This window comes from Thalia democratica, chromosome 2, assembly GCF_965202585.1.
Source record: "Thalia democratica chromosome 2, ktThaDemo2.hap1.1, whole genome shotgun sequence".
Taxonomy (NCBI): Eukaryota; Metazoa; Chordata; class Thaliacea; order Salpida; family Salpidae; genus Thalia; species Thalia democratica.
In genome coordinates, this window is record NC_139166.1 from 75,930,943 (window position 1) to 76,003,031 (window position 72,089).

At 27.7% G+C, this 72,089-nt stretch overlaps 2 protein-coding genes across 2 annotated transcripts; one reads left to right on the forward strand and one right to left on the reverse strand.

Annotated features, from left to right (window-relative positions):
* Nucleotides 1-3,373: 3,373 nt before the first annotated feature.
* On the reverse strand, nucleotides 3,374-18,372 carry LOC145828954 (broad substrate specificity ATP-binding cassette transporter ABCG2-like). The gene is made up of 12 exons (XM_082936698.1): nucleotides 18,347-18,372; nucleotides 17,382-17,441; nucleotides 16,327-16,441; nucleotides 15,730-15,882; nucleotides 14,864-15,021; nucleotides 13,830-13,981; nucleotides 12,608-12,820; nucleotides 9,756-9,866; nucleotides 6,567-6,721; nucleotides 6,148-6,237; nucleotides 3,783-3,913; nucleotides 3,374-3,542 (listed from the first exon to the last, which is right to left on the reverse strand). The coding sequence occupies exons 1-12, from the start codon at nucleotides 18,370-18,372 to the stop codon at nucleotides 3,374-3,376; spliced, it is 1,533 nt and encodes a 510-aa protein (XP_082792824.1).
* A 7,838-nt stretch (nucleotides 18,373-26,210) lies between these two features.
* On the forward strand, nucleotides 26,211-42,404 carry LOC145828955 (sushi, von Willebrand factor type A, EGF and pentraxin domain-containing protein 1-like). Its single transcript, XM_082936699.1, has 24 exons — nucleotides 26,211-26,217; nucleotides 27,008-27,199; nucleotides 28,049-28,243; nucleotides 31,803-32,006; nucleotides 32,197-32,397; nucleotides 32,946-33,152; nucleotides 33,471-33,659; nucleotides 33,766-33,966; nucleotides 34,024-34,221; nucleotides 34,543-34,764; nucleotides 35,155-35,352; nucleotides 35,565-35,756; nucleotides 35,920-36,123; nucleotides 36,394-36,594; nucleotides 36,875-37,078; nucleotides 37,293-37,493; nucleotides 37,786-37,878; nucleotides 38,629-38,817; nucleotides 39,103-39,309; nucleotides 39,593-39,790; nucleotides 40,251-40,334; nucleotides 40,613-40,801; nucleotides 41,067-41,268; nucleotides 42,065-42,404. Exons 1-24 carry the CDS (start codon nucleotides 26,211-26,213, stop codon nucleotides 42,402-42,404), a joined length of 4,518 nt encoding a protein of 1,505 aa, XP_082792825.1.
* Nucleotides 42,405-72,089: the final 29,685 nt, after the last annotated feature.

Here is a 72,089-nt window from a genome sequence, read left to right on the forward strand (position 1 = left end):
AACAATAATAATTCATTTTCTAATTATAAAATTTGAAGTCATATCAAAAAGAGACCTCAAACCTATACTTTTTTAAAGCCAAAATATTCTTTTTTTGAAATAAAAGATTATCAATAATGTTTTGATTATACAGATTAAACAAGTAATAACAAAATTCTGTCAAATAAATATCTTTTAAATATTTAAATCACTATCCTATAAAACTTTTTTTGTGCTGTAAACCGACAAATATAAACTACAAAATTAACCAGGTCAAAACAAAACTGTTATTAACTTTAAAATATAAACCACTTAATGAACACAGTAGACTTCCGCTTGAGTCATGAGAACAAGACCAAAATGTGCGAACTCAAGAAATCATGATAATGTTTTTTACAAAATAACAAATTTCAATGTGGTATAATGAAATATATTATAAATAAACATAAAATCAACTAAAACATAAAATAAACATTCATTACAAACAACAGATCTAAATAAGCTACAAAATATTTTAAAATCGTTGTTTAATTAATACTTCGTTAGTAATAGACTATTTAAGTAAAGTTTAAAAAAATATAAATTTGCATTTTTTATTGGTAAAAAGTGCGAACTCAAGAGGATGTCTACCGTAATTAAGGCATTAAGCAAACCTGTTTTAGAATAAATATCGTAATAATGTTTTTATTATAGAAAGACTACTTAAATACAATACAAACCAGGTAAAATAAAAAATATTTTAAAAAATCAAATAAAAAAGAAAAACTTTACATTACATACATTAGAAAAGCCTAATCTAATGTGAAGGATGAGCTTCAAGACTGCTTGCCATTTTTTTTATATCTAGTTCTAAATCATTCAAAAAAAGCCTTAAGTCACCTCCTCTACAAATATCTAGATTATATATTCTGCTCAGAATGTTGTTAACTGTACTGAAAGCTTTCTCAACAACATAGCTCGAAGGAGGAGCTATAACCAAAAATTTAACTGTCTCACAAATGATGTGTAACTTTTGCTTTAGTTTTTCTTGAGTCCAAAAGCTTTCATATCTTTCTTTGGAAAAATTTACATTAAGTTCAAGGTCAGTTTGTAAGTCTGAGAAGGTTTCCTGTAAGTCAACGTTTACTTCAAAAAGATCTGCTTCGAAGGGATCAATAATCCATTTTGGGACATTTAGTTTAAAAATGTCAATAAACCGTAGATCAATATCACTTTCAAGCTGTTCAAGATGAGATAAAAACACTTCTACTTCATCTTCACTTATTTAAAGTTTCAAGTTTTCCAAACTTGCAAACTGTGAAAACTGATTATTTTTGAATTTTTTTCCGTACATCTCAAGTTGGTTTCTGAAACTGGTTATCTTACTTTTGACTTTCACAAGGTTCAAGTTTTTACCTTGTAAAGTTTTGTTCAAATGGTTAAACTTACCATATAAGTCTGACATAAAAGCATTGTCTATTTTTCTTTTAACAAGATTTTCTACCAGTACCTTATCTTTTCAAAAAAAATCAATAACTGAATTAAAAACAGCCAAAAACCTTTCTAGACAGTTTCCCTTTGTTAACCATCTCACCTCTGTATGCATTACCAAATATAAATAACAAGTATGTGAGTACATGATATTCAAAAGTTAGTTTCAAAACAAAACTTTCAAAATATATTAATTAATTACGTCAACTTTTTTTTCTATTGAAAAACTGACTTTAATAAAGTTTTATTTTTTAGTCTAACTAAGTGACTTTTCAAAAAACAATAGGAAACATCGTAAGCTGATAGTTTATAACAGATAAAATAGATTTTTACAAACCATTTATGATCACAAATAGAATATATGTCAGGTTATAAAATGGCAAGAGGGATTACATTTGCCTATGACCTTTGTAGTTGTTAATTGAGAAAAGATATAAATAAAAATATGTGATTTACTTGAAAATAGAAATCCTAAGCGCTTTGATTTTTTTTTCTAAATTTTACGTGAACTAGCACTTTTTTTTTAAGTTTTACCTTATGGTCAAATATTTAATAGCAAGCAACTATTTAAAAAACCAGCTGAAAAATGAAAATTTTATGTCTGCACAAAATTTAAGAACTGTCCCCTTTTCGCCCCCTTACTAATTATCGTCCACCCTTTCGCCCCTTTACTATTTATTGCCCTCGACATACCAAAATCGCCCCTAGGGGGGTGATATCGCCCACTTTGGGAAACCCTGGTTTAGACCTTGTTTCATCTGAGCAAGCTTTTCCAGCGTAAGTTTATTAAGATCCGGAGACTTGTTGAAGATGACAAGATGTCGTTGAGATGGTTATCAGTTATCCTTGTCCTCAGCTCGATCTTTGTATTTTTCATTGATGAAAAGAGCTGTTCGCAGTTGTAAGTTGAGCCAAAATATGCTGTTATCAAAACGTAAGCATGTATTTTTATTTTTAATCTTAAAAAACATTTCTCGATATTCATAACTTGTAAACAATATGAAAGTTTTCTCATACTTATTGAACTTCGAAATAAAAAATAATCATTACTTTATTGTTTAAACGAATAAAAGTTTAAACTTTTGAGATACAAAATATGTAATAAAAATGTTTATAAGTTGAAAACATAAATACAAAGTTCTTTAATTTGTTAAAAAAAAATAAATATTACTGTGAATGTTTACCTTTTGTTTAAAAAACTTTTTATTGAACTTTTTTCAATAGTAAAACATAAACATCAGTCTCAAACAGGGTTTCCCAAAGTGGGCCATGGGCAGCAACGGGGCCAAAGAGGGGGGCATTAGGTCATAGTTTGAAGCTTACATCAGATACTCTGGAGTTGATAATGAAGAGCAAAAAAAAAGATCTTAGGTGTTTTGAATGGTAGTTTTGAAACTTATACTAGATATTATGGGAAAATTTACGGGGGTCATAAGCTGTAAAAGGGGGAGGCACAAGACCGCAAAAAAAGTCTTAAGTGTTTTTAATGATAGTTTTTTGAGTACCTTGTTTGAGGGGGCCCATGTCTTTTATAATTTCTTTAAAGGGGGATTTTTCGAAAAAGTTTAGGAAACTACGGTTTAAAACTTTACCTTTTGCAACGATAAACATTTTAGATAAAACTATAAAACAACACTATTTATAGCACTAATCTTTTTTTGCTTAAGTAATTAGAGTGGTACTTAATATTAACAATTAATTTGTTATGCGACTATAAAGCATTCACTTAAAGTATGCTAAAGGATTATTATTTTGAATGTTACAAGAGATTTGATTTTTTTTAAGATGTTTGTTTTTACTCAAATGTTTTAGCTTATTTATTTTAGATCAAGTAAACAAAACCAAATAGATAGCAAATTTTTATTTTATAAATACACTAGTTTATTATCATAATAAGTAATTTCAGTAGTTTTTCAATTTTCCATCATCTGTAAACTTTGGTGCGAGCAAGCCTCACGTATGTCATAAACAAAAACACGACGCCGACGGATAAAACAATTATGACGTAATAATACACCAAATTGCCGTCCAACGCGATTCCGTTGCCAATGTCGAGCTGCGATTGGAGGAAACACTCGCCCGTCGTGCGAGCGCTGAAATTTGATTGGATGATTGAAAGAAATCAAAAAATAATGATTAGTAGTGATCTATTAATTAATATCTCAAAAAAAGAATTGTTAATAAAGAAAGTATATTTCTTACAATTTTACTAAAAAAAGTAAATAGAATAAAATGTTTAGTAAAGATCGGATAGTAAATTATAATAATATTTAAGGTGAAAAAATGTTACGATTTTATTTTATGTGAGTTTTGTCGTTTAAAGCAAAACGCACCAGGTCATTTCGTTCTGCTGGAATATTTCGGTGCAGTGTAAGTTGTGCGTGACGACGGCACTTCTTTTTGATGGCAACCCATCCACGCACTCGGTGAAGGAACTTTCGGTGAACTCGTTGATTGCGAGCGCCTGAAAGTTTTGAAATATCGAATTAAGCAGACTGGAAATTTAAATGTAAATTGTGAAGCTGTAAGCTTTAACGTTACCCTATAGCAGTTGTCTTCACAGAGTGCATCTGTGCACAGCAGTGAGCATAGAAATAGTCGTAATGTGCACAAAAAAAAAACTAAAACTTAAAGCTTTTATAGTTTAGTCTAGTGTGCACAGAATGTATTTTACAGTAGTTTACTGTACACAGCTATAAAAAAGGTTGAAGACTACTGCTCTAAAGTACTAATATATCTTTAAAATTTTGTTGCATTAGCTTGTCTTAAATCAAACGAGAAAAGGAGAACTTTCAATGCAACGTATATAAACCAGAAAGTTGGTTTAAAGATGCTATTTTCTGCGTTGCATCAGTTTATTTTCACAGCTATTACATAATAAATAATGAACTCCACCAACCGACCAACAACAACAGCATCCGAGACAACCTACGACCGATTTAGTCCTTATTAGGACTCATTAGGCAGGCATAGTCGCAAGAAACCGCTGTTGAGATTTTATTAAGTGGGCTTAAGTACAAAGTACTAAAAGTACTGTTGTTGTTGGTCGTGTGGTGAAGTTAATTATTTGTTTTTGATGGCGCAAACATCTCACTTTGTTGATGAAGGCTGAAAAATATATTTGTTAAAACTGATCAAACGAGCACAGACTATAATATCACAACAAGCTGACAATGTCTAAGACGTTGGGCTGTGAATGATTTAGCTGTGTCAATTTTTTCAACTTTACTCACAAACGGTCGCTTCAGTACTTAGTACTTAAGCCCGCTTGTTAAGATCTCAACAGCGGTTTGTTGCGACTATGCCTGCCTGATGAGTCCTAATAAGGATGAAACAGATTGTAGGTTGTCTCGGACGATGTTGTTGGTCGTGTGATGAAGTTCGTCATTTATTGTTGACGTCGCGAACATCTCAACTTTTTTACTGACGATCGAAATAAATATTGGTTACAACTGTTATATAAAGTAAAAAAGAAAAGTATCACACATAAACCTTTAGTCTTTTTCTTTTAGTATAGTGAAGTAATCTTTTAAGAGACACTCTATCAATATTAATTGAATTTTTAGATGTTTTATTTCAAATTAGACATTTATTTAACTTGAAAATTAATTTTTTTTATAGTAAAATTAGTTAAAATAGTATCTAAATTTCTTCAGTTAGAAATAAAAATAGATGTTTTGTCAAGTATGCGGATTAACTTAGATAATTTAAAACAAATATAATTTATTTTAATAACTAAACTTTTTTTTTGAAAGTATTTTCAAATTTTAAGGTTGTCTTATGCCATTTAATGATAAAAGTATTAATGTTGTACACGTAAGCTACTAAGCTCAGTTTAAATTGCTAGAAAAACTAGTTTAAGAACTACATGCATTAAAAATCTGTTCTTTCAAATTTAAATATTTACTAGTGTTTTAAAATTGAATTTCACAAAGGGGACTTTATCGCCCTTTTTGGGCATTTTTATCAAGTCGGAGGGTAGTAATGAGGCGAGACTGTGAGTGGGGAGATTTTAGAATTTTACGGCAGTGTTATAATTTTTACTCTTTAGTTGTCTATTTTACTAACTTTGGTTTGCTATAAAGTATTTGACTTCTAACAATTAAAAAGCAAAACAAGTAAATCTGTAATCAAACTACTTACGATAGATGTTCTGGAGTTTGTAGTTAGGAGTAAAAAAAAAGACTGTGGGATAATTGATAAAAGATTTGAAATTAAAAAAAGACATTCTAGAGTTAAAAATGAAGAGTAAAAAAGTCACGTGGTAACTACATCTACAAACTACGAAAATCTTTATTTTTCTTATTTGACCCATAAATAAAAAATGTCTTCTGTTTCCTGGTTAAATGGGGTCATAGCTTTTTAAACTTGGGCGCAATTATAAAAATGAACTCTGTAAATCCTGTTTAGATTGTACTTTCAATTTTTAAGAACTTAAAAGCTAAAGCTAAATTTTTAGGTTAGTTTTAATATTTGGTACAACTTAACAATATTAACGTTTTAAAAAAAATATATATTTTTAATTGTAAAAGTGCCAGTTTGAGCGTAAAATGATAAAGTATCACAAACTTTATTACAAAGTGTATATCTTCTAAAAATGTTAATTTTTAACAAAACAACACTAAACATGATCACCGTTGCCATTGAAGAACTTAAAACAAAAAATATACTACTGACTTAAAAAAACCAGTGACTCACATTGAAGGCGTATTTGGCAATGCTTACGTGTCGTACCCATGACAACCAAGCTGGCACGCTGTCCAGATTCACAAAAAAAACCGCAAACATCTGTTAGAAAAATGTTATGTTTTATAACTTTATTTATAAGTGGAATAATTCCAAAACACCGCATTAAAAAAATAAAGTTCTTCCACTACTCAACGCTGAATGTACAAACAATGAGTAGGTGTCAGGAATGCACGGAGCAACATTTTTGCACGAACTGACTAAAGCTTAAACAAGGAATCTAGTTTCAAAAAACATTTATCTATTGGAAAACGTTTTGATAAAAAGTTGTTAAAGTTCTTGGTTAGAACAACAAAAGCTCATGCAAAAGTGACGCCCCGTGCATTTGTGACCTGTCACCACATAAAAGACAGGTTAGTAGTTGAACTGACCACATTGAACGCGTACCACAGCTTGACGACGTTGCTCACGGCCAGGAACGACGACAAGTAGCTGGTGATGAAAGCTGTCACGCCCAGCGCGCAAGACGCCACCGACGCCAGTATGGACAGAAATTTCACGAACTCCTGGATTCCACTTTTCAAACCTGCATGTGGTGTTGGTAGTAAAGATAATTTAAATTATATATTGTACTAAATATTAGTAAAGTTATATATTATAACGTAATTGTTATATAATTTATAGTTAAAATCATATAACAACACATGCAGAAGAGGATTTATTTCAATTCAATTGCATAATATTTTAATAAAGAACTAAAATATGTTAAAAAGTTTACATTTACAAAGTTTAAGCTTAATTTTATGGCTGTAAATCAAATTTTCCAAAATAATTCTTAAAATAGCTTCTTTTTGGGAATAAAAAAGGTGCTCCCTTTATTAGGTATCACCTCTTTGTTATTTCATTACCTATTTTCTGCCTTTCTAGTCATTGACCCCTGATAGCCAAAATTCATTAAATAAGACGATATTGCCCACTTTGGTAAACTCTTAAGCACTTAATCTCTTTTTTTACTAGAACAAAATTGTCTACTTTACCTCAAGGTAAAATACTGATAAATAAGCTAAAATTTGTAAAGTAGCAAGCTAAAAAGCAAAATAATGTGTCTGTAGAAAACTTTATATTCACCGCTTTACTGGTCATTTTCCCCCGACTTATTAAAATCGTCAAAAGATAGCGAGCCCTCGATTGAAAAACCTGCGTAGCCAGTTTTTAAATGAATATAAAAACTAATATCTTCGTAACTAGTTTAAAAAATAAAAACTAGATAGAGAAAATTAAAGTCTGTTACAAAAAAAAACACCATTAAAACAGATATAATTACTAATAAAAAAAGTAGACTTGGAAAAAAAAAATTGAAAGAAAACATATCGTGATAAAATTTTACTATAAATTGCAAATTATGTATCAAATAATATTTGTTTTTAATCAAATTTGTCTTTGACAAAAATTTTATTCAACTACTGCAATTTAAAAATTAGCAACTAAGACATTTTAACCTACCTACCATCCAATACGTCACAGTCGAGAATAACAGCGGTGCCAAATAATAAAATGGAATAAACTTAATCAGAAATTTAGATATGAAATAGGCGCTTACCCTGTAGTAGCCTGAAGCGTGCTCGTGTCTAAAGTATATTGTTGCAAAACAAAAACAAATAAAAAAATACTTTTTACAAGGAAAAATAACTTTGACTTTTAATTACTTTTCTCTTAAAATAACAGTGTTTACAATAATATTGGGAACTTGGTTTGATGATTTCTATACTTAAATGTAATATAATAATTCCTATAAAAGTTGTTGTAGTGTGATAAATTAGTAATTTAAGAATTTTTTCAATCAAAACTATTTTATTAGTTAATCCAAAATAAAATTGCTTAATAAATAAATATGTTTATTGATTTCTTTTTCGTATTCAAAAATCTCATTGTATAGAAATTTTGATTATGATTTATTTTAAAGCTCAAATAAAATGTTAATTTTTATATTTATCTAATGCTAAACTTTGTTTAGATAAAGTTCTAAACAGTCAGTGTTAGACATTTGACATAATAAAAATACTTTAGTTTTTATTGTAATACCTGAAAACTCACGAAAAAAGTACTTTTTCTTCATGAAAAACTTCCATGGCACTAGGCGAGCCAAAAAATAAATAGAGAATAAAACCATACAAAACTCCAAGCCTGTTGAAAAAATTGTAGTAACTGGAAATCGAATTTTATTTTTAAAGCTAATATGCTTTTTTACCAACTTTAAAAATAGTATACACAATTATTTTTAGATCACAATACTTATTTGTAGAACAAAAAGAAAGTAGAAAACTTTTTTAGCGTGAATTAAAAAGTAAATAAAAAAGTATACCTTGAGTTTAATTCTGGTCTAATTAAATTTTTTTAAATAAGATTGGAACATGCACAGACAACTTACTTACCTGTTTTGCAAGTCTGGGACTAGTTTGTGCCCTAATTGAAAGAATAAAATACCGTAAAAAAATCCGAATACAATGTTCAATCCTACCTGCAATTATATGCTGGTTTAAGTACATATAAATATTCAATATCTACTTAGGCAAAAGTTCAATTAAATGATTACAGAATATGTGGCAATAATTACAATAACTTATTGTAATGTATTTACAGCATTATTAGACTGCAGTTTTTTTAAATAATCAAAATTAAATAAAAATAAATAATTTCGTGGTGTTCATTAACAATAGAGTATTTTTATAACTTTATTCGGGTACAACTTATCCGAGCATATTGATTTGATAATCGAACAAGGCTGTTGGATAAATCAATCTTTGTTAATTCTTGCAAATTTTTCAGATATGCTAGATTCTATTTTGTAGTATTTGTCTTTATAGTACAAATTGTTTAAAATTAGTTTTTAAAAATATTTTCATTTTTGTAATTAACTTATTGTAATGTGTATTTTTGATAATAACATTTTTTACATACTTCTACCTATTTTATTAAAAGATGTAAACAAAATTTATTTTAAGAACGTACAGTTTTGACTTTGGTTATCTTAAAAAAAAAACAATCTCATATTATTATGTTAACTTTTTAATCAGTACAATAGTTAGTAAATAATATTTAAGTATTTATCATATTTGTATTGTAAAACGTTGACAAGTTATTTTGCAAAAACAGTTTTTTATTGATAAATTATTCATCAATAAACATTAAAAGGTTTAAAAATCTAAAACAAAGTAAAGTAAAAGAATATTTTGTGTATTATGGATTATTTAGATTTTTTAGGCTAGAAAATATAAAACAACTCTCATTTTAGACGTGATGTATTTCAATTTTTTGTAGTAACTAAAATACAAATTAGAAAAAATACCTTTTAGCTAGTCAAAAAATAGTTAAAAAGTACTTGATGAAATAATTACAGACTTTTAGACAAAGTACTTTTTAAGCATATTAATTGACAAAAAATAAATTAAGCTTCTTAATACTATAAAAGTTATTACTAACAGTCATTTATAACTAAACAATTTACAAAAAAATACTACTTCACCGGTTATAAAATAAAAATACAATCAATTGTATATAAAGTATTTTATTGATAACAATACCACTTTGTTTTAACCGTAAACATACGTTGATAAACAGACGAGTTCGGTTCCTGACGAGACTGAGAAAATCCCTCTTCAAAAGTACCTTCAGTTGGTGACGAAACGCGTTGACGTCATCATCTGAGTGAAACAAGTTCTCACTTATCTGGCCTGCAATTATCCAGTGTTTGATTGTTTAAACAATAGTTTTGTACGACATAAGTTTACAAAGCATTTAAATATTAAACTGAACTATATCTATAATATTTAAACACTGGAAAAATTAAATTTAAAAGAAGTATTATCTTAATGCTTTAGTTTTGGAAAAGTTTAGTTTTTATTGTGTTTTTATTATTATAAAAAATAGTATTATTTTACATATTCAAAAAAGTTGCCTAACTCTGTTTCTTTCTCATTGTTTCTAATTATATTTTATTTTATGATTATTGTCAACATTATAAAACAAGTTTAAATTTTTTCTTTAAAAAGAAGTTTTGCTACTGTTTTAACTGAATTTAAACTAAAATTTAATTTTGAACTTAAGTCAAAAATCAATTAAATTAATACTAAGGTACTAGTGCTTAAAAAACTTATTTAGATTTCAAAGCATAAAAGGAATTTACAAAAAGTATGATATGGTAAAAAAAAATTAGACCCATATCAAAAGTTTATAAATAATCATAGTTCTCTATAAAATAAAATAGCTAGAATTTTTATACAGTGTTTGACTCTATCATTTTTTGTCAACATCAGAAAAATTTGGATATAACTAAATCAAAAACTACTAGTGCTACGGAACTGTTTCTTTAGCTGTAAATTTATATTTTTAATTGAACTTTTCTTTAAAAGCTTTTACATAAACAAAAAAAAAGTTTATAAGTTTTAAACTTAGAAATAAGGTAAATGCAAGGACTATTCCTTGGGCACAACAGGTCTCAACAAGTTTAATTTCGGAGACAAAGTTAATATTAAATTTATTTATTTACACAAAAGCAACGACGTTTCACCCCTAAGGGATCTTCGGCCAGCAAAATTAAAAAGAAGATGTGAACATTATAACCCACACATGTAATTCAGTGCTCACCTAAGACGGAAAAGTGTGGACCAAGAAAGATCAAGAATCATCTTTCGACGTCCCTATGGGTTCGTACTTCGGAGCTGAGTTATGCGACCTTATTGGCTTATACATTCTTGATAGATTAGGGAAAACATACATGTCAAACAAGATAGGCTTTTATAGGGATGATGGTTTGGCAATCATCAAGCACAAAAACAATCAGGACCTTGATAACATAAAAAAGCAAACGATAAAGATCTTTAAAGACATCGGTTTTAATATCACAATGGAAATTGGTATGACTAGATGCAACTTCTTGGACATCACATTAGACCTAACCAACAGTTGTCATATGCCATACAGAAAAGAAAACTCCTCAATAAGATACATCAACAATAACTCCAACCATCCGACGATAATCAAGAAAAACCTACCCAAAATGATAGAGAAAAGGTTAATTAGGCTGTCTACAGACCAAAGAACCTTTGATAATACAAAGCATAGCTATCAAATTTCTCTACTCCAATCAAACTTTAAACACAAACTTAAATATGAAAACAAAACAAACCCTCTTGACAAAAAGAAACGTAAACGAAGAAGAAAAATTGTGTTTTTTAATCCCCCATACTGCCAATCAGTTAAAACTAACATTGGGAGAAAATTCTTAGATCTAATTGACAAACATTTCAAAACAGAGAGCATGAAGAATATCTTCAAGAGAACTTTGTCTCCGAAATTAAACTTGTTGAGACCTGTTGTGCCCAAGGAATAGTCCTTGCATTTACCTGTTTTCTAAGTTCTACAATTGCAAAATATCATACTGTTGTATGGAAAATATTAAATCATTAATAAGTGGCCACAACAACAAGATACTAAGTAAATTGAATCATAAGAACGACCAAGAGAATAAGACGTGTAACTGCAGCGATAAAGATTCTGCCCCTTAAGTGGTAAATGCTTGCAGGAGAATGTTTTATAAGGCAACAATCACTAGTCAGATCAAAATAAAGGAATATATAGGATCCACGGGAGGCCAATTTAAGAAGAGATTGTATGCACACATTAGTGATATTAGGAAAGAAAAAAACAAGGCAACAGAACTTTCCAAGTACATTTGGAGATTAAAAAACAATAACACTTGCTACGATTTAAGGTGGAGCATCATTCAAAAGATTAGTAAATAAAAAATATAGGTAAAATCTGCAAGACTTGTAACCTGGAAAAATTGAAATAGTACTTGCTAACAAGAAACGAATTTTAAACAAAAGATAAGAGCTCTTCTACGCCTGCCCGCACTTTAGAAAATTTTACTTTAAAACTTAGCGTATTTAAAACTTTTATTACTTATTTTTGTTTTTGCTTGTACCCTTATTTGTTAAATGCCATTTTGTTTTGTGTTGTTATAAGCTAAATCTAAATCTGTATAAAACATATCATTTATAATAAGTTTAAATGCTATTTATAACTTAAAATTATTTTTTCATTATTATTGTTTTTAATTTTGTAAATTTAACTATTTAGTAATAATACTGTATTGATAATATGATTTTTAATTTAATTTGAATTTGATTATAATGTCTTGCTTTATTATATATTTTTAGTTATCCACCGTCTTATTTTTATTTTATTTTGCAGGCCTGAAGATCCCTTAGGGGTGAAACGTCGTTGCCTTTGTGTAAATAAATAAATTTATTATTAAACTGAGAAAAAGATAAAATTAAACAATATTTTTAAAAAAAGTTTGTATTCGGTTAGTATAGTTTATTAATAAAGGCTTAATTGCTTAGCCAAAAACGGCATTTGTTTTTTATATTAATTGAAAAATATACATTTTTAAAGTTTTTTACAAACTAACTTTTACAAATCGCTTCAAATTCTTTTTCAGTAGTCTTGCTTGCATCCGAACTCAAATACTTTTCGTTCAATGTCCTGGCCATTTCACAACACTCCTCATCGGTTTTACTCATCTGCTCAACTGTGTCGATTGTGACGTCATATTTGGAAGCGTCACCGTTGACGATGTCGAGAAAGAAGTCGGCTGGATTGTTGTGTTCCTCGCATCGGTACCCTTTCAAATAATAATTATTATATTTATTGTTATTGTACAAGTTGGTGTTGTAAACAATTTAATTGTCTACATTTTTGCTGTTCCGAGCAAATAGCTTGTCATTTTATCAAAAGTCGATGGTTTTGAAAATATAAAGGACACGTAGTGATTAAGAAATTAATTTACAATTAATTATTTAAGACAAAGCGAGTTATCACAAACCAAATTTTATATGTCGGCTGCAGCAACACAGTCCAAATTTTTTTTGGCCAAAGTATTTTTTTTGTTAAATTTAAGTTTACTTTTTTATTAACTTTGTTTTGATAAATCAAAAGTTGTATTTAATTATTGTTCGAGTAACGTGAGTTAATAAAACAAATAAATCTATTGCTCAATTATTGCTGGTTTTTTCGTTTGCAAAGTAAAATAAATGAAAAAAGTTGCAAAACAGTTCTACTGCAGCCTACCAACATATTATTACTACTTTAATTTTATTTATTGTAAATTTCATGTTTAAAGGAATATTTTATTCGAGGATAACATGCTTTTTTAAACGTATATGTTTCAGGATTTATTTTAGTCTTTACTAAAACTAAATCCTTTCAATTTGGTTGTTATAAACAGAAACATAAGTATATTTGTGGTCTGCGTAGTGTTTTTTTTTTAAATTACTTTAAAAAATAAATTGTAACGTGTTGTTTTTCATGAGCTGTTTGATATATTTGAATAAGTTATAAAACTTTTATTGATTTTGAAAATTTTTTACTTCAAATGTGAGGAAGGATTTAGATCAGAGTCAAAGGTTACTCTTGCTAAAAATTTTTTCTACGATTTCAATGTCTAAAGCATTTAAAAATTAAGTAAGAAAATCTCATCAAAAAAATTAAATAAAAATATACGCTTCATTAACATGCTTTAACTATTTTCTTGTTAAACAAAATTTAGTCATTACAAAGACATAAAGATATAGTTCACACTATCCTTATTAAAATGCATTGCACTAATGCTTGTAAACAACTTTTTATCGTACCAAGCGAAGTGAAATGGGGTAAGGCTTGCGTCGTTGGTCCATGGTAAACCATTCTTCCTCTGGCAAGCAGCGTAATCGTGTCGAACGAACTGAATATACGATACCTCGGCTGGTGTATTGAAAATACTATCGTTCTGCCCTGCTTCGACAAACTGAAAAAAGTAATAGGTTAAAGTTGTGGTTTGAATAAAAACCGAATATTTGTACCTCAGATTAGCAACTTTAAGTAAAGATTTATTTTTATCGGCTTACATTTAACAGTGCTATAAAATATTTTAATACTCAATGATACAGGTTCTTAAAGTATTTTTTAACTTTAATTGAAAATTATAAAAGAAAAACTAACAATTCTAGAAGAAAATACACGTTTGCGTAAAGAAAGCTTCCTTAATATAGATCATGATACTAAATCCTAGTTTATTTGTGTTTGAAACCAGCAAGTTATTGTACAGTCATAAAATATGTTTTTGTTACTATTAAAGTAAACAACATAAGTACTTGACAAAAATTCCAAAAACAAAAAATCTGCTTTGTTATCCTTAAATTTACTCTTTAAAAGTCACTATGTATATTTTTCAGCAAACTTTATGTTGCACAATCTAAAAGACAAACATTTAAACTTTTCTTAGCTTAGTTTTCTTCATTGTGAAAGGTATGATAACGCTTCACATTTAATTTTTTTTTATTATTTCAAGATTTTATTTATTACATACTTCGCACATAACTTTGCTCACAAACTAATTATGACGTCACAACTGACTTGTGCAGCTTTATACTAATTGCAATACTTTTAATCGAATAATATTTTATCTGTTACATTGCTGTAAAAGTTACTAATATAATAAGTTCTAAGTTTACAATTTGCAATTATGACGTCACAACTGACTTGTGCAGCTTTAGACTAATTGCAATACTTTTAATCAAATAATATGCTATCTATTACATTGCTGTAAAAGTTACTAATGCATATAAGCTCTTCCCATTATCATTTTGGTTCTAAGTTTACGATTTGCAACTATGACGTCACAACTGACTCGTGCAGCAGCGTGATGACGTCACGGGCGGTGGCGCTGTCCAGCCCGGTGGTTGGTTCGTCGAGGAAGATGATCGAAGGTCTCGTGATCAGCTCAACCGCGATGCACGCTCTCTTCATCTCCCCGCTGCTGATCCCCCGCAGGTTGTTGTCTCCCACCTTGGAACATTATGTTTATTTATACTTTATAAAAATTTATCTTGTTTATGGGTTTTTATATTAGTTGTAAGGAACTATCGTAGGTATCTTTAATAAACGCTTTTTGTCAGTTAGTAAAATGTCCTACCTTTGAATTTTGGAGATCTAGTTTGTTGAAAAGTGATCTCAGGTAGCTTTTTAATAAAACTTACAATTTAGTTAGTTTAAAAAATGTTATTTCTTGAATGGCTGTGTTTTTTAACTTATAACAAAGTTATTACATTTAAGACTGTAGGTATTAGAATTCACAGTGAAACGTAACAAGCTAAATTTACTTTTAATTTTTCACCATAGCATTAAACTTAAAAATTCAAAAATTAGTTGTACTAATTATAAAACCGATTTAAAAAATATATATAATTAGATAGTTTGAAACATTTATTGTCGACTTTAAAAACTTACTTAAGCACTTTTATATGTTGATTTTACCTTATCTGGTTTTTTTTTCAAGATAGGTTATTAAGATCGTTACCAGTAAAATTCAGAATACAATATAATGATTCTGACTTAGTTTCAAATATTCAATACAGCACGAAACTTAATAATTAAAAAAAAATATGAAATAGGTTTTACTATAACAGAAGTAATAGTATTTACTCAAACTCTTGTTTAACAAATTTACTCTTATCATTAAAGATTTTTTTTAAATGTAATAATTCCGGAATAAACTCTTGTGTCGGCGCAATGGCATATTGCCAGATCTTCGAGGACTCTATCGACCAGCTGCTTTTTCTGATCGACCAAAATTTTTGATGGCAACCGCAAGCTGGCGTAGAACATCAGGTTCTCCCTCACCGTCAGCGTTCCCATTAAGTTGTCTTTCTGTTTGGGGGAATTTTTTTGTTGGTGATTGGTTTTGATTATGATTAGCAAAAATTTGGTGGTACAAAGGTACGGACATAATTTGAACTGATTACATTTCTAATTTAAAATAAAGAAAGATTGTAAATCGTAGTACAATATAAATAAAAACCTATTTAAACTGTACGCTTAAACTTGTTTAAGTTAGAAAAATTAGGATAAATCATATTTTATGAACGTTAAGTAACCATAGAATTTTCTTTAAAGTATTTAATCCTTTATGGTTAACGGTTGAAAAATAGTTACTTTTCGGTTGGTTGATAAAACCCTTGAAACAGTATTTTAAAGATGATCAAAAATAAATTTTTAGATTTAAAATCAGTCTGCTTTTTAAGAAACTATGTTTTTTAGGCTTTAAATAAACAAAAATACTTTTTTTTTTTCAATACCAACAATTCAGCAAACCTGAAGTACATACCCGCTAATTCTTTTAAAATTTTCAGGTAAAACGTTTCCATTCAATTTGATATCACCGCTGACGTTTTCCAGATTTTTACGGCCAGCTAAGACATCTAAAAGACTGTAAGTAATAGTTGTTTGTAAAATACAATTCAAATTATCTTTACAAACAAATTACACCGCTTGACTATTGAGTTTTGTAAAATTTACAATTTAATTATAGCCACATTATCTGCTTACAAAAACGTCAATTTTTACTCTAGAATTATTACTTGTAACAGCTAAAATTTATTGTTGGTACGAAGTTTAAGTTAACTCTAAATTTTTAATAATGACTTACAACTAAGTGTTGTTTTACTAATAAAAACTTATAGGATAGGAAATCTAAATATATTAGTTATAAGTTAAATTCATAACAGAAAACTTTATTTAAAAAAAATTGAAATCGTTTTGTGTGTTGTAAAAGGTTATTTCAAGCTATAATAAACAGTATAAATAAATTATCCTGTTTCCTTTAGAAGCTAATAACCGCAAGCATTAAAGCCTGTTTAAAATAACAATAAGTTTTAAACTATAACTGGAAACTTCATTTGTTTGTACTAATAAAACTTTTCTTTTACTCAAATCAAAATGGACCAGTTTTAAAAATAAAAGTTACTTAAAAGTACAAAGACAACAGTCTTCAATCCTTTAGCAAAACAATTTCTCTTTAAAATAAATTATTCTTTATAAAACTTCTAAAATCTTTTAAAGTTTTTAGTTTTTAGAAATGTTTAAGTTAGAATTCAGTGTGGATCGAATAATTTTAATCTTTGTATCAATTGCTTCATAATAAAAAACAGCCAAAACGTAGAACCTCAAACACAAACAAATTTGCTGATTTGTATTTGTTGTCAGCATTCCTTGCAAAAACAACCAGTCAAACATAAAAGTCAATACCAGTTGATGACTGGCGAAAATTTCAAGGTGAAAAGTAAAATTTAGCAGTTTAAATAGCATTCGTTTGGCTCTAGAAAATATTTTTTGTTACAGAACTAAATGTGTGCAAAGTACAAACTAACGAGGTTTTTCCCGATCCGGTAGGTCCTACGATGGCGTTCAATCCTGGCTTCATTATTCCCCTGTATAAAACAATTTATTATTAAAAGCTGAGAATTAACTACTAAAGAGCTTGTATGGAATCTTGAAATTTAGTTTGAAGAGTTGTAGAGTAGTAAATGTTTAAACATAATAAATGATGGCCTTTACCTTAAGTCTTTAAGCACATGCTTTCCTTTCTTGTCACTCGATTTTTTGTCTAAAGTTTTTGTAAAGCTTAAAAAAAGCTTAAAATTAGTTTAATGCAGTATGCATTTAAATTAATTAACAAAGCGAATTACTTGAAACATAGTAAATCCAATTACCAAGCACATGCATCCAGAAGTTTTTTTTTTTTTTATCGGCAACATTAAAAAAAATTATCATTTAAATCCTAGAAGTTGGTTAAATATAATATATAACTAAAGTTAAAAAAATTAGAAGGAGCAATTAAAATATTAAATTGTAATTTATTACATATGCTTCGATATATATTAAGTTATTATAACAACTAAAAATAATAAAATAACCCATGTAACTTTTGCTGACAATGCTTACCTTTTACATAATAGTTGATATTTTTGAAGCTCAAAATTGACCTTTGTTCTACACTTAGGCTGAAATAATTTTTACTGCTTAAAAACTTTTGAAAATGCATTCTTCAGTAGTTATTACTTTTTATTTAATTTTTATCAGACTTTGCAACGAATAAATTAAGACGAAAATAATGCAAAATACTTTAGTATGTTTTAAATAGCAACATTTAGAGAAGCTTAAATAAAAGCTCTAAGAATTTATTTTAACCCTAAGTTATTTAATTACACATTTCAGAACTCGAAAATTTACCACAACTAAAAAAAGTTTAATAATTTACTTATATTTTTTTTTTAATAAATATAATTTTAAAAGGGTAAAATAATTTTAAATATTTATCTCAGCTAAAACTAACTTGTTAACAGGATAATTCATTTCCATTACTAGCAAATTATTTTCATAAAAAGCTTTTTTATTTAATAATAACTAAATATTGTTTTTTATCTTCTATAAAATTTTTAAGGAATGTAAAAAGTAATATTTAAAAATAAATAAATAAAACTTTTATATTTTAAAATAACTTATTTTTCTAAAGTATTTGATTTTTTGTATTTGATAAAATGAAGTATTTAAACGTTTAAATTAAAATTTTGAATAAATTTAAAACTTTTATGTATTTTATAAAAAGTTTGTATAAAGAATTAAACTAAAATATTAAGTTAAGCTTAAAAACCATTAAACTTTCTTCTAAACACATTTACAATCTGTAAGATTAATCTTAAAAATACTTTAGAATAAAACTAGGAATACAACTCTAAATTCTCTGCAAGATTTTTAATTTTTTATCTTAAATGTCTAATATTCGAGAATACATAACTTAAATTTTTCTAATAAGTATCATCTTGTTACAATTTTTAAAACTGTTAAACTTTTGTTTAACTATTTTTATAAAACTTCTTTTTTACTTATTTTCTGCAACTAAATCTGTTTAAATAAATCAAAATCATCTCTGCTTTTAGCAACAGTCTAGGTTATAAGTTTAGCGTTTAATACTAATGAGCTTTTTATTTAGTGCTTTAAAATCAACAACGGAAGTAAAAAATTAGTCATAAACTTTTGTACTCGTTGTTTGTAGTTGTTTGTGGTGTTGTTTGCTAATAACTTTTAAAAGTTTTTAAGCATTTTAAGTTTTCAATAGCTGATTGTTTAAAAAGTAAGCAACTTATTAACCGCAGTCTATAAATTTTATATAAATAAAACATAATTATATATAATTTTTTTTATATTTAAACATATTAAAATCAATATTTGCGATTTAACAAACATAAATATAAAATACTATAAATAAGCAAGAAGTCAAAACTGTATAACTTTATCCACTGAGAAATTTTTTAAATAGAGTGTAATAAACTCTTAATTTTTATTTAACATATGAACATACTAAAGTTTTCAATCAGCTTGTACCAAATATAAATAAAAAAAACTTATAACAGAGTCATACGTGTGTTTATAATGACTAAAGTGTATGCATTTTTAGCTTAAACTAGATAAACAGTTCGATCAATAACAGTTTAATAATCTAGTTTTAATGCATATTAAAAGTTTGAAAGTTGACTAACGCTTTACATTCATAGCTTAGACTAAACTTCCAAACTATTGTTGATCGAACTATTCAACTTCAATGCATATCAAAATTTAATAGTTTAAAACTTGACTAATGCTTTCTAATTAAAGTTAACAAATGTCAAACATTGTAAACATTTGATGATTTAATATATTTAAAATATTAAAGTTATAGTTTGTTATCTTTTACTTATTTATTGTTGTTTACAAAGCCACATCTTTACTTAGAAACACTTTTTTAGATATTTTTTTTTAGGTATAATTTCAAAATTCGTTTTAAAAAATATAAAGTCTACTCGATGAATTAACTACATACTTACGTATTACTTTGTTTGTACTAAAATTAAAGTATTATGTTAAAAAAAGCAAATTTGTTTAAAATATGTTTTAAACACCACTCTATATAAAACATTGAAAGTTTAAATATAAAACTAATGGGAACGGTTTTTTTTTTGCACAAGGTGACATTTTTGACATTCCGCATGAGGGTACACTTTTGCACAGTGACACTTTTGCACGGAAGGTCATTTTTGCACTAGGGTAAAAAAGTATATATAAAATAAAAACAAAAATTATGTGTAAGGGTAAGTGGTAACACTGATAGTAAAGAAATTTAAAATAAAAAAAATAAATTATATAAAAAGAACTAATAAAAAAACAAAAAAATAAAAAAATGTTACGGACCGAGGGCAAGTTTAAGGGTATCAGTGTTGAAAAAAGATATCCTAATAAAATGTATTGTTCAAATAAATAAAAAACATAAAAATAAAATAAGTTATAAAAAGTAAATAAATTAACAAAAAATTACCGACGGAGGGTAAGGGTTAGAGGTAACAGTAAAAGCAAAAAGTAAATTAAAAAATTAAAAATATAAAAACATAATATTTTTTTTTAATTGTGCAAAAGTGTCTTCGTGCAAAAGTGATGCTGTGTAAAAGTATCCCCTTGTACTATAATAACGCTCGTGCAAAAGATTCACCGTGTAATATTGTACGCTCGTGCAAAAGTGTCCCCTCCTGCAAAAGTGACACTCACCCAAAATTAATAGTTCTACTTTAAGAGTCACTTAAAACTACTATAAAAGAAATATGTTTAAACAAGTTTTATAACTTTTTACGAAATGAAAAAATCTGAATTTATATGCAGTGGTAAGAAAATTATTTGCCAATAATTATAAACTTATTGTAAACTTTTTCTATTTCTGTTTACATATAGAAATACATAAAAATCAATTTAATAAAGTTATACTAAAAAGTAGGGTAGGACTTTTTATGGGTAGTTTTGTAATGTATATGATGGCACCAAATTTGCAAAAAAAAAGGCTTGGTTGGTCTTTTTATCGGTATCCTAGTAGCAGCAAAAGGATACCCATAAAACAACCAACCTTGGGGGATATGTCTTTTTATTGGTATTCTTTTGAAAAAATTGTGCAACTTTATATCGACGTGACGTATTTTTTCTAATTTTGTACAATTAGAAAAAGTCTTTTTACGTATATTTTTATATAAAATTGTTCCTTTTCCTCAAACTTTGATTAAATTAAAATAACTTCAAAAACTTGTTTCGACTGTTTTGAATATTAAATTTTAAAAGAATATTAATAAAAAGACTAAATACAGCTTTAAAACTTTTTATGAGTATCCTTTTGTATTTTATCTAAATATCTATTTTTAAACTTTTATTTTACTTGTAGAACTTTAAAAACTTCTTTAAACTGTTTTAGATGTTGAAAGATAAAAGGATACCCATGAATAAACTAAACACAGCGTTGAAAGCTTTTATGGGTATTCTTTTAAATTTGATCTAAATATCTTATATAAAACTTTTATTTTACTTGTTTAACTTAAAAAAAAATTGTTTAAACTGTTTTAAATGTTAAATTTTAATAGGATACCCATGGAAAGACTAAACACAACTTTAAAAAATAATATTTTAATATAAAACTTTTTATGGGTACCCTTTTGAATTTGATCTAAATATCTTATTTTGAACTTTAATTTACTCGTACAACTTTAAAGACTCATTTAAACTGTTTTAGATGTTAAGTTTATAAAGGATACTAAAATTAATACCAAACATAGCTATAAATTTTGGGTAGATGTTAAACTTGCACGAGCGGACAAAATTGCACGAATACACTTTTGCACGAGCAGACAATTTAGCACGGAGACATTTTTGCACTGCTTGAATTTTTTATTCATTTTTATATTTATTTTATTACTGTTTTTAATTATCTTTAATTTTTTTTTTAAATTTAGTATCTTAATTTATTTTATTTTACTGTTACCCCTAACCCTTACCCTCGGTCGGTAACTTTTTTTTTTTATTAATCTTTTATTAAATTATTTTTTTTTTACTATTACTGTTACCCCTAACCCTCGGTCGGTAGCTTTTTATTTTTTTTTAATTATTTTTTTTAGTTAGCATTTTCTTGTTTTCAAAATAAAAATTTTTAGTAGTTATTATTTCTTTTTATTTTTACTATAACTGTTACCTCTAACACTAGCCCTCAGCCAGTAACTTTTTTTTATCTTTTGGTTTTTTATTAGTTTAATTATCTAATTAGTTTTTTTTTTATTTCTAAAATATATATGTTTCTGTTTTTTACTCTAGTGCAACAATTACCCTCCGTACAAAATTGTAACTGGTGCAAGATTGACCCTTGATGCAAACATAACTTCGTGCAATTTTGTCCCCTCGTGTAAATTAATTTTCGTGCAAAATTAACCCTTCGTGAAATTTTGTCTTTGTGCAATTTAGTCCCGTTCCCATTAACATTAAATGATAACTTGACTACATTTCCATTGTAGTCAAGTTGATTAAGTTTTAAACGCAATTTCTTATTAAAATCACTAAAGACAATTTATTATAATTTGTCCTCTTATTTTAATTTAGTATACAACTGTTTTAACTCAAAGGCGTTTGATACATTTTTAAGTATCAATAAGTTATTCTTTGCAACTAGTTCCATTTTTTGTAACTATATGAAATGCTGCTTAAAATTTTAAGCTTCAATTAAATAATTAACTAGGACGTTTTTCAAGATGTATTTTTAGTGAGACACGTTCAAAATCCACCCGCGGTCAAAATTCACTCGATCGAAACCCACCCAGTCAAATTCGATAACCGCTTACCGATCAAGGATAAGGGTTAATTGTAACACTGATAGTAAAACGTACGAACAAAGTTTAATTAAATCAAATAAATAAATTGAATTGTGAGTAAATTGTGCGGGTAGGAATTGTTCGCGGGTGGGAATCGTGAGTATACCCTTTAGTTGTGAAGTGTTCATTGTAAGGTATGCTTGAGTTAATTTAACTTTTGTTTTACTAGCTTTTCGGTTTATTTTTGATTTTAGCGAGTTAAAACATTTATTTTATTACAGGAACTAGCATTTTTGTTTTTTAATAAAGCTGTATACTCTTATAAACAATCTTAAATTGCTTGATTAGGAGATAGTTTGTTTATTAAGAACTATGCAATGGAAATAATTTCACAGGTGTCATGACAATTCAAATTGGGACAACTCGAATTCCGACAATTCAAGCTTTTTTAAATTATTTAAAACACTATATCTCAAAAAGTTATATAAATTTTAGAAAATAGAAATGACACATGTAGACCTTATTAACATCTACAAACCACTTTTTTTTTTGAAAAATCTTAAATATTTTTAAAGATATTTTAAAATTACTAAAAATATCGATGTTTTTTATTTTATTTAAGCCATATCTCTTAAAGTTTTTAATGTTTTGCAAAAAAAAAATGGCTTGTAGATATTAATAGGACCTACATACTTATTTTTTATATTCAACCAATATACTTTTTTTTTTAGCTGTGGCCCTTTCAATTTTTTTTTAAGAATTTGAATTGTTTGAATTTGAATAGTCGTGCACCCCAAATCACATCATTTATCGCTACCACAAGGTTTCCCTGTTATCATAAGTTTATTGGACAAATACAAAAAACGATTGTTGTCAAAAAAAAAATTCCAAGGACCTGGGTGCGCAAAAAAAACTTGTTGGTCATAGAGTTTCACACCTTTAAAATATATTAGTACGCAATTAATTGTTAAGTTAACTATTTATCTAAACATGTTATCAAATTTTTCATGTTAGATATCTATTTATATTAATTTATATAATATTTATATTAATTTATGTTATTATTTGATTATATAATTATATTTTCATAAAATTAACTGCTAATTGAAATAAATATGGAAGAAATAACACAAACTAATATTTGAAGCGCTCTTTTAAAAATGTAAAAAGTTAAGCTGTTTTTTCTTAGTAACACCAGGTTATATTTTTATAATTTTTCTATACAACTGGTCGTCTAAACTTCTAAAATAAATGATGAAAAAAGGTTTTAAAAATAAAAGTCTACTAGTTTACATGATAGCGTCCTTTACTACCTTTTTTTTTTGCTCGCTGCGCTCAAACGTACCCAATCTTCTTTTTTAATCAGTATAGAATAGTATTCAGCAGTTCTTTTATTTTTAGATACTCTGCTCTGTATGTAGTATTTTATAGTTGTAGTTATTTGTAGTTCACAATGTTAACAAGTTGTATTTACTATACAATAGTAATCACTTTTTAACATTTAAGAAATTACCTAATCTAATAAACCAAACAATCAACCTCTTCGGAGTACTTCGGATACATTGTAATATTAAGGTCTTTTAAAATTGATTTGAAGTCATGGCCTTCCATGAAGTCTTTATTAACTTGTAATTATAAATTTAGGAATATGTTTTAACTTTATATAGCTATTTTACATTGATGTTAAGTTCGGTATATCAGCAAACTTACTTATAAGTTGTATTTGGTAGTATAATAATGAATACATTTAGTACATAAATGAAAATAAGAAGAGTAAGTAAATTTAAAATCGTTTTTTTTTAATAAAACCTGATAATAAATAAGAGGTAAGTTTGATTGGCATGTGTGTTAATTTCTATTTTTTTAAACTGCTCAAGTAGAACTAATTAGTTTGTATTTTAATTACAAGCATTGTTTAACTACAACAGTTTAGCTTTAACAAGCTCAAATTTATAAAGAAACAAAAAACAATGTTGTCCAGACTGCATTTTGGGAATCTGAACTAAGATTTAAATATTTTTTTTAAAGTTTGGATTTAAAAATATCTATAAATTTTTTTAACGCCTATGTTTATCTTTTACGAATTTTAAGTTTTGTTAACTATTACTGACTTGCATGCTCAAATTGTGATAATAAAACAATAGAGTTAACTATTTATATAATTTGTTTTTGTAACTCAATAAAAAGTTGTTTTCTCAGCATGACTTCTAAAAATTAAATGGTTTAACCGTTTACGCTTGATGCACAATTATCTGTTTTTCTGTTTTACTTAACCTAACGAACTGTAAAATTTTTATAGTTTTTTTTTGAGACAAAACGTTGTAGATATAAACTATTAAAAGTATTTAGTAAGCATTTTTGATTCCTGACTTAGTTTAAAAATATTCGGATTGCAAGTGAGATGTGATATGAAAAGTATTGTACCAATACATATAAGGAGACAAAATATCAATATTTTACTCAACAGATTATCAAATCAAAATTTAACTTTAGGTGTTTTATTGATCGAAGGTTGATATTTAAATCTAAAAATATTGTTTAAACAAATAAATTAGAAATTTCTATTTGAAAATCTACCTGTTTAAACCAGGGATCGGAAAACTACGACGCTCAAAAATTGCAGTCAACGATGTACTTTTTCTGCTCAGAGCATACTTTTTTGAAAACAGCAAAAAAAAAACTTTTTGTTGTAAAAGCTTTATATTGTGCTTTTGTTTTTATAATTATTAACTACTAGTGCTTTACTATACTTATTATCACTTTTTTGCTATAAAACAGTTTTTTTATGTTGGTTATTACACTTTTTTTCGATATCTGCGGCCCGCAGTAGACTTTTTTAATACAGTGCGGACGACAAACAACTTTTTCAAGGAAAATTGGCCTGGGACTTAAAGAAAGGTTGTTATTCCTGGTTTAAACACTTTTAGAAAATTTAATTGACGCCTTACTACTAAAACGTCTAAAACCTTATGTTAAATGCAAATGACTTGAAATTTTTAAAAGGGCGTAATGCAATTATTACGTCATTTAAAAAAATGAGATTAGTTTACTAATTTATTCGCCTTATATTTTGGTAAATAATACAAGTCTTTCTTGTATAAAAGTTTATAAGCTTGTGTTTTTATGTATGATTGCAAACAAACGTTTAATCAAAAAGACCAAAGAAACTAGGAAACATCAAAGTGGAAATACAAAGGTTGGTGTTTTATTGTATCTTAAGACTTTTAAGAAAAGTTTATAAGCAAAATGTAATTTTATTCAAACTTAATTAAAAAATGATTTTGATAAGTACAAACCATTATGTGACTGTAAATAAGGTTTATATTCTAATTTGATTAGTATAAGTTGTTTGTTTTTAAAATTTTAGAGATAAAACCTGTATTGTTCGTAATATTTGTGCTGTTAGTTTTCGAAATTTATTATATTTTCTAATGGAGCATATTATGATTACTAAGTTTAACACCTTTTCTTAATTTTTTTTTGATTACTTTATAATAAAATAAAGTTTAGAACCAAAGGCTCATTTATATCTTGAACAATGTAGCTATCTATATGGCATGTTATTTATACAGAGATTAAATGATAAAACTAAATACTCTAAAATCTTTTTTGCAACTTAATACACTTTAAGTTTGAGAAAATACTATAGAAAAAGCTAACTAAATAATAACACAGTTTTTGATCTGCTAGTAGTTGCTAATTAATTAAAAGTTTATTAAGGAAAAATTATAAAAAAGTTATTATTTTTTTTTTATACTATGTTTATTACTTTTCATTAGACTACTGGTGGTTTAAGATGTGTTTAAACCAAACAATATATACGCTAAAATTTATCTAAATTAAGTTATTTAGTTTGAAAAGCTTACTTTTTAAATTCTGAAATTTAACTAGTGTAAGATCTTTATAAACTCTACAAAAAAAGAATTTGAGCTACTCGTTATTAAAAACACTGTATACTGTAAAATAGTAGGATTTGTATGTATTTTTTAAAATTTTTAAACTATCTAACTAATCTAGGTGAAACTAAAACTATCTGAAAAGTATCTTTTTTAACTTTGAATGATGTAAATGCAGTGCTCATCTTGTGGTATAATATCCATAGTTTGGCAAACTTTAATAAGTTAGTTTAATATTACTATAAGTTGTTGTTTAATGTGATTTACGAAATAAATAAAAAATATAATAACTTATGAAAATGTTTTTTTATCCTACAGTGGCCTTGGTCAAATCAAAATTTATATGCTTATTTTCATCAAAAATGTAAAAACGTAGTTTTTCATTTAAAATAAATATAATTTTTGATTTTTAAATATGTTAAAAAACATAGTTTAAAATTACAAATACTTTAGTTTGCAGTGAACCACCAAAACTTGAAAATGGGCACTATACTGGTCCAAATGTGCCCACAAACGGGTCTACATATAAGTACGAGTGTAATCAGGGGTACTACATCAACCAAAACTCTTCTGATTTGTTGAAATGTTTGGAAAATGGAACTTACGAATGGAATAAGGGATATCCGCCCGTTTGTTTAGAAATAAGTGAGTTTTAAAAACAATGTGTGTAATAAAAGTTGGTATTTGTTTTGTCTATGCACTTATAAGTAAATTTACTATGTTATAAATTTAAAGTATGTTGTTTTTAATGAACTGTTCTTTAAATATTTAACCTTATAAAATGATGAACAAGCAAATATGTGTTATCAATTTTATTTCTATATTTATTAATCATTAATAACTATAATTAAACATGCATGTATTTTTGAATTAACAGATTGAATTATACTAATATTTTTAGTCTAACTTTTTCGAATCTATTCTAAGTGATATGCTTTTTAAATAACTAAAATATTGTTTTTTTTTATTGTACTGTACTTAAATAAGTTTGTACTATAAACATTTGTTTATAGTTCTATCTAAATCTTTTAACACAAAAATTTATTCGAATTTTAAAGAATAAAAGTTAAAACTGTTTGTAATTTGTATTCAATGAGAAAAAACCAATTGTTTTTGTTAATTGTAATTAGTTCGTATTTAAACAATCAGTAATCTTTATTCAGAGTATTTTTTAACTAAACATGCACTTTTTTCAGTAAAGGTAAACTCTTAATTTTATACCTGATACTTTTTAAAAGGTTGGTTTATTTAAAAGCTAAGTTTGATCACAAACATAAAAAAGTATCCAATTCATCCTATCCATCAGTTTTTAATTCAGATAAATAGCTATTTTAATGTTTTACTTTAGACTAATTTTTTAAATTAGTGACTAATAAACTTTTGATTAAAAAATATAAGCTCCTACTGTTAAATCAGTTAGGCTTAAATCTTTTTTTTGCTAATGTTGTAGTTTGAACTTTATTTAACAAAACAACATCAATTGTTTTTTTCAAGAGTGTCAACAACCTCCTGAAAGGCTGAACATGAGGTTGATAGCTGATTACGGTTTTACTGAAGGGGAATTTTTTGAAGGCGCGAAAGTCAGGTACATGTGCGACGAAGGTTTTAGTTTTAGCGACATCAACCCGGCTGTTCTGTCGTGTGAAAGTAACAGACAATGGAGTGAATTTGATTTTGAATGCAAAAAAAGTAAGCATGCATTGTTTGTTTTTAAATATAATAATGCTTAATATTTTGCTTTAGATTAGTTATCTTTCTATTTATATATTCTGTTATGCTTAATTAAAAAAAATTCTTGTGGTGCACAGTTTCTAAAATAAATTTAACTTTTGCATATTAAAATTGTTAACAAATAAAACTATTAGCATATATGGTTAACACCACAGAAGAACTCATTTTTTAAGCGGTTAAATATGTCGTATATAATTACATCTCAGTATTTGTAACTTGTATATCTTATTTATTACTAGATAAAAACTAATGAGTTTAACTAACATTTATACTAAAAAGTTATCACCTTTAGCTATTTAGTCGTTTCTATTATAACTCTCTAAAATGTTAATTTAGTTTTAGTTTTTATCTTTAAAGGTATATTTTTATACTAAAACGTTTAAAAATAAAAGTTTTTGAAAAGTCATAATAAAATTTGTAGAGTGAAAACTTATCCAGTTATTTTTACAGTTCACATATAAAACTATTTAATTCGTACTATAAACTCGGTTGAAATTTTAATTGCATAGTTTCTGTTCGTAAAGATAAAATATCCATTTAACTGGGAACCGTTCAGTTCCAACCCGCGCTCAATTCCCACCCGATCAATTCAAACCCAAATCAAATCCCACCCGATCTAATCCCACCCGATCATTTCCCACCCGCACAATTCCTACCCGAATCAAATCCCACCCGATCAAATCCCACCCGAATCAAATCCCACCCGAATCAAATCCCACCCGAATCAATTCCCATCCACATAATTCCTACCCGGTCAATTCCCACAATACTATCAAACCCGATATTTTTATTCTTGTACGAGTTAAAAATTTTAATACGTTTGGAACTCACATTAAAATTTTTGTTTTTGTATTTTTTAAAATCATTTGAAATATGAAATTAGTAAGGTAAAAAGAATTTTTATATTTAAGCAAAAAATTGTTACTGTTGCTTATTTTATCATGTTTATAATTTAATGTCAGTTTTGTTTGTTAATAACTACGATTATTAAATAATTACGACTTGCGAGCAACAGAAAGTTGGTCTGTTATTTGTAAAATGCTATCATTGTTACTAAAGTTTGATCCAGATCAGGTTTAAATAGTAATTAAGTTTTTAGTATCGGAACCATTTTCTATCATGGTAACTAATTTATGTCCAATTAATTTTTTTGTACGAGTTGGAACAATTGACATTGACACTTAATTATGTTTTAGTTTTTGTAATTAATTAAAACAACAAAATAATATAGAACTGTACAACATAGTTTTCTTTAATAAGAACTTTGGAATTTAAAAATAGTAATAATGCTTATTTTACTAAACTCTAGACTTAAATTACTTTTTTTCGTTGATTACTAGATTTTTTTAAGTATGTACTGCCTAATTTTATCTAATATTTTAAACTATACATAAATGTTTGTAAATTAAAAACTACGTAGTTTTATTATAAACATGAGCAGCCTTTAATAAATTATTTATTACCAGTGTTGCAAGAGTTATATTTTTTATACCACCTGAAAACTAAATACTTAAAAAAAGTTTCCTAGTTTGTTTTTTTAAGTTAAAATTCAACGCTCAAGCAGTTGATTTGAAAACTTAGCATTTTATTTCAACAAGTATGCTCTTTAAAATTTTCATGTGTTTTGACCAGTTTAAATAGTTATCTATCACTACTCTGAAATACTTTATTATATTAACAACTGTTTTATCTATTTTGACTTCAAAACTGATATTTTTTCATAACACTCTTGTAATTGTTGAAATAGTTTCATTCTACTTTTATATATTTCTAAAACTGTTTAATAATAAGTTACAATACTAAACAATGTTCTTTAATTGTTCTTAATTCTTAATTATGTTTAACTATTAGAACTTGAGTTACAGCGTAACCGAGCGAATTTTCTTTAGCAGAGGACAAAATTTTCGTATTCACTGGTCGCAATATAAAATATAAACATGCTCTCGAGCCACACTTTTAGAAATATGGGCCACAGTTTGCCGAACCCTTGTGTAGATCATTAAAAAAAATTATCTCAGTGTAGCAGAGACATTTCTAAGCCTTTTCAAATGGAGAAGCACTATTTTTTGCTTTAGTTTAGAATGATTCTTCTTCTAACTATAAATAAAAGTTGTCTTTTAAATATATAAGCATCTACTTAACTGTTAACATATATGTTAATCATAGTATTTAAATACATGAAGTTAAACTATCAATAACGTTTTTCAGTCAAATATCTATAATTTTTTTAGTCTACTTCATAAATAGTTTCTCACTTAATAACCTTGTTAGTTTAAACATATTTAAAAACTATTTAATTCATTTAATTTATCAAATATTGTTAATATTTCATTATCTCATAGCAAAACATAAAGAAAAGACAAAATTTATTTAAAACATAAAAGAACACGAGATAATTGAAGTTAAATGGCAAATTAAAGAACATGTAGTAATGTCACTATATAGAGGTCGTGTTTGAATAGTTTTGTAAAGTCTAAGGTCTTTTTCAATGTATAAGAATCAAAACTGGAATAATAATAAAAGACACACGTTATAAATATAACATGCTAAAAGATGTGCTTGAATTAGCATGTATAACTTTAATAAACATGTAGTTAAAGTAAAGTTGCAATATATAGTTGTAAATAACGCATAAGTTAATGAAAAGTCTTCTTTACAAACAAAGTTTCAAAAGTTATAAGCCGTTTATGACACAATGAAAAGAAAATAAAGCTTTTTCTTATTAGCGCATATCACAAAAACAAACCTTTTTTACGATAAAATAAAATATTTGCATTTTGTTATTGCATTTGGTTGTTAAAACATTTTTAATACTCGTTGATTTAACATTTACAATTTTCGAAAGAAAGAACAGCTTTTTTAGTTGATAAACGAAACTTTATTTTTCTCTTTCTCGTCTTTTTTCATGGTCGCACAGGCTCCAGGTAACCAGTCTAAACACGCCCCTGCAGTTAGGTACAGCTTATTGAAAATTAAACCAATAAAAATTTGTTAAATTACTAATTTCTCTCATTAAAAGTTATTATAAAAAAAAATTAATTGTTTTACGTTATTAAAGAAAACTTTTTTGGTCGAAATATATGAGGTAATATGAAATTTTAAACTTAAAAAGAATGGAACTTGACTCAAACTTATAATAAATCTTTCTTCTAAACTTTACATGTACAAAAATTAAACGGATTAGAATTTATGCATAAAACTATTGATCTGAACTAACCGTATAACATATACAAAGGTTGACAATTATTTCATTTGAAATATTTATGAACTGGATTGAGTCGAATGAGAATTCATTCGAGTGATAATTTACCTGGATGGGAATTGAACGTGAGGGAATTGATCGGGTGGGATTTGATTCGGGTGGGATTTGATCCGGGTGGGTATTAAGCGGGTGGGAAATGTTAGTATACCCGTTTAACTATACAAAGCTTTGATTCTTTGCTTTTATTAAATGATACTACATTTAACTTCTAAAACGTAATTTGATTGCTGAATTAGTTTCATTAAATTATTGCAGGATGTCCAACACTCAAAAAGGTGCAGGACGGAAAATTACACTCTATCAACCAAGCTCGTGCTAATTTCTATCTGAGTAATGACGTTTTTAGTTATGCTTGTGATGAAGGTTACAAGTTTCACAAGGGAAGTTCTGATGACTACATATACAAGTGTCTAGAAGACGGATCGTACAACAACACAAATGTTCCTATTTGCATCACAAGTAGTAAAAACAATTATTTTAATTTGTCATAATTTCAAATAATCGCCCCTTGTGTTAAGCTAATTTTTAAGAAAAGTCTGTCGTTTTTAATACTACCTGGTATACTTTAACATTGAATTTTAGTTGTCACCAGTTGGTTTGAGGAAACGATAAAGTATATATGTTTTAAAATGAAATAACATACCGATAGATTGCAACAGTCCACCCGAAGGTGATTCAGTCTACTGGAAGGTATCATTCAGCCACATATACGGTGAAATGTGGACTGGAACCCAGGTAGTTTACGCTTGCAGCAACTCTTCGTTCACTCCCAAATGGAACGAGCCTAAAAAACTGACTTGCGGCAGAAACGGACTTTGGGATCATGATTTCGCTCCTACTTGTGTTCCGGGTTAAAATTGATAAATAAATATATATATAAGAAAAAAACACATCTGTTACTATCAAAACTGGTTTAGCACTGCAGTTTTATTTTGTTTTGATCTCTTGGTTTCGTTAGTCCGTCTTATTATAAATATTTAATACTTATTTTGCTGAGTAGTTTATTAGTTTTCAAAACAAAAGTTTTACAAAGTTTTTTAATGCCACAAAAAACTTGTTTTATTTAGTAGCTATGTTTACTATACAACTATTTGTCTTAATTAAAAAGGATTGCTCGAATTACTGAAATGTAAAATGCTAATTTGAATAAAAATGTGCAAATCAAAATGTGCAACATTGTTATGTATAGTTTACTATTTTATTATACTTAAAAATTTCGTAATTTTTTTGCCACTGAAACCTAATAGTATATAAAATATTATATTTCCACGTTTCTATTTATTTATGTAGCTATATTTAAAAAAAAATCTTTGAGTTTATTTTTTTTCAATGAACTTTATATTTACAACTACTTATACAGCTTTTTTGTTATATTTTATTATTTTTTTTGTTTTTTAGCTTGCAAAAATCCTCCTTTCGTAGAAAACTCGAACATCACGACAATAGACCTTAAAACATCAGATAGTGGAGTTGTAGAATTGTATGTTGTTGAGCATTCTTGCAAACCCGGCTACTATCTGAGCAATGAATCTGCTGTTGTTCGATCTGAGTGCAGCAACAGACATTTCTCTTGGTCACCTAATGATCCGATCTTTTGCATAAAAGGTAGATAAATAAGTTCACATTATACAAAATTTATCTTTTAGCTCATCTTTAAAGATGTATTTTTAAGTCTTTGATAATAGACTACTTCTTTTAGTTTGAAGTTTAAATATAAAAAGCTATAATGATAAACCGGAATAGTTCTATAGTTTAGTTTTAAAGTTTTATATAGTTAATAAGTGTTTAAATATTAAGCAGAGAATAACTAAAAAACGCAAACACTAAATTATTTGTTAACTAATAGATTTTTTCAAGTATTTTAAAACAATCTTTTTAAGTATACAGTATTTATTTTTTCTCTATATATTTAAAATTTTTAAGAGTGTGATGATACTCCAATTGTTGAAAAAACCAAATCCAACAAAACTACAAACACAAACGAAAGAAACGGCATTCTTCTAAATGGTACTTCTGTTGAGTACGTTTGCAAGGATAATTACGTACAAAACGCAACAGTTTCAACTTGTGGTGTTGATGGTAAATGGTATCCAGTCATAAAGTGCTATCCAGGTAAGAATGTTTTAACATAAGTAGTAGTTAAAATTTAAAAGGAAATTATTCTATAACATAACATCTTTATTTATTTTCCAAACAAACCAAAAAAGATTTTTTTAAGATTGCGGTCCTTCACCAAATATACTAAACGCATTGAAAACTGTCAATGAAGAGTTTGAAGTTGATCTGGAAACAAAAGTTGAGCTCAATGTGTCTTATATTTGTAGAGAGCCTTACTACTTAGTTCCCGAAAATGCCAGAACCACGTACAACTGCATCAATGGAGGGTCTTGGACTAACGAGGATTTTAGCTGCTTGCATGGTGAGATAGACATTTTATGGTTGTATAAATTAATCCTTTACATTCTTTTTGTTGCAGAGTGCACCGAGATAGTACCAACTGGAGGTCTGCTTATAAATTCTAGCAGCGAAACTCATTATGGCGGTAAGCTCTTCAGCAGAGCGACTGTCGAGTTTAGCTGCGTTGAAAATTATATTCTCAGCGACTCGACTAATATGGTTTCTGAATGTTTACAAAACGGCGAGTGGAGCATTTCTACTCCTTTTTGTGTCAAAGGTCGGTTAAAGCGCTATTAGTGACAAAATTAAAGCTTTTAATTAAACGTAGAATAGTTAATCTACGTGGGTAAAATAAGTTGTTACATAGAAAAAATAGTTGCCGTATTTGTTACCTTGGTTTATTTTATTCAGCCCTATCACAGCTTTAGTTAAATAATTTATATATAAACTATGTGCATCGACTTTAGTTTAAAGCTTATATCCACCTAAGTGTTAAAGTTAGTAATTTCAAATGGCCTCAAAATGTTTTTATAGTAAATACTGTTTTAACTTCCTTTTTGACCTTAGAAAATTATTAAACACCAAGTCGATTATGTAGATTGTGGCACACCTAAGCCCATCGAAAATGGAAAGTTCAAAACGACTTTGTATGAAAATGTCATTGTGTCCTACTCTGGATCGTCGTTTGAAATAGAAATTCCACATCAAGTTTTGTACTCTTGCAATGAAGGTTTCAGCAAACCATCTGAACTGCCGGCTGAACTGAATTGCAATGAAAAAACTGGAAAATTTAAGCCGTCATATCCTGTTTGTTTAAAAAGTTGGTAGTTTGTTGAAAGTTTATTTTGTTGGTTTTTGTCTTAATAAAATATTGCACTAGTGATTTATAGTCAAAAAATCAGCTTTTAAAAATTTCAAAAGTTTGACAACAAATATTACCTTATGCACCCTATTTAAAAGTAAGCAATGTTTTTTGTTTAATTTTTTTAATTAAATTTTAAATAAAAGCATGAAAACCTTTTTACATAACGTTTTTCTAAATACAAAAAAAAAACTTTAGTTTGTTAGAACTACTGAGAAGACCCAAAATATTTCATAATAATAAACTTTTTTTCATACATTTTGTAACTAATAAAAAGTGGGATTTAATGTGTACTACATTTGCTTGAAATTAAATCTACTTTTCGTGAGCTAAAAAAACACTTTCCAGAATGTCCGTCTCCACCAGAAGGTTCACTATCAACAATGACAGTAGACTACAGTTACCAAACAGTCGTGTTTTGGAGCGGTACAAATGTTACTTACACTTGTGTTGAAGGATACTCTTTCAAGTACAATCAACCTGAAGTTCTTACCTGCAGGAAAGATGGCACCTGGAGTCATAAAAGCGCTCCTGAATGCAGACAGAGTTTGTTTTTTTTTACAGGTTTCTTTTTTTTTACAACTTTTCCATAAAATTTAAATGTCTAACAACACAAAAGTGGAAATTATTTGACCTTCAAAAGAACTTTTAAATATATGTTAATGTTATTAAGCGTTGCAGACTAGTTTATTAAAATTCAATAAACAAAAGTTTACTAAAGTATATCTTGTTAAAATCTCAATAAATTAAATTAACAGAATGTCCTAGATTTAATATGACAACTGGTTTACAAGTGGCACCAACTAGTGTTTATGATGAATTTTTCGTAACTGACTTTGTTTTGTACATGTCTTGTGAAGAGGGGTATGTGATTGATGATCCTCAACTTTCAGCAATTAGGTGCAATGAAGACTCAGATTGGAACTCAACATTTCCGACTTGCTTGAAAAGTTAATTTTTCAATAATCATGACTTACATTTTACAGATTTTTGAAATTTTTTAATTTATATTTACAAAAGTAATAAGTATAAAGTGTTAAAAATTTAGCTAAATTTTTTGACATGTTACAGTTGAGTATGTCGTGTAACAAAGTCATTTTATTATTTTTATAGAATGTCCAGCACTCGATAGAATATCAGACGGGGAACTTATTGTTGTTATCCAAACTCGTGCTGACTTGTATATGCAATCTGACACATTCAAATTTGTTTGTGATGAAGGATACCAATTCCACACTGGCATGGCAGATAATTATGCCTTAGAATGTTTAAAAAATGGGTTATATAACAATTCTGTCGTGCCTATTTGCATTAAAGGTTTTTTTTTTCAAATACAGTATTTAAAGAAGTTCATGCACTTCTTTTTAAATTAAAACATAAAGTTCAAAGTTTGAAATTTTAATTAAATTTAAAGTTCTAAAAATTAAGTTTTAAATAATAAAATATAAACCTTTATAATACAAAGTATTATTTTGATTTTTATTGGTCTTTTTTTCATAACATTTTATATTATAATAAAGTATATGTTATAATTTTATCTATTGTTTCTTTTATTAAACCTGTTTTTTTTCTTCAACCATAAAACAGAATGCCATGTTCTTCCCAAAAACAACCAAACTCGTTGGAACATCACGTTCAGTCACAGAAAAGGGGAATTTTGGACCTACACCCGGGTGACCTACGCTTGCACCTCCGCTGCGCACAAACTGGCGCTGGGCGAAATTGGAGCAACGACTTGTGGCAGAGATGGCAGCTGGGACGTAGATCGCGCTCCACGTTGTGTTCCGGGTGAGTGGTATTAACTTAAGATGTAAGAACCATGTTTAAGAACTTAATACTATAGTTTTACAGTATCAAGTAGTTTTACGAGTTAAAGAAAGTGAGAAAATCTAACTTAAATATGTAAATTTCAAAACATTTAAAAATAGAGGAGTAAGTCTAACAGCTTTTTTTTAGTTTTAAAACACGAAAAATTCTTATTTTCTATGTTACCACAAAATTAGAGCTTAGGGCCAAGTCTACTCAGAACTTAAGCCAAATTTTTAGTTAAGGCAAAACCTTTTTTAAGTTTGTGACCAGCCTCCTTTAATTGAAAACTCCAACTACAACACGCTTGAGCTCAATGTTTCCGCTACTGAAGATATGGTACGCCATGTTGTTGAATTCGAGTGTATTAAGGGGTATCATCTCAGCGATGAGACTGCCAACATGAGGTTTGAGTGCAACTTGGGCGAACTATGGACCCCTAAAGAGCTGCCTACCTGTATAAAAGGTATAAATAGTTATAATTTGCAGCAAACTCTGTTATTTGTTAAGGCCAAAGTGTTAAGATTTTTAGTTTTTGTTTTTATGATAAGGCTTAAAGACATTAAAATACTACATTTACTACTTTGGTTATTAAAAATCAGTACTACATAAAATGGATGGATACATCTGCTGCAGCTAACTTCCGTTTTAAAATTACAATAAAATTCCTTTTTATGCAGAATGCGGTGTAATTAGAAACTATGATCCATCATGGAGCTTCACCTTCTTCTACTCATCTATGAATGAGAACAAAAGAGACGGTGTGTATTTAGCAGGAACCACAATAGAATACTGGTGTAACGAGGGTTACGATCAGAGCAACTACGAATCTGTCTGTGGCATCGATGGAATTTGGGATCCGCCTTTACAATGCTTTACCAGTAAATATAATTTGTACAAGTCAAAAACTTTTTTAGTTAAGATGGTTTAAAAGTTTTAACCATCAACATTAAATTTTATAAAAATATTTACTCTTTTATTATTACTTTTTCTGCTTGTATTTATATTTGAAAATGTGATTGATAATTTAATAAAATGGAAAGATATTTACTAACCTTTTTATAGGTTGTGGTCGTTCGCCAAACGTACCTAACGCAGATAAACATGTACATAAAACAAACAAAGTAGATAAGAATTTAGAAATAGAGCTAAAAGTTTCCTACAATTGCAAAGAACCGTTTATGATAACACCCGCGTCTGCAAGTACCGATTACAATTGTTTAGAAGGCGGTTTTTGGAGTGGTGATGAGTTTAACTGTGTGAAAGGTTGGTTTTTTATGATACAAAAAGATAGTCGAACAAACGGTTTTGCTTGAAAAGTGCAGTCGTTATATAAAATTGAATAAAATTTTGTTAGGGTTTAAGCTCATAAAAGCTAAAAAACCAATAGGCTTTATCAAATTGATAAAAGATTTATTTAAATTAGTAACTTAAATATTTGTCAAAGAGTGATCAACGAAAACATCGGTGAAATTCATCAGAGGCAAAGCCTGGATTTTTATATACAAAGCTTACGAATAAGCTTAACTTATCAACATGATTTGATCATACCACTTGTATTAGTAGACCACAAGCTGTTTGACAATAAACTTCAATTGCGACTGACTGATGAATATAAGTATGAACGAGACCTAGGTCTCAGTCTATTGGGAGCTTGTGGTCTGTTATTGTCTAAGGTATAAAATCAAAACTTTATTTCAACTTGAGTTTGTTAAACAGCGTGCAATTAAAAATCATGTGTTATAGACGAACTTATTCTTTCGAAAAAAAAGTCTGTATAAAAAATCTTTTTTTCGAAACAAAGATGGTTAAGCTTTAAAACAAAACATTTGATTTAATTATACTGTCATAAATTCAATAAATTTTATTAGTATTCCTACGTAAGAGTAGGTAGTGGAAACTATTTTTGATTCAATATTTGTAAGTAGATTTCATTTTCCTTATTAAATAGAAAATTGCTTACAGCTGCAAAAACAAACAATATTGTGCTTTACAAAAATTTAACTAAATTTTCAGAGTGCAAGGAAATTGAAGCAACCGAAGCGTTTAATGTAATTTTAGTATCAGGAGGTAACACAATAAGCAGTGGTGCAGTTATAAAATTTATCTGCGATGAAAACTACGTCCTTAAAGATTCAACAAAGCTGTTTGCCAAGTGCTTAAACAATGGAGATTGGAATGTAACTGCTAACAGTTGTGTTAAAAGTAAATGTTTCGTAAATGATAACGAAATAATATTTCTGATTATTTTTGTTAGTTCTTTTAGTTAGTAACACATAAAGTTTTTTCATGCTGTTTATTTTCATTGTTATACTTACCTTTACTACTCTTACAATAAACTAATAATTAGACTTTGGTTTATATGTTTTTATAGTCTTATATCTAGTATATATGCTAGTTAGTTCTAATATAAACACACCTCTACAAACGTTCCATTTCAAAGACTCTGGGACTTTTGATTACCATATAACGCTTGAATTTAAAATGTAGACTGCGGAGCTCCTGATAACATAGAAGAAAGCCGTTACCGCATCAACCAGTACGAAGAAGTGGTAACCGCATTAGGATCAGTGATCAGGATTCCTCAGCGCGTCACCTACATCTGCACCGAAGGATTCCAAACTCCGCCAGGGTTCGGAACCGTGTCTACATGTGCGACGTCAGGAAAGTTCAGACCACGCCCCGTCTGCGTGAAAAGTAAGTTTTCCTTGATCATGCTTAAAATTGAGAAAAATCACAGTTTTTTACTACATTCTTAAAAATATATGCTGTGTTTCATTAGTAGTTTGACACCTTTTACTTTTTTTGTAATGAAAAGTTTTATATTGAGATAATACTACTGCTTTCTAGGAATGTTATTTTATAAATAAAAAGCAAGTTTACAAATTTAAGTAATAGGATGTCGTAACTTTTATATATACAACTATTGCTTCTAGATTATATCTAGAAATTTAGAAGCTAACGTGTTTATTTATTCTAGAATGTCCCTCTCCACCAGAAGGGTTACTATCAACAATGACAGTAGACTACAGTTACCAAGCAGGCGTGTTTTGGAGCGGTACAAATGTTACTTACACTTGTGTTGAAGGATATTCTTTCAAGTACAACCAACCTGAAGTTCTTACCTGCAGGAAAGATGGCACCTGGAGTCACGAAACCGCTCCTGAATGCAGACAGAGTTTGTTTTTTTTTTATTAATTTTTGACAAAAACTACGTTAAATACTCTAAACAGCCAGTTTATAGTTTAAAATTATACAAGTTAGATCTTTAAAATTTACTTCAAACTGGTTTTAAGATAGATACTTTTAAGAAGCTGAGACTTTCAAAATGCCCCTAAATGTGCCCCACGTTAGTAAAATAAAAACAACTTCAAGTATTAGTACAAGCAAAGAATAAACAAAAACTATACAATTTTTATAGTTGCGTGTTAAATAGTAAATTTTGACAAATTTAAATTAAAAAGTAAAACATATTTTTAAAGTGTAGTTATAAAAATGTTTAAAAAAAAAACATTATATCTTTTAAATACCGACAGTAGTCATTATAAAAAATATAAACTTGTTACTAAAAATATTCTTTAAACAATCAAGTCTAGTTTTATTTTCAAGTGATATGACTCATATACACGTATTTTTAGTCTGCGAAGTGCCTCCATACATTCAAAACTCGTATACAACTCCAAATAAAACTGTAAGGCTTGAAAATGGAAGCATGGCAGAAAGTATAGTTGATTATAGCTGTAAACCTAATCACTATCTGGTAAACGAAAATGCAAATGTTCGATTTCGTTGTGTACTGGGAGCAACGTGGGAACCTAAAGAACTAATAAGCTGCATTAAAAGTTTGTGTAAAACTTATGTGTAGCTTTTTAAAATGTTTAGATTATTGAAATTAGGTTTTTTCCGTATTCTTAATGCTGTTTTTTCATATAATTTGTAATTTATGCGATAATAGTTTTATACAAACCAAATTTAAACTACGTCAAACGTCAATACTCAGAATGCGATGATATACCAACAGTTAAAAACGCTCAAAATCCCGAAATTTTCAATCCTAATAAAAGAGGAGAGGTTTATTTGAATGGTACTGAAGTTGAGTACACATGCAATGCTGATTTCGTGTCAAATGTGTCCAAATTAACTTGTGATGAAAACGGTCAATGGACATCAATTTTTCAGTGCTACCCAGGTTTTAATCTCATTGCTTTTAGTTACAATTTAAATTTGTGAAAAATGTTATACTGATAAAGATGTTTGGTAAATAATTTTATCTGATGTTATTGTTTTAGGTTTTGTTCCTGAAAAAAAAGTATAATCTAGATGTTATTTGCATCGGTCAAGATTACTAAAATGTTATATTTTTTTGCCATGTTTATATTTTGTAAATTATCTTGATAATGCTTTAAAAACCTACATCAAAACGTAATTGTAAAACTTGCTTGTTTCCAAACCAGTTTGCCCATACCCACCAACCGACGGCCGGTCCACTTACACGATAGTGTACAGCACGGAGGACAAATGGATGATTCCTGGCACAAGAGCCGTCTACTCATTCGATGCTCACCACACCCTGGAAGGTTCCGACACGATCACTTGTCAGGACTCAGGCGATTGGGATCGCTCCACACCTCCCGGCTGCACGCCAAGTCAGTTGATGTTTTATTCTGTTTGTTTTAGAGTATGGTTAAAAAAACTATATGTTTCTAGTTTTATGTTTTGTTCAAATTTGCTCTCCAAGTCAGTTTAGTTGAGAGTAAGCTTAAAATAGTAGTCATTACGACTATTAACGAAAAAAAAAAATTTGTTTTGAAGTTTTATTTTCTTGTTAAGTATGAATTGTTAAACATTTTCATTCATAAAATACGTTAAAGTATAAATTAATACTTAAAGTTTACAACTTGAATTTATTTTAAGGAATAAAAAAAGTTATGTAGTTATTAATTTTTTTTTCGACTTTTAAGTTTAAGCATTTAAACACGCTGCTTTAAATGGTTCCTGCTTCAGCTTTACAACCCCAAACTATGTAAAAAAATTCATTTTAAAGCTGAGGAAATGAGCTTTAAAATGATATAAAGATGTTTATATTAGCTTAAAAATTAGAAAGTTATGTTATTATGAAGTTGTACAAAAAGTATAGCCAAATGTGTTTATGAACGTCGATAAATTCCTTACTATATTAGTTTTTTTTTATTTTTGTATTTGATGTTCAAAATGTTCGTAAAATTGGAGCTGCAAGCTCAATCTGTGTCAGCTGCATCTTAAATGTTTATAAGTTTTCAATACAAAAAATTATGAAAAATTTAATTCTATAGCTGCATGAACTTGCAGCACCATGTGAATTAAATCATGATCGTTGTTGAATTTTTACTACAACGCGGGAACAGTTAGACAAGTTGGACTTGAGCAGAAGAAATTCGAGGAGAAAATAATCAAGCAGAGGCAAATCGAGTAGGAAAAACTCGAGCAGGGAAAACTCGAGCAGGAGCAATTCGAACAGGGGCAACTCGAGCAGGAGAAACTCGAGCAGGAACAACTATAGCAGGGAAAACTCGAGCATGAGCAATTCAAGCAGGAAAAACTCGAGCAGGGAAAACTCGAGCATGGAAAATTCAAGCATGGAAAAATCGAGCAGAGAAAACTCGAGCAGGGAAAAATTGAGCAGGGGCAACTCGAGCAGGAACAACTCGAGCTCGGAAAAATCGAGCAGGGGCAACTCGAGCAGGAACAACTTGAGCAGGAAAAACTCTAGCGGGAACAACTTGAGCAGGAAAACTCGAGCAGAAACAACTTGAGTAGGATAAAGTCGTGCAGGGGGTAATCCAAGCAGATAAAACTCGAGCTTGGACATCTCGAGCAGGGGCAACCTCGTTTTTTGTAAAGTTACTTGCAGGTTTTTTGTTTTTGTTACTAGTTAGACAAGTCATAAAATTAAGTTAGTAAATTTATAATTATGCACAAACAGAAAACTTACGTGGCCATAAAAAAAAAGCTATATTTGTTAAGAAAGGGTATGGAGATGATATACAAAGATATGAGATATGTGTACTATTTTTAATATTAGTGTTATATGATTTATTTGTTATTTAATTGAACAAATAAGTTTAACTTTTTCAGAAAAATTTGCTATTTCTTCATATTACCTTCACGAATTTAATCCAAATGTTTCAAATTAGTGGATTTTTTTTATTTAACAATGTCAATCTGCAGCACCCCTTAACAATGAGACCACGCAACGCCACAGCTACCCACCAAATACATTGCCTACATATGTTCTGGAAATATTATAAATATACAAGTTAGGAACATATTAAACCAAACACTACAAACAAAGCTTGTTATATAAGAGCAAAGAGCACCACGTTTGCACAAGCTTCTTGGGAAGATTTCCATTAAATAGCACTGTTTAAAGATTTTCTTGGCAACTAAGAAAATGCAAGTAATAAGTTTACTGAGAATCAGTGAGTTTACATTGTAGGACAATTCAACCTAATAGAACAAGTTTTACTAAATACCAAATTAACGTTAAGATTAATATTAGTGAATATCACTAAACAACTTACATAAACGGTCACAGATAAAGCATTTTTAAAGTTTTGTTATAAGATAAATAATTAGTTAGTTACTTTTAAAACTAGTAAGGTTTTTTATTGATCTTTATAGTACTTTTTAATTTGTATTTTTGTTGTTCTTACATTTTTCATAATACCTTTTACCTTCTCAGAATAGAAAACTAAACAATACAATTAATTATAATTACTAGTACACAAAACAAAAAAGTTAACACATCAAAATTTTAGTGAAAATAAACATTTATCTGATTTAAAACATTTCGAAAAAATTACTGCATCTCTTTTTTTTTTTTGCAGAGACTTTCCACGTTTACGCGTTATCAGCGGGAAGTGGTGCATCAACGCTTGAGAACGGAATCATAAAGTGGCAAGGATCCGGTAATTTGTTCGGGAGCGAAAGAGGCACTGGCGTTGCAATCATAAACCCTTTGACCGACAATGTCCAATACGACGAATTCGACACCATACTGGATGAAAATACAGTGGGTCATTTTGAATTTATTAGTACATTGTATAAAACTTAAAGTAAGAACAAACTATTATACTGTAACAGGGGTCGGCAAACTGCCGCCCGCAAAGTATACATCTGCAGCCCGCGAGCACATTTATTTTTTGAATAGGATGCGGCTCGCGAAAGAAAATTCTGTGGCCCGCGAGCAGGTAAATGCGGCCCGCTGAGCAAAAATATATTCTAAGTCGAATAGTTTTCGGTAATTTCATATCATTTGGTTAATTTCATTTTAAGTCCCTGTATAACGTTTTAAAACAATTTAAGGATTTTTCTGCTTTAGCTTTAAAATTTTTCCCAAATTTATAATAACTTTCTTCTTACAACAGCAAGTTATCATCTCAAAAAAATAAGTTTAAAGAGTGCTTGGATTTAGTAAGATATTTATACAATACCTACTTAGTAATTAAACTAAATGCAAATACGTTCAGTTTTATAAAAAAGTAATGCATAATTATTAATTAACATGTCATTTCTTTACAATTTAGGTATTTTGTATAACAAGTATTTTAAACATGAGTTTTTTGTAGATGTTTCATCACTATAAGTTAATTTTGAGTGTGCTAAAAACATTTAAATTAACATAATAGTATTAACTAAAGTTTATTTTATTTTGGTTGTGACATATTTTTATTTTTTGGAAGTTTATCTGTGCACTTTAAATAATTTTCTAAGCACACCAATGAACACAGATGCTCATTTTTGAACCATTATTTTTTTTAATACTTAGTTAGATTAAGATCAATTTTATATTGTTATTGTTTATATATTTAACATCTAAGTCTGTACAGACACATTTAAAACAAAAAATATACCATAAATTTAAACAGATTTTGTTAGATTTTTGAATAGTTAAGTTTTGGTACTGGTTTTAAATAAAAAATTTGAACATAAGTCACTAATTTAAAAAAGATTAGTTAGTTAATTTCATTTAGCGCATCATCAGAATAATCTTGATAAAAACTAACAATAATAATATAGTGTAAACTTAGTTATATACAATGAATTTGAAAAGTCTAGCTAAAAGTTGTTAAACAGAATTTTATACTTTATGACGTAACAACTTTTAGCTAGACTTTTCAAATTCATTATGTATAACTTAATTTACACTACATTATCACCAGTTTTTAGCAAGATTATTCTGATAATGCGCTAAATGAAATTAATCAATAAACGCTAAATGAGTGACTTATTTTTAAATTATTTAGTTTTTGTTAAGTATACATTATCATTTTCCAACCAATATATTTTGGAAATTTTTACATATTTCTATACTTAACATACTAATATACACAAGTGTTGTTTTTTGCCTATTTAATACAAACTATAGTTAGGGACTTGGTACGTTTATTAAGTTTGTATAGTCGTGGTGTACGACTCGATAACCGAAAGGTTCTTTTGTACACCAGGTTCCTAGGCCTAACTTTTTGAGCGCTTTTTTTATCGTTTAATAAACTATATATATAATTAAACAAAATAATTCAAATTTAAGCAAATAAACAAGTAAACGTTGCCACACACTCAGACTAAGTCAGGTTAGTTTGAAGACTTTTCAAATCTCATGCCAATTTAGGACTTTTTTCAGCTTTTAGCTTGAATTGCTTTTTTTATTCTAAAGTACCCGGCTAGTTTTTGATCACTCACGCTAGCTTTTTTGATTTAAAGAGAGGCTAAGTAAACTTATGATGTATGTTCTGTTCAATTCACAAAAATAGTTTGAACTACAATATGTATTGAATTTTAATTCTTTCAGCTGGTATAATTTAAAATATTATTTATATTAATTGTATACATATAAGTGTGAACAATCAAAGTTGCCAAAAAACCTTGAATTCTTAAAATGCGTGGAGTTTGACAATCTATGCTACAAAAATATGGAAAAACCTGAAATTTGAGAATTACTTAAAACTTTCACATTTAAAGTAATGAAATTTTGATCTGATATAAAAAATCTATCCTATATTTTTTTTTGTCATTACCGTTTGTTTTTTATAAAATAAATTCAAATAGCTTAACAGTATCTTTTTTATTTTGCTATACTATTCAAGACAATTTTTATCTTAAACTTAATTTTATACTAAATATGCACCCAAATACTTGTACTTTCAAAAACCTGCAAGTAATCAGAAAACCGGGAAAAATTTTCTTAAAAACCTTTGAATACCTTGGAACTGTTTACATTCTTTCTAAGAGTTAAAAATTTTTGTTTGACATACGTCATGTTTATACAACACAGGAAAAACTTTTTTTAGCAAGTAACAATGGAAGTTTTTAGTATGATGACTAACTATTTTAATTTTCTTATCCTTAAAATCTCTTGAGGTAGTCAGATTTATATGGTTTTGCAGTATAATCTTCTTTTATTGTATGTAAAACCTTAGACAGAAATAATCATAGGATTTATTGTAATGCATAATTACTTTTGATATTTTATAAATTTCCTTAAGATTTTTTTTTGATCATTCTGTAGTTAATGAACATAATCAACTGCTTTGTTGAAACTGACTTGAGCGATTTTTTTTTGTTTCTTGGAATAACTTTTAACTAACGTTTTTTAAGTTTACATTTACTCTTTTTGAATTCAACATTTTAATTGCAGATAAAGAATTGCTATATTGCTCAGAAAGAAAAGTTTTTATACTTCCGTTAAATGTATTTAAGAAACTTAAATGTCCATTCAAGCTGAATTATAATATTTTTTTTTCTATATAATTAATTCATTATTAATAAACTTTGTTATTTCTTTATTTTGTGAACTTTATTTTAAAAATGTTTTCAAATAACCAGGCTAGTTTGAATAATTCAAAAAATCAGACTAGGTTGGACCTGTTTAAGACATTTTTGAAAACTCAGATGTGTAAAACTTTTATTTCAAACAGTTTTAATAAATTATCGTATTCTCAGAAAAGTTTTTATGACTGTAGTGTAGTTTATTAATTGTATTTTTTTCTAGTCTACTCAACAATAATGTACTTTTTTCCAATGATGATACTTTAATTAGGTACTTAAGTTTGATTAAAAGCAAGCTTTGAGCATTTTCAACGTTTAATAAACTTAGGCTGGTTTTATATAACTCAGACATTTTCTCTTTTAATGTTGCAACCATGTAAAACCTACTAGATTATTAATAAGCTATTTTATCAAAGTATTTGAGCAATAACTATGTTAGAATTTTTTTTTTGTTTTTCTACGATACAAATAGGTATTAGTTTTATTTAGTTAAATAATTACTGATTTTTTAAAGAGTGCAAACTATTTAAAACGCAAAAAACCTTTTTTCAAAAGTTAATGTGTTTTTTTAATTAAAAAGTCGTTCCTAATATAAACAATGTATAAAATGACCTATGAATGTTTTTCAAACTTTGTTTTTACAGAGAGTTAGGTTGTAAGTAAAATAATGAAAACATTAACTTAACTTGATAAAGTAGTTAAGATAGTACAAAGTTTTTTAAGTCTTAAGTATATTAGTCAATGTAAGTTTTAAATCCAATAAATATCTTTAATTAAATCGGCATTTTTTGTGTAGCTAAAAGAAATTAAGAATAATAAACTGAATAAAAGTAAAATTTTCTTCAGTGTGACTAAAACTAAAACCAGAATATTATGTTGCTGCCAATAAAACTAAAACTGCGGCCCACGAAGTTTTTAGAAACTTGAAAATTGGCCCGCGAGCACCAACTGCCTGCCGACCCCTGTAATATAACAACTTCGAAGTTGTTCGTCAGTTTTCAATTAACTGTTTGTTTTTTATTTTGTAGAGGAGAACAAAAATATATGAGAGTGTTGTAATAATTTAACTTAAAGTCTAAAATTTAATCTTAATTAAATTGTACTTGATTCAACAAATTTTATCTCTAGTACCGTAAGGTAATTCTAAAACAGTTTATAATCAATAATTTTTAATCAGGTTGAACGCATGGCTGCTTTCATCGAAAACAATTCGACTTACGGTGACGTAATAGTCATGGCAGTCAGAGGAGCGCAAAACCTCCGTCAAAAATTTTCACAAAATTCCAACAATATAATGGCGAAAATCGGAGTAGACAGAATTGATAGATGCTCATTGGAAACCTTCGGTTATAACTCGTTGTATCACTTTACTGTAATTTTGAAAGTTTAAAAATTTAGTTTATTTTTGCATTTTCAAATAAACTAGTATTTAAACTAAAAGTGCAACTTCTTGTTTAATTTTTTTTTAGTTCTGTTTTTAAAAAGTATTTTTTAATTTATTTTTCTATTTTAATTGCTTATAAATATTTCTGTTTAACAATAAAAGTTTTGCAAACACTATAGTTTATGTAAAACTTTTCTACAACATACAGTTGTTACTCTTATTTTTACATACATTTTATTTTAGTACTTGTAGATTTTTAAAGATTATTTATTGCTAAAATAAAACAACAAAAAGATAAACTATTCTTTCAAGCTTAATATTTTTCAACACAATTCTATAACTAAAAACTTGAAAACAGATAACTCAATTTCATCACTAAATAATTTGTTGGTAATAAAAAATATATTTCTACAAGGACAGCAAATGTAAGAATTAAAGCTTTTTATTTTACTACAGATGTTGAAACGTTTTTTCAAAAAGAGCGTACTAGATAATTTTATATTAAATATTTTGATGCAATAAATGACTAAGTAAAACATAACTTTTTATTGGAACCCACAACTATTAATACCTGCTTCAACACAAGTATTATTTCAAACAGAACCACGCCACTCTTGGGTTGTGGTGACCGGCAGATTTCCAGAACACGCCCCCGTTCCCAGCTGGGCAGAATGCAAAACGAACAGTCTTGAAGCTCTTGAGATCAACAAAACGTTCTCCTTTGACGGTGAGATTTTAGTTGAACTTCGTACTGTACATTTTCGGCTGGCACAGGCAGTTAATGAATTTGTTAAACAAAACTAAAAAAACTGCCATAAAAGTTTTATAAAGCCTGGTATGACAGATGTCAAGGGTAACATATGATGACGTCATAGCGACTACGAGGAAGGTTGTACTACTTTGAACTTTCTTAAAATTTGTGTTTCGAAACTATATTGTATTAAAACTGTAATAAAAATTAACATGGAATGCATCAGAGACCCATGTACTCATGTTGTCTGCACTTCTATGACGTCATCTCGCGAATATTGTAATCACTGACAGTTAATTTTTTTCAAGCTGTCAGCTCCACCTGAAAATTTGACTTCTTCGAAAACTATTTAATAAAGTAGAATTTTAAACTACTTGTTTTCAGCTTGCGAAAATCCGCCGCCAGTGCTGTACAACGGAGAGTACAGTGACGTAAACCCGGAAGAAGAATACTTTGACGGTGAGCTCCTAAACTTCGCCTGCAACACTGATGCTACTCCCCATCCGTCGAACAACCAAGTCGTCTGCACAACGATGGGATGGAAACACGCTGTTGGCTGTCTTAGAGGTCCTTTTTAATTTCAATAGTTTTCTTTGCAACTTATTAAAAACATCAAGCTTAAAGCTTAAGAAATGGCTTTACTTAAATGCTACAGCATTTTGAAAAGACAGTTTTTTTACGTTTACTTAAATAATCACACAGAATGCACTGACCCACCAAAAGGACAAAACGTAGACGTGATAATCGCCAACAAGCTGGAAGGGAAGTGGTTGCCGATGCCAGAGGCAACCTACCGCTGCATCAACGGTTTGGTGGCTGTCCCCGGTACCAACTACACATTCACTTGTAATGACGACAGAAGCTGGCCTCACACTGAGGCTCCTACGTGCTTAAGAGGTTGCTGGTTTATTTAATTAAATTTTTTGAGCTAGCTTCTTTAGAGTTTTGGTTTTTGAGTGGTTTTGGCTCGGTACTCTTGTTAAGATTATTGCAAAAATACCATATTAGTTGACTAGTTCAGTTTTTTTTTTGACTTATTGCAGTTTGTTATTTATGAATTAAATATATTATTTTCTGTATAGGGTTTTCGTTAAAGACTAACAAACTTTTTATGATTTTGTTGTGCTAGCAGTTAATTTTTTGTTAAGAAACATAATATTTTTTTCATGTGAAATTTTTTTCTTTTATAAATAAAAACAAGGTTATTTATTTTCCCTAACTTTATCTTTTTAATGGTGTCAATTTAAATAAATTAAGACATCTTTATTAAATTAAAACTAGTCAATAAATAAATAGTTCATTAAACGATTTTACTAAACCGCTTTTATGTCATGTTAAACAACTTTATAAATATCATAAAATACTATATATATTCATATAAGAATGACCCAAAGTAGCGATATGAATGAAGTTATTAGATGGCAGTATTAGGAATAAATTACAAAACTTCGCCTTTTAGTTTGGCAAATAACTTACAAAAAAAAAACGTGATCTTATTAGTAATTGACCAATATTTACAACAAAAATATACACACCTGTCAGATTTACAGTACAGATGTAAAATGCAGTTAACATAAGTTAACAAAAGTAAAAAGTTTATAAGCTTGTGTAAAATCATAAACAATTACTTTTTGTCTTCCCATTGACTTGATATTTTTTAGGTAGTTTTTTTTTCTATTAACATTTAAAGCAAATTAAAATACTTAATAAAACCAAGTGGTGTTTGGTTAAATTATAAAAAGTTGTCAGTAGTGTCAGTTAAAATCACTTTTACAAAACTTTAATTCTACAATACTGTAAATAACACATTAAATTTACAGATTGTGGTTTATCAAGAGCTATACCAAACGCATTGAAGAGTGTAAATGTAACAGCTCCAGTTGATTCAGGAGAAGAAGTTGAACTTGAAGTTTCTTACACTTGCCGAAAACCGTACTTTTTAGTTCCATATAATCAGAACACTACTCATAGTTGTATAAATGGAACCTGGGTTTTTCAAGAATTTGAGTGTTTGAGTGGTAAGTTGGAAAAATAAATTATCAAAGTAGTTTTTATTCAAACAATGTGGTAAAAAATGGTCAAGTATTGCACTTTTTTAGTATTTTATTTTCAACAGTTTTTGACATTTTGTCACATTGATATATATTAAGAGTTCTAATCTATTATTATTATTATTATTATTATTATTATTATTATTATTACTATTATTATTATTATTATTATTATTATTATTATTATTATTATTATTATTTTTATTGGAACATAAGTGACCAATAAGTATACAATAAGTTACAAAAGACACACAATTTCAAAACTAAATATATTTTGAGCAATTCTCTTCAGTAGAGTACAAAGCTAGCAAGTAATAAGATTTTACAAACTTATATAGTAACCAAGTGATCAAGTAATCATAAAGTAATGAAGAGATTAATAAAAGACAAGAGCAATTAGTAAATTTAAAATCAAATAAGTCCATTTACGTTATAATCGATCTACAGTTAAACTAAACATAAATAAAATGAAAACAATCCTTATAAAATATTATGAAAATAAAGAAAAAGTACAGTCAAAATCTTTTCGCTTACATAAAACAGGTTTCCTTAACAAAATACAAATGGCTTCTAATTTTATAAAATCGAAAACATTACTACAAGATTTAATAATTGTAAATCTATTTTTACTATAACTATTTGCACAAGTTGGATTATTAACTAATGTTCTACAATAAATGAACGTTTAGATGCGTTTAAAACATTGACCAGTATATCATCTTTTTGTCTGCAACGCAAAATTTCTCTATACTTTTTGGTTGTGCTCTTTAATTCTTTTCTTCAGATGACTAGTCGTTAATCTAATATAACTTTCTGTACAACAGCAGCTGTATTGGTAGATTACCATACTTTTATTAAGTTTAATACTGGATCCTTACCACCTGGTGTTAATAGTAAATTCGAGGTGAAAACAATTCTAATTAGAATCGTTTGAAAATAATAAGTTTGGGGTGGGTGTCAGAATGACACAGCGACAAAATGACACGGTGGGTCACTTTGGCACGGTGCGTCACTTGGACACGGAGGGTCACTTTGACACGGCGACAAAATGACACGGTGCGTCACTTTGGCACAGAGGGTCACTTTGGCATAGCGACAAAATGACACGGTGCGTCACTTTGGCACGGAGGGTCACTTTGGCACAGCGACAAAACGACACGATGCGTCACTTTGGCACGGAGGGTCACTTTGGCACAGCGGCAAAATGGCACGGTGCGTCACTTTGGCACAGCGACAAAATGATACGATACGTCACTTTGACACAGCGACAAAATGACACGGTGCGTCACTATAGCATGGATAAACAAACTTATGAGCAAAACTAAACTTTTTCAGTAATATAACTTTTAATTGTAAAACTTTGATAGTAATTAGTTTAACAAAAGATTTATTATATTTTTTCCGAACTATAGTAGCTTGATACATTTGAAACTATATATGATACAATGCTTTAAAATTTAAGTCCAAGTGTAAAAACAAAAATATTCTTATGTTTTATTTTTTACGTTTCACAACTTTTCATATTTATGTAATGAATAAAATTTAGTATTTTTTGTTAAACGTTTTATTAATTATTATCAGGAATTGTTATAAAAAATAATTAAGATTTAATTTTATACAGTGTTATTTCGTTGTAAGAATAAGTCATGCGTGTTTTAATTCTAGTTTTTGAAAATACAGAGTTTAGCTGCTTTTGTAGTATCTAGCCAGTTATATTAAATATGTTTAATATTTTAACCTAGTAGTTTGTTTAAACATAAAAGTTTTATTATTACTGTTTTTTAAACGACAAAAGGTTATCGCTCGAAAAGTTATACCAAAGAACATTTCAGTTATCGAGTCGTAAATCACACTCTTTAACAATCTATTACGTGCAGTTAAAAATAATTTTTTTTAAAGTTAAGTCCTAAATTTCCAAAAACATACAAAAAAAAATATTCAACAAAAGTTAATAACTTAGGATGTTTACTTAAAACTCTGTATTGAAAATGTATAATAAACTTGTCTAAAAGCAAATAATTAAAATAAACGGTCCTGGAGCCTAAATTTTTGAAACAGTTAAAAATAGTATTATGAACAGTTGAGAGAAAATTAAGAGTCTGATGCAACCATTCATGCGCATTTATAAATTTATTACTTTTAAGAAAATTAAGCACTAGAGGTTATACAACTTGAGTCTTAATAAATCAAAACTAGTTGTTCTTAAAAATAGTGTTTTAAATGTTAAGTTTATCGTCAATTTAGTTAATTCTAATAAAGTTAATACTTCAAGTCTTTTTAGTTTTTACAAAACTTTGTAGCCTAAAATATAAAGAATTAAACTTAGAGTATGACAGATATTATAGTATTTTTTTGCATTTAAGGAATTAAATAGCATTTATACTATTAGTTTTAGTATTATAATAGTAAGAAAAATTGTACTTTGTTAAAGCAAGTCTACAATAGTCTATTACAAGTGTGTAATAGTGGTTTATTGAGTTTTATTTATAGAGATGCTTGATGTAGGGAATGTTTTGCTAAAAAAACTAATTTATTTGCTGTTATTTGTACTTATACTTTTATCCATGCAGTTTTAATGTTAGGTGAACAATTTTATCTGCGAAAGAGCATTATACTTCTAAGTGCACGATATATGCTGCAACTAACAAAAGTCGCATTGAGGCGTAAAACTTCGATCTTTTAAGTCAAGTGCACAATGATTTTTTGAAGATGATGCTACTAACGTAAATCGTCAGGAAACGCAGTATTTTAGTTCAAAATTGTCAGCTATTAAGTCGTCAAAAGAACGCAAGTATCACTTTTTTTAAGCATAAAATCAAAAAATAAGAACCGCATTAGAATTTAGAATTACAACAGCAGAAAAGTTGTTTTCGATAACGTCTGAGTTTTAGTTATCCAAAACCGGTTAGAAGACAGGAAACCGAAAAGTTTCCTAGAAAAACAAGATCGTTGTCCATACCAATGAAGATTGAAGTTTCACATCAAATCGTTCCCTCCCTTATTAACCACCGTGTCATTTTGTCGCTGTCCTAAAGTGACCCTCCGTGCCAAAGTGACGCACCGTGTCGTTTTGTCGCTGTGCCAAAGTGACCCTCCGTGTCAAAGTGACGCACCGTGTCGTTTTGTCGCTGTGCCAAAGTGACCCTCCGTGCCAAAGTGACGCACCGTGTCGTTTTGTCGCTGTGCCAAAGTGACCCTCCGTGTCAAAGTGACGCACCTTGTCATTTTGTCGCTGTGCCAAAGTGACGCACCGTGTCATTTTGTGGCTGTGTCAAAGTGACCCTCTGTGCCAAAGTGACGCACCGTGCCAGAGTTACGCACCGTGTCATTTTGTCGCTGTGCCAAAGTGACGCACCGTGTCATTTTGTCGCCGTGTCAAGGTGACCCTCTGTGCCAAAGTGACGCACCGTGCCAGAGTGACCCACCGTGTCATTTTGTCGCTGTGCCAAAGTGACGCACCGTGTCATTTTGTCGCCGTGTCAAAGTGACCCTCCGTGCCAAACTGACGCACCATGCCAAGGTGACGCACCGTGTCATTTTGTCGCTGTGCCAAAGTGACGCACCGTGTCTATTTGACGACCGTGTCATTTTGTCGCTGTGTCATTCTGACCCGCTCCCATAAGTTTGTCTTACGTATTTTGTATAGAATAAACATTTCTATTAATAACTTTTTAAGGTGAGACAGATATTTTTTACTTTTGCTATTTTAAAATAAAGTGCTTTAAAATTTTTATTTGACGTTTAAATTAAGCTGATAAATTGTAAAAACTATGGTAGACTTATGATTTTAATGTTATAAAAGATCATATTTAGTTTAAATACAATCTAAAACATAAAATTGGTTTTTATAAACTTTAATTACCTTAATTTTTGGCTTAATTACATTTAATTTTTTTTTTTAATTTTTGTTGGTTGTTCAGTTTTGCTTCTATAAAACATTTATTTTAATATTTAAAATGTCATTTACCTTAGTTAGTTAGCTTTATTCACATAAAAATGTTTTGAAAGTTAAGTAAAACTTTAATGAAAAATTTTTTTTTTACTTTTATAAACACACAGCAATATAGTTGTTTTGTATATTGCGCTTATATTTATAGTTTATCTAACTTCGGTTAAAATAAAACTAGAATTCATTTTAGATTGTGGATCATCACCAAATATAACAAATTCTGTGAAAAGTGTGGTTAAAGTTGCTAACGTTAATTCAGATACAACAGTTGAGCAAGTTGTGTCTTACACTTGCAAAGATCAGTACTTTAAAGTACCAGAGTCTGAAGACACAACCCATACTTGTGTAAATGGATCTTGGGTCAACAATAAGTTTGAATGTCTGAAAAGTAAGTTAAATAAAAAATACTATTTCCTACCAAACTACTTTTACTATCTACGTATAAGAGTAATTCAATTAAATTTGTTTAATTTATTTTCAATTTATTGAATTTTATAACTGAAAGCGAAGTAATTATTTTAAAGTGAATTTAAATTGCTTTAACATCAATCCTTAGAATGCAATGAAGTACCAATTATACCAAACTCTCAACCTTACAATATCACTAATGCAATTAGAAGTGGAGGCTACGATTTAAGTGGAACTGAACTTGAGTATTTATGCAGAGAATATTTCGTGCCAAGAATTTCAATAATGACTTGCGATGAAAACGGTGAATGGACCCCAATGTTTGAGTGCTATCCAGGTTTCTGAATGTTACTTAATTTCTAAGTGTAATTTAATTAATGAAATATAACAAACTTTCACATAATCGTAAGACAAAAGTTTTTGAATTATATAAATAGTTTCTAACAGATGTAACTTTAAAACTTTAATATTTTGTATGATTATCATCAAATATAGTAGTGTTATTTTAACTGTATTTATTTTCTACAAAATCAAGCTAACTATTTATACTGAATAAAAGGTTTGAGGATTCGAAATGACAATATAAAATTTTTTCTAAATATAAATTATTATTATTACTGTCAATTTGTATTAATTTTTCTACTCAAAATGATTCACAAATCGTACTTTTATAACTAAGATTCATTTGAATAGAATACACTACGAAACATATCACCCATTATTCATGTTAACTTAAAGAAATGATTTATCACCCTGTTATAAAATAACGAGTGTGAAGTTAGCTGGAATAAATTTTCAAAAAATGTTTAAACTTTGGATCTAATTATTTTTCTTATCTTAATAGCTAGTTAAAAATTTTTTTTTTATTTCTAGAGAACAGTCCTTTGTCTAAAAACTAAAAATAAATATATTTTTGATTGGGGTTTTGTTTTTTGAGTGGGGCCCCTTAGAAAAAAATTGTTTTTTTTTATTTGTTTTGTATTTTTCGAGCTTAAGTAGAAAAAAAAGTTAGAATAAATATTTTTATTTAAACCTTCTAAATAATATGTGTATAAAGGGCTATAATTTTTTTTTTACAAATTGTCAATATTTTGTAATATGTGGCCTTAATTGGGTTTTTTTATGAATTTTCTTATTTTATGAGTTTGAATTCATAATTCATAAAATTCATAAAAAAGCCCAATTAAGGCCAAATTGTACAAAATATTGACAATTAGAAAAAAAATATAGCTGTTAATACGCATATTATGATGAAGGTTTAAAATAAAATTTTTATAGTTTTTTTTTTACTCAAACTCAAAATATAAAAATTATATAAAAAAATTCCAAATTTTTCTAAGGGGCCCAAACTCAAGAACCCAATCCCTAATCCAAAAGTTATTTTTTTATTTTTAAGACAAAGAACCGTTCTCTAGAAAATAGAAAAAAAATTAATTAGCTATTAAGATAAGGAAAATAATTAGATCCAAAATTTGGACATTTTTTTTTAATTTATTCCAGCTAACTTCACACTTGTTATAAAATAAGCTTAAATAAACGCTTCAGCTAGTTTAGTTTTTTTTTAATATTTGGTCTATTAGGTATAGTTATTTTTTAGATCATCAAAAGCAGTTTTTTATAAGAGTAGTTGTCTTTTTTAAAACTTTTTACTTCAATATATAGGAAATAGTTACGATGCATTGTGACAATATAGTCAGTACGGAGCAACATAAACTAACTTAAATGCAGTAACCTACAACACTTAAATTTTCCCTTTGTAGCTTTTTTATAATATTGACTATTTTGATACATAAAACAAAATAGAGATATCTTTAAATATTTTTCACATGCCATATGACGGTATCACGCTTCGCTCTAGTTGCATACTTTTTATCATCCTTCAAAGCGTCTTTAATAAAACGGTTAAAATTCTTAAAAATAAAATTAATATCTTGATTTGAAATAACAATACTTTTGGTGAAAAGTTGGTGTGATAAAATACTTAGTTTTTTTATAAGAATAACAAGTTCTGTAAAACGACGATTAATCTAAATAGAATATTGTCTTTCAGTTAATTTTTAATGCTATTCTATTCAACACGTAAAAAAAAACAATTCATTTCAAGTTATAACTATCTACTGTGTATTAAAGGTTTACCATATTGCCTATTGAGAAACTTGTTGTTTTTAATCAATAGAAGTTCTATTACTACTTTGTAACTTTTTTACGTTTTGCTTAATTTTATGTTATATAATTAAAAATTATTACTAAAAATTCTAGTAATTTTGCAGATTGTGGCCCATCACCAACATTACCAAAAGCAGAAAAAACTATTAACTTAGAGTATCAAGTTAATTCAGAAACAATTGAGCAAAGAGTTACTTACACTTGCAAAAAATCGTACTTTTTGGTGCCAGAGTCTGTTAACACAACTTACAACTGTGTAAATGGTGGAGACTGGGAGAAGAATGACTTTGAATGTTTAAAAAGTCGGTCAAATTGTTTATTTTCATATAAAACTTTAATTTTTCTGTTAATGTTGTTGCTAATCATAATAAATAAATTGAACATGTTATAATCAAAAAAACACTGAAGTTTCAAAAATTGTAGTGTAAAACCTGATATTTAACATATTATGTTTGCTTTTACTTGTCAAGAAAATTGAAAAAAATTTATAAATAATAGTTTGATAATTGATCCTAAATTCCTGTTTTAAGTAGCATAATATTACTTAATTAAATTACTTAGTTTTTTAGTGTTGTGAGTTAATAACTTATTTAGTTTTATATGAAACAGTTAGACATAATAAAATTAGATATGTTTTCACGATTTTGGTAGGCCAATGTTTATTGTCAAATTTATCAGGTAACTAGTGATCACAGCGTTATAATATTTATTTTATTTAGGTTGTTCTAAACTTGATGACATACCAAACGGAAATTTAAACATTCTTCATAAAAGTAGAAACGGAGTATACGTAGATGGTGATATTTTAAGTTATACTTGTAAAAAAAGCTATATATTTCATAATGGAACATCAAGTGATTATGTATACAAGTGTTTAGACAACGGATCATACAACAACACTAGAGAACCTCTCTGCATTACAAGTTAATACGCGTTATGTAAAATTTTAAATTTTTCAGAATTTAAACTTAAAAATATAATGTTTGCTGAAGTTTAACTTACAAGCTTTTATATTTTTTAAAGTACAAAAAGTATTACGGTTTTGTATAAAAACTGATTAAGTTTAATCTCTCGTTTTAAGTCAAACACTCGCAATTAATTTTTAAGACATTAAAACATAGGAACTAAACTTAATTATTTTTACCTGTCACAGCATAGTTTTGTATAGAGGACTTTATAAAATTGATTATACTTAGTTTATATGTAAGTTATATATATGTAAGATAAAATTGTTTTTTATAAAGTTAATTACTTTAACTTTTGGCTAATTTACAGTCATATTATGTTTTGAAAAATGTTTGTTGTTTGTTTAGTTTTGCATCTATTAAAAAGATTTAAAATGCCATTTACCTTAGTTAGTCAGCTTTATTACGCATAAAAATGTTTTGAAAATTAAGTAAAATTTTAAGGAAAAATAAATTAGTTTTATTTACTTTTATATACACAGACCAACATAGTTGTTTTGTATTTTACGCTTATGTTTAAAGTTTATTGAACTTTTTGCTAAAATAAAACTTAATTCTTTTTAGATTGTGGATCGTCACCAAATATAACGAATTCTGTGAAAAATGTGGGTGAAGTTGTTAACGTTGATTCAGATACAACAGTTGAGCAAGTTGTATCTTACACTTGCAAAGATCAGTACTTTAAAGTACCAGAGTCTGAAGACACTACCCATACTTGTGTAAATGGATCTTGGGTCAACAATAAGTTCGAATGTCTGAAAAGTAAGTTAAGTAATAAAAAACTATTTGCTACAGAATCACTTTTACTTTCTACGTTTAAAATTATTTTAATAAACTATTCTTAGATTTTTTTAAAATTTTATAACTGAAAAAGTAAACAACTCTTTTAAAGTGAATTTAAATAGCTTTAAAATCAATATTTAGAATGCAATGACGTACCAACTATACCAAACACTCAATCTCACACTTTCACTAATCCAATAAGAAGTGGAGGCTACGATTTAAGTGGATCTGAGCTTGAGTATTTATGCAATAAAAATTTCTTGCCAAGAGTTTCAAGAATGACTTGCGATGAAAACGGTGAATGGACCCCAACTTTTGAGTGCTATCCAGGTTTCTGAATGTTACTTAATTTCTAAGTGTAATTTAATTAATGAAAATATAACAATTTTCACATAATTATAAGACAAAAGTCCTTGAATTAATATAAACAATTTCTAACAGAAGTAACTTTATAACTTGAATAGTTTGTATGAATATCTTCAAATATAGTAGTGTTATTTATACTGTTTTTGTTTTCTAATAAAAAAACCTGACTATTTTTACTGAATATAAGGTTCGAGGATTCAAAATGACGATAAAAAAGTATTTCTAAAAAGAGATTATTACTGTTACTGTCAATTTGTACTAATTATACTTATTGTAGTGATTCACAAATTGTACTTTTAAATTTAAGATCCATTTAAAAAGAATACATTATTGAACATATCACCAAGCATTCTATATAAAGTTAATGATATGATTTTTTCACCCTGTTATAAAATAAGCTCAAATTACTGCTTCCGTTAGTTTAATTAGTTTAGTTTATATATATATCTGGTATATTAGGTATAGTTATTTATTAGATCATTAAAATTTGTTTTTTAAAACAGTATTTACCTTTTTTTTAAACTTCTTACTTCAATATATAGGGAGTAGTTACGATGCATTGTGACAATATAGTCGGTACGGAGCAACATAAACTAACTTAAATGCAATATCTATAAAACCTAACTTTTCCCTTTTTAGCCTTTTTAAGATATTGATTTTTTTAACACAAAAACAAATTAGAGATATCTTTAAATTTTTTTTCACATGCTATATGACGATATCAAGCTTCGCTCTAGTTGCATACCTTTAATCATCCTTCAAAGCGTCTTTAATAAAACGGTTTAAAGTCTTAATATATATATTTATATCTCTATTTGAAACAACCATACTTTCGGTGTAAAGGTAGTTTGATAAAAACTTTAGTTTTATTTTTTTATTTTAAAACTAATGAAAGTGGATAAATTATTGATGGAGTTATATTCTTAATAGAATAGCGCGGGATATTTCTGGGGTTCTAATGGTTTTATTTTTTAGGTGGATAGTTGAATTTGTAGTGTCTTCATAAGTTATAAAAAAGTTTTCTATTTTATTATAATTTTTTTGAACTAGTTTAAAACTTTGGTTGTTATCACCTTTTTTGAGTACTTTTTGGAAAATTTTCTTAAAAGTTGAGGCTCTTTAAAAATCTAAAGTTCATGTTTTATCTATATCATTGTCATATAAAACGAGGTTTTGCAGTACTTAGTTTAAATTTAGATTTTACCTAACATAAAACGTTTTAAAATTTAAGGTTTTGGCAGCATTTTTCTTCATGTTCAAAGTTGTATTATTTAACGGCTAATTGATTTTCTTTTGACTTATTTTTGTAATGTTTAGATAATGATATTCTTGTCTTACGTTTTTGGTTTAGAATAAATTTTTCGTTTAATAACTTTTTGATGTGAGGCAGATATTTTTTATTTTTTTTATTTTAAAATAAAGTGCTCTAAAAATTTTAATTGAGGTTTAAATTAAGCTGATGAATTGTAAAAACTATAGTAGACTTATGTTTTTAATGTTAAAAAAGATTATACTAAGTTTATATACAATTTAAAAGATAAAGTTGGTTTTTATAAAGTTTAGTTACCTTAGTTTTTGGCTTAGTATCAGTTACAATATATTATCAAAAAGAGTTTGTTTGTTTTTCAGTTTTCCTACTATAAAAGATTTATTTGAATATTTAAAATGCCATTTACCTTAGTTAGTCAGCTTTATTATGCATAAAAATGTTTTTAAAGTTAGTAAATTTTTAGGGAAACATAATTTATTTTTTTTTACTTTTATAAACACAGACCAATAAAGTTGTTTTGTATATTACGCTTATATTTAAAGTTTAACTTCGGTTAATATAAAACTAAAATTATTTTAGACTGTGGACCATCACCAAATATAACGAATTCTGTAAAAAGTGTGGGTGAAGTTGCTAAAGTTGATTCAGATACAACAGTTGAGCAAGTTGTGTCTTACACTTGCAAAGATCAGTACTTTAAAGTACCAGAGTCTGAAGACACTACCCATACTTGTGTAAATGGATCTTGGGTCAACAATGAGTTCGAATGTCTGAAAAGTAAGTTAAGTAATAAAAAACTATTTGCCAGTGAATTACTTTTACTATCTACGTTTAAAAGTATTTTGATAATTTATTCTAACGTTTTTGTAATATTTTAAACCTTATAACTGAAAGAGAAGTAATTCTTTTAAAGTGAATTTAAATTGCTTTAACATCAATATTTAGAATGCAATGACATACCAACTATACCAAACACTCAATCTCATACTATCACTAATCCAATAAGAAGTGGAGGCTACTATTTAAGTGGATCTGAGCTTGAGTATTTATGCAATGAAAAATTCGTGCCAAGAGTTTCAAGAATGACTTGCGGTGAAAACGGTGAATGGACCCCAACTTTTGAGTGCTATCCAGGTTTCTGAATGTTAATTTAATTCTAATAATTTAATTTAATAATATAACAATTTTTCACATAATTATAAGACAAAAGTCCTTGAGTTAATATAAATAGTTTCTAACAGAAGTAACTTTATAACTTGAATAGTTTGTATGAATATCTTCAAATATAGTAGTGTTATTTATACTGTTTTTGTTTTCTAATAAATCAAGCTAACTATTTATACTGAATATAAGGCTCGAGGATTCAAAATGACGATAAAAAAGTATTTCTAAAAAAAAATTATTATTGTTACTGTCAATTTGTACTAATTATACTTACCGTAGTGATTCACAAATTGTACTTTTAAATTTAAGATCCATTTAAAAAGAAAACATTATTGAAAATATCACCAAGCATTCGATATAAAGGTAATGAAATGATTTTTCCACCTTATTTCAAAATAATCTTAATTTATTCTTCCGTTAAATTAGTTTTCATATATATTTGGTACAATTATTTATTACATCATCAAAAGCAGAATTTTGTATATTACGCTTATATTTACAGTTTATCTAACTTCGGTTAAAATAAAACTAAAATTATTTTAGATTGTGGATCATCACCAAATATAACAAATTCTGTAAAAAGTGTGGGTGAAGTTGCTAACGTTGATTCAGATACAAAAGTTGAGCAAGTTGTATCTTACACATGCGAAGATCAGTACTTTTTAGTACCAGAGTCTGAAGACACTACCCATACTTGTGTAAATGGATCTTGGGTCAACAATAAGTTCGAATGTATAAAAAGTAAGTTAAGTAATAACGAACTATTTGCTTCTGAATTACTTTTACTATCTACGTTTAAAAGTATTTTAATAAATTATTCTAAGGCTTTTGTAATATTTTAAACGTTATAACTGAAAGAGAAGTAATAATTTTAAAGTGAATTTAAATTGCTTTAACATCAATATTTAGAATGCAATGAAGTACCAACTATACCAAACACTCAATCTCATACTATCACTAATCCAATAAGAAGTGGAGGCTACGATTTAAGTGGATCTGAGCTTGAGTATTTATGCAGAGAAAATTTCGTGCCAAGAGTTTCAAGAATGACTTGCGGTGAAAACGGTGAATGGACCCCAACTTTTGAGTGCTATCCAGGTTTCTGAATGTTACTTGATTTCTAAGTGTAATTTAATTTAATAATATAACAATTTTTCACATAATTATAAGACAAAAGTCCTTGAGTTAATATAAATAGTTTCTAACAGAAGTAACTTTATAACTTGAATAGTTTGTATGAATATCTTCAAATATAGTAGTGTTATTTATACTGTTTTTGTTTTCTAATAAAACAACCTGTCTATTTTTACTGAATATAAGGTTCGAGGATTCAAAATGACGATAAAAAAGTATTTCTAAAAAAAGATTATTATTGTTACTGTCAATTTGTACTAGTTATACTTACCGTAGTGATTCATAAATTGTACTTTTAAATTTAAGATCCATTTAAAAAGAATACATTATTGAACATATCACCAAAAACTCTATATAAAGGTATGGAAATGATTTTTTCACCCTGTTATAAAATAAGCTCAAATTACTGCTTCCGTTAGTTTAATTAGTTTAGTTTTCATACATATCTGGTATATTAGGTATAGTTATTTATTAGATCATTAAAATCTGTTTTTTAAAACAGTATTTACCTTTTTTTTAAACTTCTTACTTCAATATATAGGGAGTAGTTACGATGCATTGTGACAATATAGTCGGTACGGAGCAACATAAACTAACTTAAATGCAGTAACTTATAAAACCTAACTTTTCCCTTTTTAGCTTTTTTATGATATTGATTATTTTAACACAAAAACAAATTAGAGCTCACTTTAAATTTTTTTCACATGCCATATGACGATATCAAGCTTCGCTCTAGTTGCATAACTTTAATCATCCTTCAAAACATCTTTAATAAAACGGTTTAAAGTCTTAATATAGAAATTTATATCTTTATTTGAAATAACCATACTTTCGGTGAAAAGGTAGTGTGATAAAAATCTTAGTTTTTTTTTTATATTTTAAAACTAATGAAAGTGGAAAAATTATTGATGGAGTTGTATTCTTAATAAAACAGGGCGGGATATTTTTTGGGTTCTAATGGTTTTATTTTTAGGTGGATAGTTGAATTTGTAGTGTCTTCATAAGTTATAGAAAAGTTTTCTATTTTAATATAATTTTTTTGAACTAGTTTAAAACTTTGGTTGTTATCACCTTTTTTGAGTACTTTTTGGAAAATTTTCTTAAAAGTTAAGGCTGTTTAAAAATCTAAAGTTCATGTTTTATCTATATCATTGTCATATAAAACGAGGTTTTGCAGTACTTAGTTTAAATTTAGATTTTACCTAACATAAAACGTTTTAAAATTTAAGGTTTTGGCAGATTTTTTCTTCATGTTCAAAATTGTATTATATAATGGTTGATTGATATTCTTTTGAATTTTTTTTGTAATCTTTAGATATTAAAATTGTTGTCTTACGTTTTTGGTTTAGAATAAATTTTTCGTTTAATAACTTTTTGACGTGAGGCAGAATTTTTTTTTTTTTTTTTTTATAATTAAGTGCTCTAAAAATTTTAATTGAGGTTTAAATTAAGCTAATAAATCGTAAAAACTATAGTAGACTTATGTTATCAATGTTAAAAAAGATAATAATGAGTTTATATACAATTTAAAAGATAAAGTTGGTTTTTATAAAGTTTAGTTACCTTAATTTTTGGCTTAGTATCAGTTACAATATATTATCAAAAAATGTTTGTTGGTGTTTCAGTTTTGCTACTATAAAAGATTTATTTGAATATTTAAAATGCCATTTACCTTAGTTAGTCAGCTTTATTATGCATAAAAATGTTTTTAAAGTTAAGTATAATCTTAAGGAAACATGAGTTTTTTCTAGTTACTTTTATAAACACAGATAAATATAGTTTTTTGTATATTACGCTTATATTTATAGTTTATCTAACTTCGGTTAAAATAAAACTAAAATTATTTTAGATTGTGGATCATCACCAAATATAACAAATTCTGTAAAAAGTGTGGGTGAAGTTGCTAACGTTGATTCAGATACAAAAGTTGAGCAAGTTGTATCTTACACTTGCGAAGATCAGTACTTTTTAGTACCAGAGTCTGAAGACACTACCCATACTTGTGTAAATGGATCTTGGGTCAACAATAAGTTCGAATGTCTAAAAAGTAAGTTAAGTAATAAAAAACTATTTGCTACAGAATGACTTTTACTATCTACGTTTAAAAGTATTTTAATAAATTATTCTTAGAATTTTTTAAAATTTTACATCTGAAAAAGAAAATAACTCTTTTAAAGTGAATTTAAATAGCTTTAAAATCAATACTTAGAATGCAATGAAGTACCAATTATACTTAACACTCAGTCTCATACTATCACTAATCCAATAAGAAGTGGAGGTTATTATTTAAGTGGAAGTGAGCTTGAGTATTTATGCGGAGAAAATTTCTTGCCAAAAGTTTCAAGAATGAATTGCGATGAAAACGGTGAATGGTCCCCAACTTTTGAGTGCTATCCAGGTTTCTGAATGTTACTTGAATAATAATAATGAATTCAATAGTATAACGGTTTGTCACATAATCGTAAGACAAAAGTCTTTGAATTAATATAAATAATTTCTAACAGAAGTGACCTTATAACTTGAATATTTTGTATTACCATTTCCAAATATAGTAGTGTTATTTTAACTGTATTCTTCTTCTAATAAAACAATCTGACTGTTTTTACTTAATATAAGGTTCGAGGATTCAAAATGACGATAAAAAAGTATTTCAAAAAAATTATTATTATTGTTACTGTCATTTTGTACTAATTATACTTAACATAGTGATTCACAAATTATACTCTTAAATCTAAGATCCATTTAAAAAGAATACATTATTGAATATATCACCAAGCATTCGACATAAAGTTAATGAAATTATTTTTTACCTTATTATAAAATAAGCTCAAAAAACTACTAACGTTAGTTTATTTTTCGTATATAAATTTGATATTTTAGGTACAATTATTTATTACATCATCAAAAGCAGATTTTTAAAGCACTTTTTACCTTTTTTAAAACTTCTTACTTCAATATATACGGAGTAGTTACGATGCATTGTGACAATATAGTCGGTACGGAGCAACATAAACTAACTTAAATGCAGTAACTTATAAAACCTAACTTTTCCCTTTTTAGCTTTTTTAAGATTTTATTATTTTGACAAAAAAACAAATTAGAGATATCTTTAAATTTTTTCACATGCCATATGACGATATCACGCTTCGGTTGCATACCTTTAATCATCCTTCAAAGCTTCTTTAATAAAACCGTTTAAAGTTTTAATATATATATTTATATCTTTATTTGAAACAACTATACTTTTGGTGAAATGGTAGTGTGATAAAAATCTTAGTTTTTTTTTAATATTATAGAGCATTTTAAAACTATTGAAAGTGGAAAAATTATTGATGGAGTTGTACTCTTAATAAAATAGGGCGGGATATTTCTGGAATTCTCATGGTTTAATTTTTTGGGTGGATAGTTGTAATTGTAGTGTCTTCATAAGTTATAAAAAGTTTTCCATTTTATTATAATATTTTAAACTAGTTTAAAATTTTGGTTGTTATCACCTTTTTTGAGTACTTTTTGGAAACTTTTTATTAAAAGTTGAGGCTGTTTAACAATCTAAAGTTCATGTTTTATCTTTATCATTCTTATATAAAACGAGGTTTTGCAGTACTTAATTAATTTAGATTTTACCTAACATAAAACGTTTTAAAATTTAAGATTTTAGCAGAATTTTTCTTCATGTTCAAAATTGTATTATATAATGGTTGATTGATATTTTTTTGACTTATTTTTGTAATCTTTAGATAATGATATTCTTGTCTTACGTTTTTTGTTTAGAATAAATTTTTCGTTTAATAACTTTTCGACGTTAGACGGATATTTTTTACTTTTTATAATAAAGTGCCATAAAAATTTTAATTGAGGTTTAAATTAAGCTGATGAATTGTAAAAACTATAGTAGACTTATGTTTTTATTGTTAAAAAAAATTATATTAAGTTTATATACAAGTTAAAAGATAAAGTTGGTTTTTATAAAGTTAAGTTACCTTAGTTTTTGGCTTAATTACAGTTACAATATATTATCAAAAAATGTTTGTTTGTGTTTCAGTTTTGCTACTATAAAAAATTTATTTAAATATTTAAAATGCCATTTACCTTAGTTAGTCAGCTTTATTATGCATAAAAATGTTTTAAAAATTAAGTAAAATTTTAAGGAAACAAAAATTTAGTTTTATTTACTTTTATAAACACAGATAAATATAGTTGTTTTGTATATTGCGCTTTTATTCAAAGTTTGTCTAACTTCGTCAAAATCTTGAGTGATGCAGGATGCATCGTTTGGTAGTTCGTTTAAATTTGTATTAAGTAAATACATAATTATAAACATATCCCCAAGTTGTCCGAAATGTACCTTAGTTTTTCAATTTTAACCGAACTAACGAAAATCGAGTAAATATTTTTTTATATGCGAAAATTACTAGGTAGAAACTGATATTACTACGACTTAAACTTCTTATCAGGGTGGTCAAAAAACTTAAAAACTGAAATTTGACAGTTTAAAAACTGGAATTTTGTACAAAATTCGTGAAAAAACTTTGAATTTTTTAAATACTATTGTTTTAGCAAATTTGAAATACAAAATTTAACAAGTTAGCAAAAATTAATATAATAAAAGTTGTAATTTTAATATTTTTTAAACTTTAATTTAACGCAGTTTAAATTTTTCTTATAAAAGTATGAAAGTATTAATAGATGTAGGATATTCCAGAAGGCCTTAAAAGTTTTATACGGTACGTGAAGTAAATTTTGTTTTGTGTTTTAAGTAAACTTTTACTTTAAAACAATTGATTTATAAAGAGTTTTTGTAGTTTATAGGGTTTATTAACGATTTTTATTAATAAATTCTAACAATGAGTCTTTAATGAGTATAAACTTTTAGTCTGTTGCTATTGGATATAAAACTTAGTAACATTTGAGATATTGTCATTTTTGTAAAAGTTAAATGGTACAAACGTGTACCAAAGTCTTATCATCGTCAGTTCGCAATGCGATTTTAAAGTTTATACCCTCTTTTTAATTTTTAAGAAAAAGTTTTTATGATTATTTTTTGCATCATAAAAAAAATTCTATTGTAAAACTATTATTAAAAAAAATTATTAAAGAAAAAAAGTTATTTATTCAAATTTTTTAAAAGTTCTTAAACTAAAAAAGTTTCAATTTTTTTTGAGTATAGACTGAGAATGTTTGAGAATGATCGCTTATAAACTTTAACAGAATATATTTTTTGATCAAAACAATTTTTCGAATTGTTAAGTTTGCGCCCTTACATAAGGAACCTATAGAAGTCTTTGAAATACCTTTATACTTATAAAAATACTTTTGAAAAAGATAAAAAACATCTGATACCAAAGTTAGAGGTCTTTGAAGTAATATTAAGTAAAAAATGTGTCTATTTTGTATGCCTTTAATATTGCAACTAATTTAAAGTATATATTGTATTAGTTATAGACAGTACATTTATGGTACAATCGCAAGCTTTCATTGGGCAATTAAACCAAGTCTAGTAAACAAAGTATAATAAACCATTCTATTATAAATGCATGAAATTGCAACTGTGAAAAATGTTTTTTTTGCTGCAAAAGTGTTGTAATATCGATCTTATGCTTCAAAACAATTATAAAGTGGGTTTTACTTTATTGTTACGAAAACTAACAAACAATTTGCAGCCAAGCTGAAGTTCAGGTTAACTGATGAAGGAGGAACTTTCGACGAAGCTCGAACAATGTGTCAGGATATGGGCGGAGACCTCGTGACAAACAATTTGGGACCTGGAGGGCGTCATACTCACTCGTAAGTTATAAATATATATATTTGTATATATAATAATTAAGGTTGCCATAAGGTCAGGAAAGTCAGGAAGAACAAAAAAAATTACAAAAGTCAGGAATAAATGGGGGTTTTTGAAAAAAAGTAAAGAAATTTGACAAAATTTAAAAAAAAAGTATGATTTTGTCAGTTTAACTTTACAAAATTTGTTATTTTCTAAAGCCTTCAAGTTGTAAAAAATTAATAAAAAATCACTTTAAGTCAAACTAAAATTGCAAAACTTTTACAGAAATTTACAAAATTACTTAATTTCCGATGCCTTCATCTGGTAAAAGTTTATAAAATATCCTTTATAAAACTGTAAAATTTTTCTATTAACATATTGAATAACTATCCTACTCTAAAAAACAGTTTTTTTATGCTTTTTAGTATTGATGATCTGTGGCAAGGACACTTCTTTAGTGAAACGGTGATATATACACAACAGTTTTTTTTACATTTTTACATTTCGTGCTTGGTAATTAAATTGCTGTGCATCAGGGTCTTAGCTAGCTCAAAAAACTTACGAGTCTGCAAAAATTTAAACATCTGAAATGACGAGTGATAACGTCCTAGCAGGAACACAGCAATTTAAACTACCTCTAATGTTATTGAGTTTAATATGAAAATATGCAGTTATGTTAATACTTCAAAAATTGAATGTTGAAGTATGAGTGATAACTGTATACAAGTCAATTTATTTTGCTTCACACATCCTATAAATCTTTATGTGCTGTATCTTGTGTAAACACATAAAACTTTCATTGAAAATAAATTTAAGAAAATCTCAATTTAACTCAATAATATTTATATTGTTTTCAAAATCAAACATTTAACGTAGTCAATAAAAACAACATGATATGCAAACTTTTGTAACATAAAGTTGTATGATTTTGATTTTTTAAGAAAAAGCTACAGCTTCTATTAGAGTTAATTTTGCAATGCAGTTTTTTGACAAATTAAATCTTTAATGCATAAATTTATACAGTTTAGATGTTTTTGTTAGTTTAATTTTTACGACACTAAAGTGCTAAAGAGTACATTTATATATCAAAATTATCTCTCAGGAATGCATAACTAAGTATAAATGAATACTAAAAGCTAAAAAAAAACAGAGTCTTTTCAAGCTGAAATAAAAGCAAGTTTTTTCGCAATATAAGTATACGTTTTTGCAGATTTGCAGTAACGTACCAAGCTACGTGCCTGCTGTGCATCATTATGAAAGACGTGGTAGTTACAAACTTCAGCTTTAATCAGTTAATCAAGGCTGAATTGAATGACCAAGCTTTCCTAAAACCTGCCCTTTACCTTGGTTGTGCTGCTTTGGGAACAAAGAACTAGTTAAGGATCAAAAGGTCTTAAACTCCAACAAAAATGTAGAGTATTTGTTATAAAAGCGGCTGAAAATCTCCGGGGTAGAATGGCTATTGGTGGTACATTCGAATATTGTCATGCCTAAATCCGCATAGCCCTGAAATTTTAGGAGTCACAATTGTTGTTAAGCGTTTTGCAAACATTGTGCACTCCTTAACAAATTAAAAAATGTGCTCCAACTCTGAAGGTAATGCTAGCATCGAACAATTTAGAACTTTGGTAAAAGTTCCAATGAATGCATTTAAGCTCAAGAGCTTCAAGCAAAGTGAAGATCGTTTGGACCAATTCTATTTTTAAACATTGAAAGTTCCTGCCAAATATTCTCGCGGAAAGTTGTTTCAACCATTATTTTTGTTGCATAATGACCAGTCTGAGGTCGAACGAGGGTTTAGTATTAAAAAACCTTGAATAACAAAGCTTAAATTTTCTGCTTGAAAACAGTATGAAAGGAGAAGCCATTACATCCAGAAGAAGAATTAAAGATTTTATGTATGCATCCTAACTATAAATGTACAAGGTTATAAAATAAAAGTATTTTGCTGATAAAGCTGTTTATTGCGAATACATCAATCACACACAGATTTTTCAAGTGATGTAATGGAAGTTAGATATTTGAATTAATCAAAAAAACTGTTGTTTTAGTTTGTATAAAAATAAGATTGAAAGCTTTATATAGTTTCAAGTGTTTAGTTATTTATTTTAGAGTAAGTTTAGATCAAGAGTTTAGATTAAGAAAATTCAGGAAAATTTTAGTAAAGTCATGAAAAGTCAGGAAATTTTTCTCAGCTTGATCTGTGGCAACCCTGAGTAATATAATTAGATGAACTAAATCACCTTCCACAGAGCCAAGTTTAAGGTCTTTTAAATAGTTTTTTGCGAGTCTTTGAAGTCAAAAAGAACAGTAAACAGTTTTGATAAATACAATGAAATTGTTTCTAATTCTCAGCTTTAGTTCAAATTGAACTGTCAATTGGAAATACAACTGAGAATTAAAGATTTTTTTTGTTTTTATGAAACATATACGACACAGCTGTATGAAACTGTTGCTTATTATAAAAATAACTTAATACTTAGCTCAAATTTAACTTGTCGAGCACTATTGACCAAAACTTTAAAAATAAACTATTAACATTCATATTTTTAAATGAGACAGCTGTAAAAAACTGTCGTTTACATGTATATAAATATGTTATAATAGCTTAAAATAAAAGATAAACAAATAGATGTATGCAAATAACTAGTATAGTAGTTTTCAATTGACGAATTTCCTTGTAAAACTTATTCTGTTCATTACTTTTTACTATTTTAAGACTTTTTGCTACACTAATGTCGAGTATGGAAAACAAACAACATACCTCTTTACTACGTCACAAAAAGAAAAAAACACTGTAAAAAAAATATTTCGAACGATTCGCTATAATGAAATTTACAGATTTTGAGTTTTAACAGAGTGTTGATAATTTTATTCATAGAACATGACAAACTAACATACTCATTGCTTAAAAGACTAGTTTAAAAGTTATCATACTTTCAATTTTTTTCTAAACTGAGTTAACTTTATTTAAAAACGACTAAACTTTTTTTTTATCTTCGGAAACTACACGACTGATTATATTACTTAGTAAAACTTTACAAAGAAACTCCACAAGTTAATAAGCCAAAAGAGTATCATTAAGTTAAGTAGTAATAAAAAATTGCTGCATGTTAAACTTTATATTGTTGACGTTTAGTTGCAAAACTTTAAAAAATATTTTTTACAAAACTAAAATGTGCCTTAAAATACAACAGACATCCACAATAAGTTTTCGACAAAAATTTTACTAAACAATCGCACAAAATAATTTTACCGCTTCTAAAGTGCAAAAAAGTCAATGTTTTTCAGGAAATACAGATCGTGTAGTTTAATAAATATCCGCTGGAAAGCTCTTTAAGCCGCCGCGTAAAGACGCAAACTTAATATTTTCTCAGTTTCTTTTTCACTAACTTTCTTATTGAATCGTGTTCCCAGCAATCAGCAACATGTCCTTCAAGAATGTTGATTTTCAGTATGTGCATTGGTATGTATTTTATTAATAAAAGTGCGTGTAAATATTCAAATTAGTTTTA

Excerpts from the sequence above, each read along its gene's own strand:
- LOC145828954 (XM_082936698.1), bottom strand. The coding sequence starts at position 18,372 with ATGGAAATGAATTATCCTGTTAACAA. Across the intron at positions 16,442-17,381 it reads ACCGGATCGGGAAAAACCTC|TCTTTTAGATGTCTTAGCTG; the intron begins GTTAGTTTGTAC and ends TATTACTTACAG. Across the intron at positions 13,982-14,863 it reads GTCATCACGCTGCTGCACGA|TTTGTCGAAGCAGGGCAGAA; the intron begins GTCAGTTGTGAC and ends TACTTTTTTCAG.
- LOC145828955 (XM_082936699.1), top strand. Across the intron at positions 28,244-31,802 it reads TGATTTTGAATGCAAAAAAA|GATGTCCAACACTCAAAAAG; the intron begins GTAAGCATGCAT and ends AAATTATTGCAG. Across the intron at positions 38,818-39,102 it reads TGCTAACAGTTGTGTTAAAA|ACTGCGGAGCTCCTGATAAC; the intron begins GTAAATGTTTCG and ends TTTAAAATGTAG.